Source organism: Cryptomeria japonica, chromosome 3 (assembly GCF_030272615.1).
Source record: "Cryptomeria japonica chromosome 3, Sugi_1.0, whole genome shotgun sequence".
Classification (NCBI taxonomy): Eukaryota; Viridiplantae; Streptophyta; class Pinopsida; order Cupressales; family Cupressaceae; genus Cryptomeria; species Cryptomeria japonica.
The window spans coordinates 385,420,592-385,492,680 of NC_081407.1; the positions used below are offsets into that span (position 1 = coordinate 385,420,592).

Here is a 72,089-nt window from a genome sequence, read left to right on the forward strand (position 1 = left end):
CTTGATATGGTGGTCACTTGGTTTTATTGTAGGTAGAGCACGAGAGCATGGTGGAGATTCATGTGGTTACATGTATGGCTATGATGATGCATTGCATTGATTGACCCTTATACAATGTATACAACAAGTGGGAGAATGTTGGGAAAATAGGTGTTGTACACCTTTCATAATAATATAATTGTAATATTTATTTATTATGTGATGTTGTGCATGGACACATAACGTGTAGAGATTCCTTTAGAATATTCTTGAGGCCACTTGATGAGTTGTATTGTAACATTGGGATTATTATATTATAATTATTTAATATTGGGGAAAGATACTTAAAAAGAGAAAACTTAGCACTCAATATTAGATGTGGGGTCAAGGGTAGTTGTAAGCACATGGTTTTACTTTACCACTAGTTGTTTTTGTGTGGGTTTTTGTTTATATAAGAAAGCACATGTTTAGTGGTTAAGGTTTGCTGGTGGTTTTGGACTATCATTGTATTGAGTCCTTTAGAGGATTGCATTTGTGAAGCATGACATGGGATGTGTGGATTTATGCTTGGACACATGGGAATGCATTGAAGGGTTTGATGGTTCGAAGGTATTCATTGTAACTCTATGTTGCTTTATGTTTGAATAATATGACGGAGTATAGATTTTTTTGGAAGTTGGGTTTTTTTCCTCATGAGGGTTTTCCCGAGATATATCTTGTGTTATCTTGTGGCTTGTCTATTTCATCTTTGCATTATGGTGATTTCATATTATTGTATGCATGCTTTTCTCTCATGGGTTATTTAGGAAATGGATTAAATGTATGTGGCTTTGAAGTATTATTTCATAACACATTATAGTATAACTCGACCATAGAATAAACAATCCCTAGGAGAAGTGCATGTGACCTCATTCATTTTTCATACTAGATATATCTTTGTCTTAGCCATAAACATTACTCAAGTCATACCTAAGGTAGCTAAGGAAGACTTCATTTATGGATTCAATAAGAATCTCCCAATTAACCTAGGCCACTCGCAACAAAATATATTTGTAACAATGACCTCTCGATTACTATATCATTCTAAAACCACTTTTTTACATAGTCCTTAGTTCAAGAATACATCATTTATACATAAGGTGACTAACTCATACACATATCATAGGTACTATATACAATAAAAAATGATGATGATGACAAACTATTGCAAAACCACAAAGATCCAACTACAACAAACCTTAGTTCGTCAATAAAGCATTCACCATACACCAATGAAGATACCTAAGAACATGCAAATTAGCAAATTGAACAATAATACCATTCACATGTCAAGGAAGTTTTTAATCTCCATTGTTTCCTATCTCCATTGATCTTGTTTGAAATATTTGCTCTCAGATTTTGTATGTGCACAAGAGCTCAACAAAGAACAGATTGTGGTTGTGAAGTCACTTGATCGCAAGAAGGCTTGATTGCATAAAGTTTGATTAGGGTTGATAATGATGAAAGAATCCTCTTATATAGAAGACGCTTTAGAAAATGGAGGGATAAGATTAAGAGGTGAAAGAAATAAATGCTCAGCTAGGATTAAAGGGTAGGTAGAAGAAATAATAAAATATTGAAGAGGGTAGGTAGAGGAAAATTAAGAGATAAATGACATGGGTCATAGAGGAGAAAAGGCTAATTAATTAATTAAATAAATAAATATTTATTTAATTAATAGAGGAAGTGGGACCAATTAAATAAATTAAATATTTATTTAATTTAGAGAAAATAATTTAAATAAATAAAAATATTTATTTAAATGAGAAAAAGACTTAGAAGAAGCTAAATGAATTAATTAAATAAATATAAATCTATTTAATTAATAAAAGGCTTAGGATGAAATAATTAAATAAATAAATATTTGTTTAATTAAACTAGGACAATTTTAGGTGTCTATATTTTGCCCCTCTTTGAGACAATGCAGCTTGTCGTGTTGGCTCAAACAAGATAAGATAAACTAATACAAAGTTGCCCCAAGACGGGAATGATATGACCCCTTGAGAGATTGGATGAAATTTTTTAAAAAAAATATTGCAGACAATCTCTCGATAAGAAATAACTAATAGGATAGGGTGACAAGGTCATGCAGGAAACAGATTAACTCGAGAGGAAGACGCTAACATAACAGACAAGGTGAGGCAACCTAAATATGTAGGCTCAAAGGAAAACATCCTCATTGGCATCCATAGAACTCAAGAGATCGGAGTAAAGTAAAGAACCTAAAGAGCAGTTAACAGTACAGGACAAATGACAGAGAGGATCCACATATTTGATCGTGTCTGATGGTTCCAACGACCAGATGACATGGGTGAGCCGGTATGTACCCCAACCTTTCTTTGTACGTTTTTGCAAGTATTGCTCATTTAATACAATTTATAAGTAGTTATGCAAAAACGTTGAATCGGTTTTTAGGGTAAAAATGCATCTAGGTTAGGTTTGAGCACGTATGTGATGAACGGGCATTTTTGTGTAGGCTACGTGCATGTCTATGTTTATAATCGCATCCATGTGCACTTGTTGGCACGTTTGTGATGAACAAGCGCATATATGTCAGAAAAGCGCGTCTAGGTCTAGCAGTATCACGTTTGTTCTAATAAAGCATGTCTATGATACCAAACCACACATAGGTTAGGTAAAACCATGTCTTTGTTGCAAAAACGCGTCTGTCTAGAAAAAGGCCAAAATTGACCGTTTTCTGATTGGTCAACTGGATAAACTATTGAGAGGATTCACTCAAATAGGTGCCCTAAGGAAGACAAACTGGAAATAAGGATAGAATTGCCAATTATGTGATAAACATGCATTGTCAATTGGATAAGCTACTGAGAGGATTCACTCAATAGGTGCCCTAAAATAAATAGGTTTGCTAAGGTGGGTGTAGGATAAGTCGTTGAGTTGATAAAATCCGGTGAGTGCTCTAGCAAAATAAGATATAGTTCAATGTGATAAACATATACACCAGGATGCAGCACCATGTGATAAACATAAGCACTAGGATAGATAGGATAAGACATGTAGCACTATGTGATGAACATGAGTACCACTAGGATTGACACAATTGGTTTGACTGAATGCAGGAGGACTTGCCCCAGCTAGAGTTATGAGAGAGATTCCCATTCACTCAATGATTACAACCAGAGTTGACAAGCGTTGATCATGCTGCTATTGATGCTATGGGACTGAGGCATGATATGTTCATGCCAAAGATTCAGACAAACACAGGACTGTTGACTACTCTTGGAGAGAGGTGGCACTTTGAGACGTGCACATTTCATTTGCTGACTGGCGAGAAGTTAGTCACATTAGAGGATTTATACAAGATATTGCAGATACCAATCCATGGAGATCTAGTAGTATATGACCGGGAGGGGGATAGAGATGCGCTCTTATGAGTCTTTGGAGACCCAGAGCTAGAGCTGAGATTAGGACATTTGAGCTGGGATGTCATGTATTCCAGCGACCAAACATTGGCAGCAATATTAGGGGGTAGGATCGACAGATATATATGTCTTGATATGGCGACACACTTACTGGCTATGGGATGGGGGAGGACACTAGAGATCCTACTCATTAAGAGGAGGAAATTTTCTTGGGGACCCAATGTACTAGAGTACCTATACCATGAGCTACATCAGTTTATTTACCTCGGTGACTACGGGTTAGGGTGTGGGGTGACATTATTACAGACTTGGGCCTATGAGCATATCATTGTGACGAGGCCTATTCATTACAGATTAAGAGGGCATGGGCAGACATATGTCTATTCTTATAGCATGATTACTTCCCACCCATGGATTGGAAAGTTAGAGTATTGGCGATGTGTCATCAATGATATAGATAGTGTTACATGGCAGCCATACATTAATTATGAGGCCTAGGAGGAGGACGCTACGGAGCTACCATTTTATTTTCACAACAGATATCCCATCGAGAGGACTCCTTCTATTTTGGATAGACATCTGATAGACAGGGTCACTCAACAATTTGGCAAGAGACAACGAATGCCACAGGGATTGGGAGAGTTTTCTTGTACAGTTAGGGAGCAGGCTCACTAGGGGCCAATTTTGTCATATGATGCGGCAATTACCTAGTTTCAGGAGATGGTACCTATGTCATAGGATATGCTATCGGATGTAGTTGATGCAGGGATGGATAAGAAGTACACAACATATTTTGAGGCACATCCTTTTCCTAGGTTGATAGATCCAGGGGAGCCCATACCACCTGTAGAGTATGATAACAATGAGGATGGAGGTGGCCGATAGACGAGGCAGAGGAGAGGAGGAGCAAAGAGGATTTTTCAAGGTAGAGGAGGACAAAGAGATGGAGAGAGGGTGGAGGGAGCACAAGGTGTTGGAGAGGGAGGCAGACCACCAAAGCCACCTAGAGGGAGGGGAGGACAAATATTATAGCTTCCATCTCAGGCACTAAGATAGATACAGGTTAGACAAGGACAGGGACAGGGACATGGTGGACAGGCAAAGGGGGCCTAGGGATGAGATGAGGAGGAGGATGAGTTTCTCATGCTACAAGAGCTCACTCAGGGACAGGCCAATGAGATCAATTGAGGCGACAACTGGGAGAGATGCAAAGAGAGAGGGACTAGTCCATACAGCGATGCACAGCTGCAGAGGAGGCACTGAGAGCAGCCTGAGCTAGTCTGGGAGGAGAAACATCCTTAGGTTTTTCCTTTTGTGTCCGAACCGGAGAGGAGCTAGAGTACTAGATACCTCAAAGCAGACAGCTAAGGAGAGCCTCTCGCACAACCACTACAAGTAGGGATAGATAGACAGCATTTAGTGGGGGTGTGATGGGTCCACCCGCACTACCAGCAACAAGAAGGGACAAACGAGGTGATCTTAGGGTTGGACCTTCGGGAGCTCAGATTTCTTCGAGACTTTCCACCTCTGAGGGAGGTATTTCATCATAGCTCTCTTGGATCCATTTTGTACCAGCTTTATTGTATGATGATGTAGACACCTTCAAGTGATTTTGTAGCTATATGAGATTTTGACATCATTGTGTCATGACACTGATATTATATATATATATATATGAGATGTCCTATCCTTGAGGTGATTATATGCATGCATTCTTATGTGATGCTTCTATATGATGATGTAGTTTATGTATGATGTTTATATTCTATGATGCCTATGATGATGTAATGAGATATGTATATGATGTGATGCATTGGATTTTGTAATTTTATGTTTTTTATTATATGCATGATGCAAAGGAGTGTATGAAAATGATGTTCTATGATTACTTATATGGCGCACTATATACATGATGGGATGCATTATTTTTATGTTATTTTTATAGTTTATATGAGGATGTAAATGATTATATGAGATACTAATAAGTGTTGTGTGCAGGATGTGATGTTATTATGATTTGTATATGCATATGGTGAAATTTACTATCATGTGATGATGCAGATGAACACTTCATAAGATGCATATATTTTTTGTGTGTCATTATACTTAGTCATGTGATAGCGAGCTACATGGACTCATGAAGGGACAATGTATGACAAAAGGAAAGGGGATGGAAGGTAAAAGATATGGAGGTGAAAGAGCTTCTTGTGCTATTATCATCATTGAGCTTTATTATGGCAAATAGGTTATGACCATCCAGGTATAGGTTCGACCTAGAAAGTCATTGTACCCATTTGCATGGAGATCAGACATTAGCAAACAAGGAACACCCTAGTTCACACTAGACTCACAATGTCCTCATATCTTTGGATGAGCCATATTATTACTAAGAGACAATCCGAGGACAACAAAATAGGTGAACATACCCCATCCTTGCCTTTCTAGTCAAATACATCTTGGAGATATAATCACTAGTTAGAGACATCTCGGAAAAGCTAAAAGATATGTCACCAAAAAGATAAAATCAAAAGAAAACCAAGAATTGACACGGACATCCAATGAAATCCTCAAGTTATTTGTGTTTCGTGCCACATATGTTAACATGTTTGATCTGGTCACAATATTGTTTTCCTGATAAAGGACAGGTGATGCTGAAAAACCATGTTGGTGCCAAAGTCTGCTGAAAGATTTGATTTGTTGAAATCCCACTACTGATTGTGTCTCACTTGAAACTAATTGAATCCATGAAACTAATACTCTTATTGCAAAGAAAATGAAACTTTATTGTGGATTGGTGATGCAAGTGACCTTTTATTGCAGATTGTGCATGAAAAGGAGGAATGAAAAGACGATGCCCCTCAAAACATGTGATGCTCACGGTACCACTTTCATCACTAGATTTACGATTTTGCCCCAATTACGGATTGGACCTAATTTATTATGGAAGGAAAAGGTGAAAAGGGGTTTATTATGAATGGCGAACTAATATTAGGTAGATCAATAATAAGCCATGATGGGAATGGGTAAATTTATTATGGGATGGTAGGTTGTGAGTGTGTGCAAAGTGAAAGGGTGAGATTGAATCCTGAAGGAGGGAGAAGCAAAGTCTCTACACATGGCGTCGGTAACCTAGTTTTCACCATGGCCCAAGGAACCACCGAAGTGGTTTTCACCATTGGACGAATTTAATTCTTTTTACTTTTTCCAAAAAAAAAAATTGTGTCACAAGACGCCTGTTTGCCAAGTTTTCACCATAGTGACTATTTTCTATTTTTATTATTTTTTTGTATTTTTGATATATTTTTTATATTAGGATACTCTAAAAAATTGTTTAAGACCTGCAAAGGTGCATTTTTTTAATAGGATCCTCTAAAGTTTCTCCATTTAGTGTTAAGAGATGATATGCACCTGATCCATAGACTGTTGTGATGACGTAAGGGCCAAGCTAATTTGGTTCGAACTTACCCTTCTTTTCTCTGTCTTCCTGATTCTTAGGATTTTCTCTGAGCACTAAGTCATCCACCTCAAATTTGTGAGGTTTTACCTTATGATTGTAGCTTTGACTCATTGTTTGTTGATATGCTTTCAGATGATTGAAAGCAGTTTGTCTATGCCCATCCAATAATTCCAAATCTTGTAAGCGAGAGACCCTATAATTTTCATCTTTGATTAGATTGCACAAAGAAACCCTTAGGGATGGTAACTCGACCTCAATAGGAAATATAGCTTCAACACCATCGACAATTGAATAAGGTGTGGCTCCAGTAGGTGTGCGAACACTTGTGCGATAGGCCCAAAGTGCAAGGTTGAGTTGGATATGCCAATTATAGCCAGCGTCATCGACTATCTTTTTGAGAATTTTGAGGATAGTTTTGTTAGATGCCTCAGCTTGACCATTACCTTGGAGGTAATATGGGGTGGAAAAGCGATGATGGATATGGAAACGATCACAAAGCTCACGAACATCTTGATTCTTGAATGGACGCTTGTTGTCTATGATAATGAAAAGGGGAACATTGTATCGAAAAATGATATAATTAAGGACAAAGGTTGCAATCTTCTTTTCGATGACTTGGGTAAGAGGAACGAATTCAATCCATATTGTAAAATATTTTGTGGCTGAAATAATGAATTTGTGGCCATTGGAAGAAGGAGGATGAATCTTACCTACGAGGTCGAGTCCCCATTGACAAAAGGGCCCTGGGGTGGCAATCGATTGAAATTCTTGTGTTGGTGCATGAATAAAGTCTCCATGAATCTGACACTACTTACACTTTCTGACAAACTGATATGAGTGTTTTTCCATAGTAGACCAATAGTATCCAGTCCTCATCAATTTCTTGGCTAAGGTTGGACCACTAGAGTGAGCACCACATATACCTTCATGAACCTCACATAACGCAATTTGAGCTTTATCACTTTCTAAACATCTAGGGAGAGTACCATCTAGACCCTGACAATAAAGGGTATTGGCTAAAATGACATATTGAGAGGCTTGACGAATGAAGGAACGATGTTGATTTTTAGAAAGGTTAGGTGGAAGGATATTGTCACGGAGGTAGGTGAAAATGGTACCGTACCAAGGGGAATTGGGACCAACAACACATATCATTTATGCAAGAGTGATCTCATATGAGGGAACCAAAAGATTATCCACCAAGAACTCATAGCGGGTCTCATTCTGAGGCATATCAATTAAAGAAGCAAAGGTAGCCATGGCATTTGCAACTCAATTATTATCCCTTGGAATATGTTCAAAGATTATCTGTGTGAAATATTGTTTAAACTCGTCCACCATTTTTTTGTAAGGCATTAACTTTTCATCTCTAGTCTGATAATCATCATTTGCTTGACGAATCACAAGTTGAGAGTCCCCAAAAACATGAAGTTCTTGGATCTTCCACTGAACTGAATTTGTAGTCTTGTTGTTAATGCTTCATATTCTACTATGTTATTCGTGCAAGGGAATGGCAATCGATATGAATTACGAATGGAGTCCCCTTGAGGTGTGATGAAGAGGATACTAGCTCTTGTGCCATGCTGCATGTATGAACCATCAAAATATAATTGCCAAGGCTCTGAATTTGTCACTATAAGAATGGATTCATTCAGGAATTTTGAAACAATGAGAGTGTCATCGATCATAGGTGCATTGACTAGTTGATCTACAATGGCTTGTCCTTTAATTGCTTTTTTGTCCACATATTCAATGTCGAACTCACTCAAGATCATAACCCATTTATCTAATCTGCCAGTGAGTGTCACCTAATTGAGAAGGTATTTGAGTGGATCTATCCTTGGAACAAGCTTTGTTTTATGGGTTAGCATGTAATGACGTAATTTTTGCGAGGCAAAAACTATAGCAATACATGCATGCTCAATTGGAGTGTAGTTAAGATCATAACCAATCAATGTGCGACTGATATAGTATATCGCTCTTTCTTTGCCTTCATTGTCTTATTGTGCCAAGAGTGCCCCCAGTGCTCTTTGTGTAGTTGATATGTAAACTAATAGGGGTTTTCTTGGAATAGGTGGCATCAATACTAGTGGATTCAAAAGATAATCTTTGAGAATTTGAAAAGCATGTTGACACTTATCATTCCATTTGAACTTGATATTTTTGTGAAGTAGATGCTAAAACGGATGACATTTATCTGCAATTTGCGCATTGAATCTGTGTATTGATTGGAGTCTTCCTTGTAGAGATCGAAGTTGACTAATATTCTTTGATGGTGGCATCTCTAATATAGCCCTGACTTTTGTTGGATCTGCTTCAATTCCCCTTTGTGAGATAATGTATCCAAGGAGTTTCTCGGAGGTCACCCCAAAGACACACTTCTTGGGATTTAATCTTTGTATTTTTCCAAACGTTCAAAAACCACATATAGGATATCGAGGTGTGTTTCTCTTGTTACTGACTTTCTCAAGAGATCATCAACATAGTCTTCCACAATGACATACATGAGATCATGAAAGATGGTTGTCATTGCTCTTTGATATGTAGCACCCGCATTCTTTAATCTAAAGGGCATAACATTCCAACAAAAGGTACCCCAAGGACAAGTAAATATTGTTTTATGTTGGTCTTCAGGTTCTATTTTGATTTGGTTATACCCGAAGAATCCATCCATTAATGATAACATTGCATGATCAGCTATAAGATCCAGTATCAAATCAATGTTCGGTAGAAATCGTCTTTAGGACAAGCCTTATTGATGTCTCTGAAATCTGTACATATTCTGATACTGCGATTTGGTTTACTAACATGTGCCAAGTTAGAAATCCACTTGGGGTAATCAATCAGTCTAATGAATCCAACATCCAATAATTTTTCTAGCTCTACCTTGACTAATAGTGCCACCTGCGGATGCATCTTTCTCAATTTTTGTTTTACTGGTTTAACTCATGGAGTAACTGTCAAATGATGCATTACTAGATCAGGGTCCAATCCTAGCATATCAGCATATGACAATGTAAAGTTGATTTGTTGTGATGTGAAGAAACTTATGAACTTTGATCTTTCTTTTTTCTGTTAAAGATTGTGCTAAGAAGATATTATGTGGAACTTTCTCTGTCACAATATTTGTCTTGATAGTATCCGCCACCAACATTGACGATTTCTCTTGTGTCAAACCTTCCATCCTCAGGCGCCTCAGAGAGGTTTTCACCTTCGGATACATCCTTTATTTTTACCTTTTTAGGGTTAGACAGTGCCACAATGTGGCTTTCACCATAGGACCCATGGTTTGTTTTTATTTTTATACTTTTGCGACTAGAAGGTTTGGCATCTTCTCCAAGATAAGTCGCACTATCAAGTTCTATGATCTATCCTACTTTGTGGTCCCCAAGAGGAAGATCATTCCTTGTGCCAAGGTAGTCAATAAAGGCCTCATCATTTTGAAATGTGTCTAGTTGTGGAGGCCCTTGTTGGTCCCAATCAATGAGTTGTGGATGAACGAGGGGAAGGCCATCGATGTTTTCAAAGTCAACAGGCGTGAGTGTAAAGACACAAGAGTCTTTAGGTATTTCAATGCAATCATCAGGGTCATCACTAGAACTCTCCTCATCAGCCTCGATTGTAAACGAATCCAAATTGACATTTCTAGAGGGAGACTCAGCAACAGGAGTCTTCACTCTTCGCGGTTTTGACCTAGAACCTCAATATGTTGAGGGTTCGGGATCCCAAAATGTTTTTATCCCAATTTTTCACTATCTTTCTTTTGAGATGTAGGCTCTGATAGAGTTGTTTGACCAGCTCTGAATCGTTCTCTAAACTTCTCTTCCTTTGAGGGTTCGCCTAGTTCTCTGAATGCTTTGGTGAACTCATAGTCACTGGATGATTTATCTGAACCCCATTCTTATTCGTTAGAGTCTATGGAATAGTGTTTCTCTCATTGTTGGTCATTAGTGGAGATAGAATCTGTGATTTGCAATGCTTCTTTAAAATTGTGAGTACCTAAACTGAAGGGTATGAAGCCAAGTCCTTTGGAGATTCTTGAATGTCAACTTTGGTTGCAATGGTTCAACAATTCCTTTCTTTTGTAACCCAAGAGGGCCTTTACCATCATATCCAATTTTTTGTAGGAACTTAAAGCCTTTTCCATATTTCTCACATGGTATTTTGATGTGATCTCTCCTAGATTCCTCTTCAGATTCTTTATAAAGCATTTTGTAAAGATCTTCTTCTTCCATCTCACCCCATTTTTAGAATATGGTGGGATCCCATTTTATAGTGATAGTGGATACTCTTTTAGAAGGATGTGGTCATCCATAATCTTTAGGAGAATCCATTATTTGTCTTAAATACATGGTTTGATTCAAAGTATACTCTCCCAGGCCATTGTCCTTGTGTTTTCCTTTTAGCTCACCTTGTTTTGATGTAGAAGGTTTTAATGATTCTGGGTCCACAAATGTTGATGATGGAGTTGCTTTTCTATTAACTGGAATTATTATCTCTAATCTTGGTCACGGGTTATTGCAATATATGAATGGATTTGGATCACCTTTTACTGTTATTTTGACTCTATTGTAAGGGAATTTAATACATTAATGATATGTTGATGGTACTACTCTCACTTCATGTATCCATGGGCATCCCAAGAGTATATTATATGTAAGATCTAGATCAAGGACTTGACAAACCACATCCTTCGTAACTAGCCCAACTCTCAGAGGTAAGATGATTGTTCCATTGGATGAGTGTTCTTAGTCTTCATACGCTTTAATGGTGATCTTATTTTTTGAATTCACAGTTTGTTCAGAGTATGCCAATTGTATAATAGTATTTAATGTACAAATTTTCAAACCTACTCCTCCATCTATCAAGACTTGTTTGATACGGCTTTTATGGAGAAAGGCTTCAATGTGGAGAGGTGCATTGTGTGGTTGGCATACGGATACATCATCAACTTTTGTGAGTGTAAGGCAATGTGGAGAGGAAAGATATCCAACCATGGCTTGAAATTGGTCAGCATTTATATCAGTGGGTACGAAGATTTCTCTCAATGCTTTATCAAGAATGGCCTTATGTGAAGGGGATATACGCAAAATCTTAAGGATGGAAATGAGGGTTGATGTCTTCCCTAACTGGTCTACAAGGTCATACTCATTTTTGGTGGATGATGAAGTTGTGGTCTTAGGTGGAACGCCTTGCAAGGTGATTTTACCTTGATGAGTTGTGGCATTACATTTGGAGGTTTCATCATTAGATTGTTAAGAAGATGGTCTAGTGCCTTTCAAAATAACTTTACTCCTTTGGGTATAACCTTCGAGAGTTTTGTCCTTCATAATAATAGTAGAAACATGATTATACATTGAATTGTGGTTAACGGTAGAATCATAATCATAGGACATCTTAGCATAATTAGCTTTATTATCTGCTTTGGCTTTTCCTTTATCATGTTTAGGGAATGGCTCCTTAAACATCGCATGTTCCTCATGGAGGTATGACCATCAACTTCTATGTCACCCTTGTCAATAATATCTTGTATAATATTCTTTAATCTGTGACAATTACCAGTTGCATGCCCTTTGCTATTGTGATACTCACAATACTCATCATCATTCCACCATGCAGGTTTTAATTTTGGTTCATAAGGTGGATTGTTTGGTATTGTTATAAGCTTGTTTTCAACCAGTTTTTTAAATGTCTCAATTGGCTCTCTCAATGGAGTGTATTTTCTTCGAGGCTTTGATGGTCTTTGAGTGTTTACTTGATTGTTCGAGTTCGATGAACTTGCACGGGGAAAAGTTATCTTTGTTTTTACCATATTTGTTTCTACTACCCCATCATTGAATGTGTTCTTGTTCTTGTTCCAAAAGAGGGCTTTGTCTTTCCCATTTGATTCCTCTTTACTATCCTTGAGTAGCTTAATGGTGTCTTGTTCAATAAGGACTTTCTCAACTACCAATCTCTTTTCTATGACTTCCTTAAAGGTAGACAAACAAGCTTTTCTTAGTTCATATCCAATATCCTTGTTAACATTTTGAGTAAACATTTCCACCATTTGTTTATGTGGGATATCACAAGAGCATCAACTAGCAAGACCTCTCCATCGCTATAAGAATGAAGCAAAGGACTCTTCATTTTTCTATTTAGTATTGCACAAAGTAGTCGCTAACACATCTGTTTCAATATTGTATGAGAAGTGTTGTATGAAAGCTTCTACTAAATCACTTCATGACTTGATTCCAGGTGGAAGTTGGGAGAACCATTCCATAGCTTTTCCACCTAAACTTTGTGGGAACAATCTCATCAAGTATGTTTCCTCGTTGGCTACCTCATTACATGTGAAAAAATCTCTTATGTGTGCCTTAGGATCTCCCTTGCCTCTATACTTATCAAATTTTGGTGTCACAAAATGTGGAGGAAATGGAGGCATTGGAATACTTTTGTCAAATGGATAAGGACATATGTATTTCATTGTGTACTCGTGCTTTGGTGCATTTATGTCTACCATTTGTTTTTGCAAATCCTTGATTTGTTGTTGCAAGTCATTCTTAGGTGGTGTCTTTTCTCTTTGAGTTAGTACCATGCTTGAGCCACCAGGCGGAGGAGGGATATAATGCATAAATGGGTGATATTGGTCATAGATCTGTTAATATGGAGGAGGAACATAGTTGTAGCTAGCATATGGACCACTTGGTATGGTATTATAATGAGGAGCACTAGGTCTAGGTCAATTATACATGTCATGACTATGAGGATAGGAGGTATCATAAGAATGATCTTGGATATTGCCCCCAAATTTGACACGGGGTCTCCTTGTGTCAAGATTTTGAATGTTCCCTTGAGTATAACTATGTGTATTGGTATGATCTTGGGTGTTATCAAGAGCATCTATATTAGCATTTCTTCTCCATGTAAAAGGACAATTATGGGGTTGTTCATGATAGTTCCTAGCAAATTTGGTGTGAGTGTGGGTGTTGGTAACTTCGGGTTTTTGAAATAAGGACGAGGGTGGCTCAGGCATGAAACGTTCTCTTCTATTACCACCAGTATGTCCTCTAGGATTTTCATTTGCTTGATTCATTTGATTAGGATCCTCCTCTAAAATTTGTGACATATGAAAATCATGAGGTAGCCTTATTCCACTTTGTGTCGTAACTTGAAAGAAGTATTGTCTATCTCTTCTCATGATTTCTTCAACCAATCTATTGAACCTTGGATCTAGGATATTCTCTTCAATGTTCTCGGAAGTGATAGATGCATTGTCATTATCATTGTTGTTCTCAATGTCAATGTCTGGTATATTACTACGACTCTCAAATGGGTTGAAAAATTCATCTCTATCAAACTCATAGGTACTCATGTTGAGAGATCTTAGAGCGTCCTCATCTTCTCTTCTAGACTTTGTGAACGGGTTCCAACCATGAACAAAATCTTGGCTAAAATGAAAGATGAAAGAAAATGTGAAGATTATGGAATACCAAAAGGGATATGAGATGAAATGAATCTAGGGTTGTCTTGAAAAGCCCAAAAATGTAAGTCCAAGATATGTGTGATCTAAAGTAAGGTGTGGCTTCCAAAGAGATGATAGATCTCTTGATGATGTAAGTTGACCTTGACTAAAGAGGACCAAGTGGGACCCTAAGATGATAGATCTGATGCGGGAACCACCTAGTGATATGTTATAGTATGTTTACAAGATATGATGAGGACCATAAGGCAACCTTTTGACTCTAGCTTGAAAGATGTGTTTTTGCAAATGAGGGAAAATGGTTGAAAATGCATGACAAGGTTAAGGACTAATTGACTAAAGATGAAGCCCTAAAAAGGAAGTTGCCTTGGAAGCTCTTTTGATCTCCAAACCTAAGTACGTTTTCCTTGACAACTTTTGCAAAATTTTCTTCTCTGAAACACAGATGCGGTTTCTTTATGACTGATAGTTGTTTTATGAACACACGTGACTTAAAGCAACCCAGATGCAATTTTACATCATAGGCACAGTTTAATGTCACAGACGTGGTTATGAGAATTTTATGAATTTGTCCAAATGTGTAATTGTTGAATGTGACCAAATCTTGATGTTGAATGTCTTGTGGCAAGAAAACATAGCAAACAATGAAGACATAATCTCTGAAGGTTTTTTTGTCCAAAATGTTTTGTGTATGTTCAAAAGATTTCCACTGGTATAGCACAAATTGAAGACACTTGAAAACATGCACAACCTAGGCTGGAAAGAGAAATCATTCAATGAGGCCCCCGCGATAAAGAAATACCTCAAACAAGCGAACAACTAGAGATTCTAGTAGCACTGGCTCCACCACCACAGCACTCACTGCTCAAGAATACCAGATTCTCTTACCTCAAAAGACCAAAGATCAAATGAGGAATTCATGTCTCAACATGAAAGGGTACATGAGGGGTATTTACGGGGTATGATCCACTCTCCTTAAACCATCAAATGTAAGGATTTTTGGCCTCTAAAACAAAAGGTATTTAGTGGGGGAACTTCTACGGTTCTTGGTGTCTACCCATGCGGCGGTGACTCATTTAAGAACCCACTCCTAAACCCCAAAGAGGATTTTTAACACATCGTCACCAACTCATTGCGGATTTTGCTTAACATATTAATTTATATAGCGGGCAGAAAAAATATCGCTTGAGTCATGCTCTCTCACTTGGCCTTATGGGCTACCAGAGAGATAGGCCCTCCTACTTAAAAAGAAAATGATAACAATTTCTCTTACACCCAAAGTCCAATGGAAGGCAAGGGGAGAGGATATTTTTCTTATCACCTCTAGGGATATAAACATAAAGTGTACAAAACACACCAAGCACTTCAAACAAGTTCTTTAACCCCAAAATGAAAAAGATGTGACCCTAATTAAACTAGAAATGCAAACACACCTAGATTACCCCTGTAACAAAATAATTAGTAGTTTTGATAAACTACACCCACTTGCAAACACACTTGTAAGGTTAATTTTAGAAAATCCAAATCCAAATGTGAAAAGGGGCAATACATTTTTTTCCTTTTAAACAACTACACCACTTTGTTAGTCCAAGCAAGAGGTTAGGCCTAAAACCCTAAAATCAAAAGCAAAATGAAAACTAAAAAATCAAAAACGCAGTTATACCAATCACAGACGCAAAAACAGAATGTGGACGCAAAAAGGTCGAACGCAGACATGATATCAGTGATCCTGAACTTGCAAAGCACAGATCAAAAACAAAAACACACAAAGAAGCGACATAGACGCAATTTCTTGCCATAAACGTGGAAATACTGAACTCAGACGTGGAGACGGGAACTAGGACCTACAAAACACAGCAAAGACAAAAACGTGAAAACCAAAAGCGAAAACGCGCAGACACAGAAACCTGTAACCCAGACGTGAAAATAGAAGCCTAAACCTGCAAACACAAAGCAAAACACAGATGTGAAGATGGCAAAGATGCAATTTCCAGACGCAGACGCAGAAATAAGTATCACAAAAGTGGAAACAAGAGATCTGGACCTATGAACACAAAGCAAAATATAGACACAAAAAGATCTAATGCAAATGCAATTTCCGATCATAGACGCAAAAAAAAAAGTCGCAGACGCGCAATAATTCGAAATCGTCATTGATATGTCCTGCAACTTAATAAAAAAAACCAAATCTGCCAACAAAATGTTAGAAAGAGAAGGGACAAGAGTCCCACCAGACATACCAAAATGTATACAATGAAAAATGATGATGACAAACTATTGCAAAACCACAAAGATCCAACCACAACAAACCTTAGTTCTACAATAAAGCATTCACCATACACCAATGAAGATACCTAAGAACATGCAAATTAACAAATTGAACAATAATACCATTCGCATGTCAAGTAGGGTTTTAATCTTCATTGTCTCCTATCTCCATTGATCTTGTTTGGTATATTTGCTCTTAGATTTTGTTTGTGCACAAGAGCTCAACAAAGAACGGATTGTGGTTGTGAAGCCACTTGATCACAAGAAGGCTTGATTGCATAAAGTCTAATTAAGGTTGATAATGATGAAAAAATCCTCTTATATAGAAGATGCTTTAGAAAAAGGAGGGATAAGATTAAGAGGTGAAAGAAATAAATGGTCGGCTAGGATTAAAGGGTAATGAAGGGGGTAGGTAGAGGAAAATTAAGAGATAAATGATATAGATCATAGAGAAGAAAAAGCTAATGAATTTAACTAAATAAAGATTTACTTAATTAATAGAAGAAGTGGGACTAATTAAATAAATAAAATATTTATTTAATTTAAGGAAAGATAATTTAAATAAATAAAAATATTTATTTAAATGAGAAAAAGACTTATAAGAGGCTAAATGAATTAATTAAAAAAATAAAAATCTATTTAATTAATAGAAAGCTTAGAATAAAATAATTAAATAAATAAAAATATTTATTTAATTAAACTAGGACAATTTTAGGTGTCTACAGGTATAAACAATGGCAAGCTTAAGCATACATCAAATATATATAATGTTAATGATTCACACATTTTTCCTTCATGCATAATATAATAATTTGTGAATGCATCAGATATACGCAATGTGACCATCTCATGCACCCATCACATACACAATATGAATAACTTAAACATCGCAAGTTCACATGAAGATCAACTTGCAAAACAAAAGTGGGTGCAACCTACTAACATGCATCATCACACTAAGTAATTCGCTAACACAATCACATATGTAAATGCATCTAAAAAATGAAAGTCAATGCATACCATACTACATAACGGATCCCATTGTTTTCCTAATCCATTACAATCTATGATGACAAGTAAGCATCCCATACTAATTTTTTGCCTTAATTGACAAGGGCATAAGGTGATTGACTAACACATGAAGTAACCAAATAGCTCTAGGATGTGACATTATTGCATTCATCTTAGTAGGAGAATAACATCACAAATCTTCAGTGGTTAGAATATGCAAAGAAACTACATGAGAGAGTGCAAGATAAAGACTCTCCATCGGTAATCAAGTCAAGAACTAAGCTCTTCACTTCAAACAATATTAAAGAAGGAATTAAAAAACTTGCAACAGGTAAAGCCCGAGATATAGATGGCTTACAAGCAGAATATTTAAGATGGGGCATGGAAATTCTCACACTGCACATTAAAAGAATATTCAATGGGGTCATTCAAAATGGATTTTCAACAAATTGGACAACTAGTATTGTCAACCCCTTGCATAAGAGTGGTGACATCAACAATCCCTCAAACTATCTCACTATAATGATCAATCCTCTTTTTGGTAAACTTTAGAGGAGCATGATAGAAAGATGAATCAATATTTGGGCTTTAGACTGAAAAAAAGGGAAGGAGGGCGAAAGGGTAGGCAAGATTTAGACCAAAACATTCCACCATTGACCATTGCATTACCCTCAAACACTTGATTGAAAAGGTTTGGGACAAAAAAAGAGACGAGGTCTTTTGCTGCTTTGTTGATTTCAAGAGAGCTTTCGACACAGTACCTAGAAATGCAATAAACTATGGTGCACATGGAAGAATTGGAAATTCTAGAACATTATAGAGTTGTTGTCCATAGGTTGTATGACCAAGTCTGGGCCAAACTCCGCACCAAACAGGGATTATCGGAATGCTTTGGAAGTGACATTGGGGTCAAGCAGGGCTACCCACTTTCTCCCACCTTATTTGGGTTATACATTGACAAACTAGAGGATTGGATAGATAAGTTTGGTGAAAGGGGAGTTCATTTGACCAATTATGTAATAAAATTGCTCCTATATGTTGATGATCTTATCTTAATGGCAAAATCAGCACCAGATTTGGAGAAACAATTGAAGGCCTTAGAATTTTTTTCCATGAAGCAGCGATGCAAGTAAACACTACTAGCAAAACAAAGATCATGATCTTTACCTTGAAGAGAAAGAAGGTTCATAGGGAATTTGTTTTTTAGGGCAGCCCATTACAAATGGTCAATGAATTTAAATACCTTGGCCTTAATTTCCACAATAAACTCAACTGGGAAACATGCAGAGTGAAAAGGATCCGAGGATGGAAAGCCTTATAGTCATTGCAAAATAGATGTAGAAGAGTTGAGTTATGGGACTAGAAAACTAAAAAGACTCTCTTTGGCCTTCTTGTTGTTTCGGTGGTCTTATATGGTTGTGAGGTATGGGGCAACAACACTTCAGAAAGTAAATGGAGACAAATAGAGAGATTACAAAAACACTTAATCACAAATAGCCTCAAAATTAAATCATTCGTTCCATACGAGATTGTTCTAGCACAAGCGGGGGCTTTCCCTATTGAGGCAGCAACTATGGCCCAGTTACTAAGTTATTTAAAGAGTAGAAAACATAGAGACACATCGTTGGCCAAAAATACCAGCAGAAGAGAAGGTAGAAAGAAGAAAGAAAACTTGGATGAAGCAAAACATTAAGTGGTTGAATAAATGGAGTATTTGCATAAGTGATTGCCCAAATAACAAAAAAGAACTAAAAAAGTACATGCAAGGAAAAGTTTAAAGAAAACATGTGGACTGGACAACTTGGGAGAAAAAATATATATTATATTAGACATTTCAATCCTACACGTGACCATACACAAAAGAATTACATTGGAATGGATATAAAATGGAAAGCAAAAATGTTAATTGCTCAAATCAAGACTAGTTCACATCAACTTAGGTATGAAACTGGGAGATGGATGATACCTAAAGAGGAGTGGGCAGATAGGAAATGTAGATATTGCACCCAAGGGGTTGTGGAGACAGAATGGCACTATATCATGGAATGTCCAGCTTACAATGGTATCTGAATTCACTACATTGACATGCTAAATGTAAACACCTTGAGTAGTTTATTTGAAGAAGATAAGATAACAAGATTCACAGATTTATTGATCAAATTACATAGTTTAAGATCCAAGATGTAGAAGGAAATGGAAAAAGAGGTTTAGCAGATTGTTCTTGGTCTTTGCATACTCTTCTTTTGCTAGCTACCCGTGGGTTCCATAGGTTGTTTGGCCTCGTAGATGTTATTAAAAGCATTCATTCATCCTATTACCTGGTTCATTGACACCTACCCTTCATATGTCTGTCAGAGGGTTGAAGTATTAGAGTTGCCACTTGAAGCATACCAAAGAGCCATCGGAGGTTAGGCTTCGGAGATGCTTTCCAACATGTGCCAAGAATTGTAATTGTCGGATGTCAAGGATTGGGTGTGCCACTTACCTCACGTCAACTCTCGACATATGCCAAGGGGCAATTAGATGTCAAGGCTTGGGGTTGCAGTCCGATAAATGCCAAGTCAAAAGGGAAGAAATAGAAAAAAATTGTAAGGCCAACCTGTAATGTGACATGTAGTATTCAAATTCAAGCCTTAATGCCATTTTGGGTCTAGAGCGACTAGTCTTGTCCTTTGTGTGAAGAGCGTATAAAACTAAGAAAGTATTTCAGTGGTGAGCATCCAAGTTACTCTATTTGTTGGACACACTGTATTCTCAGTCTTTCTATAAAAAAAACCCCATAGTTGGCTGCTGTCAGTAAACAAAAACCTATTGGTTGTTGAAATCAAAGTACACAAACCCTTGGGTTCTTGAAGGTGTTCTCACTCAAGAAGTGTGTAGGAGCTTTAAGGAGTGATAGGAAAGTTTAATAGTTTCATTTAAGCTTGTTGGTTGTGTAATGATTTTTATCATAATTCTATTGGTTGTAGAAATCAGAACTATGTCGATATAAGAAGTTGTCAATGTTTGATTCATTTTATACAAATATCTGTCATTGTCCCGTTAATAACATCTAATTGTTCTTCTTTTGGATATGATTGGTGAAGATTATGTTTATATTTCAAATTTACTGTTTTCCATTATTTCGACTTGAAGATCCATGTTCTACTTCACCATATCTCAGGCCCTGATTCTTTATGTTCTTTGTTGGTAATATCGGCTTTATGACACTTGATGTTGTGCCCCCAAGCCTGCAGTACCATTGTAACAATTTAGTTCATATACCCAAGGTTCCATCACCACTCGATGACTTTCTCATGGGAGTGAAATAGAAAGAATATATAATTTAGAAAACCAAGCTATATAGTTGGATGTCACAAACAACGTAGTGTTCTCCCTCCCATGGCCTTAATTACAATATGCTATTGTGAGTTGCTTTGCTTCCGGCAAATGTATGCTGTTCCTTTTACAATGTTCGTTGTGGTTTGAGATTTTGGAAATCCTTGGATTCATGCGCAGCTCTACATGCTGAAGATAGTTTTGGTTCCTAATTTATCCTTTAAGCTCTGACTGTTACTTTTGTTTTCATAGAAATTATGTATTACGTGCACAAGCAGAAGGCGATCCTAGAAGCTTTTTTCCATCCAGGATCTTTTTTTTCAGAGTTTGGAAACTTCCAAGTTAACCGTGTTGCAAATTTTGAACCACCATTTAGCCCAGAGAAGATCTGCATAAACATTAAAAAAACGCAATTTGAAGTGTGCTGCATCGCTAGTACCTCAACACATGGGACACTTAATTGTCTCTGAACACAAAATGACTCTAATTTGTTTCACGTAAAATGTTATTTTCATGTTTTTTAAACTCAACCTTCTGCATAAGTATTAGAGATTATTTATTCAGAATACGAACCATGCAGACATTTTCCAATTTCATATGCAAATTTATTATATTCAGGAATGAGATAATTCAATGATAATGTTTTAATTGATTTGCAGAATGAGAAGATGAGATAAATTTTTGAGTACGTAAATGCATATTTAAACTTTAAAATCTAACCAAGAATTAACATTTTAGTAGTGGTTAATGGCATTTAGTATGTTGGTACTGGGTCATGCTCCTACTAGGTGGCTGTGATGAAGGGCTTGGACCCATGTTTAATGGTAATTCAAACCTCCATTATGCTCCAAAGAGGCCAGAGTTAACATTTTAGTAGAGGTTAATGGCATTTAGTATGTTGGTACTGGGTCATGCTCCTACTACTAGGTGGCTGTGATGAAGCGCTTGGACCCATGTTTAATGGTAATTCAAACCTCCATTATGCTCCAAAGAGGCCAGGGAATCACTTGTTCGTTCATATTTACCAATTAAAAAAAAATACTTTTCGTTCATATTTACCAATTAAAAAAAAATACTTTTTTAAGCTAAGAAAGATTACATTACAGACATTAAGTTTCCACAATCTATATGATTGTAATCAGCTGTTTGTGAAATTTTTTGCATCAACATTTCTCATCGCCATCACCATCGCACTCCATGACCATCATCATGATGTTAGTGAGCAAGCAGAGATGAAAAATGATGGATCACAGAATGTGATCCGAAACATTGATGAAAAAATAAAAAATCACACAATCTAATCCAGAAACAGCTGATTCCAAGATTGCATTCCCAACCCAAAGAGTATCCAAAACCTTGGGTCTCACATGGAAGCCCTCATTTTTTCGGTCTATAAGTTAGCCCACTGTTATGCTTTTTGTCCTTCACCTTTCCCAGAAAAAAACTATACCCGCTTATGAAGATTCAAATACAGCTAGCAAATTCAATAAATAAAAGGGTTATGCACCTCAACAACACATTTTGAAAAGCAGAAGATTAAAATGCTGTACATTGTTATGATAGATTCAAACCTTATTCTTGGAGGGTGCTTTCAATTGCTTTGAACTAATTATGTATGTCGCAGAAGTTTTATAACCATGTTGATGGTGTTTTTAATTAAATAACCTACTTTTAATGACAAAAAAATATTAATTAGGTAACATAAAAATTTAAAATCTAACTGTAAAATATATAAATAACATAGAAGCTTGAAAACACTTGTTACAAGAATCAAATCCCAACCCTATACGGTTTTATAGTTTGAAGTAAAGAGTGATAACCATGGATAAACACGTAATCTTTGGTAAGACTATCTATCATCTTCATCGCTAAACATGAATTGCACAATGGATTCCACAAGTTAAACCTACCAAACCTTATCTCTGTTAATTTAAATTAGCTAGTGATTTAATCAGGGATGGTCAGATAAAGGACCATTTATGCCAATAGTCCTGAGTAATTATATGGAGATTTTAATCAGGACGGCTCAAATAAAGCATGGATTATGCCAAATGTCTTTAATCTCCTGTAGCACATACATCTCAATGGTATTGTTTTCAAGAATTACGAAGACTTGGTTATGTTTTATATAACATCTAAGCACTAGATGCAGAACTTAAAACTAATAGTTTTTTTAAAACCATGTTCTTCATCTACACCATAACTGCATCCTATATACAATAATCGACAGTGTAAAGTTAAAATAATCTCAACTACTTGGAAGTGATAATACAAATTCCAGTGCTAAGGCAGAGAAAGGAGCATTCCAATCTAGGTAATTTATCTTTAAATGTGTCAGTCAGCCCATTCCCGCAAGCTTTGTTTTCAACTTTTAGATTATGCTAAAGTCTTTCGCTTGTCATTTACATGCTAACAAGCAAGTGATAAAATAACGTCTAACAAATGTTCAAAAATGATTAAAATTATTTAAATTCCTGAAAGTTTTCAACGTATTTCAATCTTTTACAAATTGACCTAAAAGAGAATATATCTCTCCACAGAGAAATAAAACCCAATCACCCTGAAAACTATAACTGATAGCATTTCATTAAGTTTTTTAAAGTAGCATCTTACAAAAAAGATGTAAAACTAATGTTTGTTGGCACACATTATTTAGAATTATCTTACATCAATCTATGTAGCTCGTTTGACAGAGTGAAGGACACAAGTAATTATTTAGAATTCTTTCATGTTGATCTACTTAGCTCATTTGACAACGGCTATTCAGTTAATGGAAGACATACTTGCTTTTGATGCATGACTACTATGAGAGAGTCTTTTTGCTGATAAGTTCAAACAATATGCCCCTTTTTTCTAGGCGCTCTTGCAAATCTGTAGGACCAAACACAATCCCTGGAGGGAAAACACCTCCCTTTGGTAAACTTTGGCGTTGATCAATCACAAGGAGAGCACACTGAACAAGAGTGATAGGAGTTGTTGCATAACCAATCTCAGGCCCTGAAATTCTAGTCACCACTTCCATATTTGGCTTTGATCCTTGTTGCAGAAGACGACTCCCATCACTATAGCCGTGACCCAGAAACCACATCTTGAACGACGCATTTCTAACCTCTTCTTCTGTGGGACCCATCTTATTGAACTGTCCAAGAGTGAAAATCTCTGGGTATTTGAGAAGAAGTGAGCGGCCCCAGCTAAATCTGCCTAATAGGACCACCATCAAGCCTATACAAATTGTCCGAGGTATACTCCAGAGACTTTTAGAACCTAAGTAAACACCAAAATAAAGAGGCTTCACTTCGGACCAGAATTTCCTCCTCTTTTCCACCAAGTCAGAGTTCTCATTGACAGCAGGCAAACCATGTGGATTCTCCGACAACAAGACTTGTGTTCTTCGAACAACAGCTGCATCTGATGAGGGTAACTTCAGTGCCCATAATCCAATCGATTTTTGGTGTTCTATTGACTTAGCTTTCGAGGCAGGAGGGCCAGGTACCTGCATGCAAAAAGCAACTCCCAGGCAGACATTAGATTATCACAGAAAGTGAATTCTATGCAATGAAATAATAGTTAATACACGTGTATTTCTAAGACTTTCTTACGTGAAATGGTTACAGTAGATTTTATAATAAATATAGAACACATAGTATGAATTAGAATACTTTTACATCCATGGTATAATGAGACAAAGAATGTATCTTACAACAAACAAACAAAGGTGTCTTTTTAAAAGTTCGTCCGTACTTCAGGTACATCAAATTAAAATGTGAGTAATTAATGAAATCATTTTTTTGTCATGTTATCAAATAAAAAGGAGAAAAAAAACAATTCATATACTAGGTATAAAAGTATTGTCATGTGAAAAAATTGTGATGGAAACACAAACAACTCACAGCTAATTTATCTTCATGTTTGAAGGTAAATACTAAATACTTTTAACTTTCTCCCTACACGCTAATCTCATTTACATTCAAGATTGCCTGCAAACAACGTGTAATGGAAGATAAAGCAGATGAAATACGCCTGCTAATAGGAGATACAACTAATGTCACAGCCTAGCAAATATATCTTGTCCACTTCCTCATAGTCATAACGCTCTAACACATCTATGATCTACCACATTAGGGCGACAAATTTTTAATATGGTTTTCAATTAAATTTAGAAGAGTTCACATCATACAAATTTTATAGTTGATTTTAACAAATGCTTTGTTCTGTAGTTCAATTCAGCAAAAACCATAGCCTGTATTCAATAAGAATTTCTGCATCAAAATCTGTGTTGATGAATAGCTTATTGGAGCATCTAACACAGTTGCAGATCCTAATCATGTCCACTTTATAGATAGAAAACATATAGAAATTTAAACAGATAAATATTACTTATATGATTAATCACAGATTAACGTGATACGTCAAAACTCACTAATTCAAAGTAGGTCATTCATAACATTTCTCTTTATTAAACAAAAAATTGAGATACTATAATAGAACAGAATTGATCATTCAGATTCGGTACAAGAAACATACTTGATACATTCGGATACAGTAAGATAATGCTTTTCCCAAGCTGCTCCAAAGTGAATAGTTCTACATTTTAAGGTGACGGCTTTCTTTAAAATGTGGAATACATCAGAGGGACCACTAGAAGTCTTAAGAAATTAAAAAATAGATGCTTTTTGAAACCTAAAGAGGAGAGTGGGGTTACATATCGTCGAGATATTTCTGGGCATTCATGAGCTGTCATGTGTGCCCCAAGGAGGTAGGAGACATGTCAATCAGTAATATTAAAGCATATTTATGCTGAATTGTTGCCACAAAGTAAGATGGGTTTGCCACAGATGCGATATACACCAACCTATATACCCCAGGGACGTCCCCTGCATTTTCAGACCCCAACCTGCACCAGAAACGTTTCAAGGAAGTGGGGATAGGTGGGAAACATCCCCCAACTGTCTCTGATCTGCAGCCAAAAAGGTGAACGTCCCCAAGACTTCAATTTGTTTCCTAAAATGGCAAGGAATGGCTAACTGTCTAGGATGATGCAAGCAAAAAAGAGGGAGGGTGGGCTGGCCCACAAAGAACTTCACACCCTTTACAACTAAAGACAATAAAGCAAACTCATTTTGCCATTTTACGTTTTATGAATATGAACACAAACAAAGAGAACAGCAGCGAGAGGAACACAAGAGAACATCAAAACCACATCATTTCAGATAAGTTTACTGTTCATTGTTCATTTGCACAAATTCTTTTGCTTTTTTTCCTAAAATTTTTGAACATTAAGGGAGGATTTTTGTTAGTTTTTTGTTTAAGTTTGCACTTGCAACTGTGCTTGAATTTTCAACAATGAAAACAATAAGCAGCAATGAAGAGAGGTTCAAATTCAAATTTGAGATTGTAAAAGTACAATTGGGTTCTTATCAAAGTGGGAGTGTTGCAAACACTGTGAATTCAAATTAACCATTTGAATGCCTTTATGAACTCAAAACTTATGAAAAGGCCCATTTAATCCTTAAATACCCTTTTTACAATTTGCAACAGCCGTAGACAAAGAAAAAAAATGGGTGGAAGTAGAGTATAACTATGTCATTTGTGCAAGAAGGATCATTTGTGTGAGAAGGTCCGGGCCTCAAATGTTGCATAAATGGTGACCAATTAAGCCCATGCATTTAAGTTAGTTGGCTTGATGGTGCAAAGGTACTTACAAACATATTTTATGAACCCTTAGTGTTCATGCAATGAACAACATATTGAAAAACATAGCAAATATAAGTTGGTTGAAGGCACTGGTGGCAGAAGTTAGAGACATACAAATGTTCATTTGCAACCATCACACCTCACTCACTCAGTTCATTCAAGGAAAGAATTCCTTAAACCCATGGAAACTGGACATTCCAACTATTTTATTTTGTTAGAGAGGGTGCTTAAGGTGCAAGAGACTATAGAGCTAGAGGTGGGGGTATATGGCCAAAGGAAAACACAACTAAAGGAAGAAGTGTGAAACAAAAGATATTAATAATTTGTGGCACATGATCAGGTAAGAAATTGCTGATTTACTATTCAATTACTAATTTATTGATGTTTCTAACTTGTGAATTATTTTAATTGTTTGTAACAGCATTCAATCTTTGTCATTTGAATCTTAATTTGGATTTTTTTGTTTTGTTTTATTTTTTGTAATTCCGTTAATAGATGAGTTTGCTCCATTTCAAGCTGCGTAGGTCATAAGGTATGCTAATACAAACTTTCCTAGTCTTGGAATTAATTACATGACATTGTGATTGGATGCCATGCTCAGGCAAATAAAGCAAGCCATTCATGGCAAAGATCCCAATTTGAAATTTTATGAAGGGCATATGAAGCCCATTGTGATGAAATAGTACAACTCAATAACACTCTGCTTCATATGGCAACTGATGTTCTAAATCCCAAATGGTATGCTACAAGACCTATGAGAGTGCCTTTGTCTAATGATGAAGAGGTGACAGAAAGACAATTTGATATCCCTTTCAAATGAAGCAAGCCATTCATAGCAAAGATCCTAATTTGAGATTTTATGAAAAGCATTTGAAGCCCATTGTGATGCAATAGTACAACTCAATAACACTCTGCTTCATATGGCAATTTATGTTCTAAATCCCAAATGGTATGCTACAAGACCTATGAGAGTGCCTTTGTCTAATGGTAAAGAGGTGACAGAAAGACAATATGATATCCCTTTAAAAGATGTACACTAATGATTTGAATGTAAAGGATGGCCTTTGTAAATCTCCGCAGTATAAAGGGAGATCAATTCTCCTCTCATGAACATCGAATAATATCTACAGAAGATCGTATAACACCTTCAGCAGACCGCATAACATCTACAGAAGATCGTATAACACACAGCAGTTCATATATTGTCAAGGGAAGATCGTGGATCCTCAAGTGCAGATCAATTCACTTATCTAGCTTCAAGGAGTGAAGCGATTCATATTGATTGTTGTAAAGGCATCTCGCCATTTCTATTTGATAAATAATAAGAGATACTTGTTGCTGGGTTTTTCTCCCTCAAGTTGGAGGGTTTTGCCAGTGTATATGCTGTGCAAATTTGATAGAATTGTCTTATATCTGCTTCCCTAAAATCTGATCATTAAATTAACATTTTAAGGTTCTAAAATTTATATGATGAATGCCTTATCAATGTTATTATATGGATTATTTAGAATTTTGGAGGGTTTTCCCAGTGTATATGCTGTGAAAATTTGATAGAATTGACTTATATCTGCTTCCCCTAAAATTTGATCATTAAATTAACATTTTAAGGTTCTAAAATTTATATGATGAATGCCTTATCAATGTTATTATATGGATTATTTAGAATTTTCTACGTTTTTAAATTTTCCATTTTTTTTAATAGTCATCCCTCATCATCCCCTAAAAAATGGCCTCCCAAAAAACCCATCACAAAAACACTTCCCCATTCATCCCCATCCCAGAATCTTGGAGTAACACAAAGACCAACTAAAGGATATAGTGAACTTGTGTTTAATTCAAATAGTGGATATTAGTGTTTGCTTGGAATATATGTTACATGTCAAGGGAATAAAAGTGGCAAACCTAATCTCTGAGGTTGAGTTTAATTATTAATATAGCTTGTGCATTTGACATAAAAGCACCAATCAGAGAAATTGTCTACTCTTCATCCAAACTCTTTTCTTTCATACATTAGAGTTGTCTTATATATCATGGTATTCATTGCCTTATGAAAAATATGTTTATCAAATAAAAGAGAAAGTGAATACTTGGTTTTCTTTTTTAATGCTTGTGAATTTGGAAAGTAGATAGGTGAAGCTCACTTAATATTTTATTTTTATTTTCCTGCCCTGTGAGTACAATTTTTGTTGAACGTGTGAAATTTGACATGTAAAACTTATGGGACAAAAGAGAAGGTTCTACCCAATTACCCAAGAAATAAGTTAGGTGAACACTATGGACACCCCTCTTCTTATGGTTTCTTATGCTCATAATCCCGAGTGTAACACACCTAAACTTGGATGAATTCTTCCTTCTAAAGATGATGGGGTAATGAAGGGATTTATAAAGGCCCTTCATATAATGTATAGCAATGAGGACATAACCATAAGGCCCTTCATACGATGTATAGTAATGAGGCAACAATGGCTTTAGTTTTCTAATCTTCAAAGCCCTACATTCAGCAAACCAAAGGCTGGCATGGATAGCACCACCATTGCATTTAAAAAAACCATTGAATGATGAAAATTTCATAAGTTTGAAACAACTTGCAATTTGTCTACTCTTGCAAAAACAATTGCTATTTCCTCTACTACAAAGAGGAATTGGCCCGCTATGGCTTCATCCACCCAATCAAAAGGAACATGCTTACCTCTCAACAAGCAAGAAAGCTAGCGGCAGTTCATAGTGCCTTGAGACTTCACGATGAGCAAACCATTGAGTATTGACAAACTCTAGCTACACGTTGGGATGTTGATCCTAAAGGTGTTAGGTAGATACATGAGGAGGAGGTGCAACTGGGATTGGTCGAGATTCCATTTTTCAAAACACAACTTCAACAAGAGAGTGACACAAATTATTAATAGCCCAAATGAGGCATAGTTGTATTTTGAAGTTTGAGACATTGAGTTTTAAGTTTAATTTTAATTTAAAACTTTACACTTTAAAATTTGACTACTATTATACAACTGAAATCCTATGGTTATGTTGCTACCATGATTAAATTTACAATTATACTTCTCTCTCTCTCTCTATCTATCTATATATATAGATGAATATATAGTCATCTCCAAATACATCCCCTACAATCCTCCCTCCCCATCCCCATAACGTCATGGAACACAAGAAAATACATAACTTGCTTGAAAAAAATTATATCCTCATTTTTTTTTATCTTCCAAAAGTAGGTGTCCAAGGTCAATAAAAAGACCTTCAAACTTGGACACACCATGTAATGGTTACTGCCCTCCCTCCCCTTCTTTTTAGAAATTATTTGCAAATGAAACTCAACAAAATGTGCAAAGAGAACACTTGACTGCAATAGTCTGATATTGATTTCATTTCAATTCACATACATTATTACATGCTCCTTGGTGGATAAACAACCCCTAAGGTTACATCCAACACATGGGTTGAGAAATACATGAAACCAACATATAAAGTACATTAATATTGAAGACAAAAATCGAAGGTTGCAGATCTGATATAAATCTTCTGAGGACTGCTACAAGCAATGGAACCAATCAACACCACCCAACACTCTTCTAGTTCACCAACCACACCCACCAATAGACTGTTCTGAGGTTGTATAGCTGAAATATCACCTTCAAACCACTAAGAAATGGACTGATAATATGTAGTCAGGTCTGCAACATCAAACTAAGTTGAATTCCAGGTCTACAGCAGCTACCCAAATGCCTTATTCCAACCCCCAAACACTCTGCTATCACCTATCAAAGATAATCAACAGGTAAAAGAACCTTCAGCTGAGTGGAACATCATGAAAATCCTAGTTGAAAAACTCGGACTCAGCAGTGACTCGGCAAGCCCAATTTTTTTTAAAAACTTGGGGAAAAACTCAGCAATGACTCGGCAACTTTATCGAACATTTGAAAGTACTTTTATTTTTTTAATATTATTCAAAAACACACATTTACATCAAACTTGTAGAACATATACTGATTTCCATGATATATAAATCAAAGTTCAAGTTAAATACATAGCATAAACAAAAAAACAAGTGGATCATGCATAAAAAATGCAAAATGACTGTTATATTTTGTTTAAAATTTTAATCATAAAAGAAATGATTAATGCTGCATACATTATTCTTATGAAATAAATTGATGCTATTAAGGAGAAGTATATAGTTATCAAGCATTGTTTTTAATATTTATTTGTCTTTCCCGTAGCAACTTTGATTTTGGCTTGAAGTGTGATTTTATTTTTGGATGCAAACCCTACTGACTTCCTAGTAATTAACCATGACTTGTGTTTCAATATCAGGAGAGTTTAAACTTAATCGAAAATGCTTAAAATCTAGTGATGAGGTTCAGAAAAACCCTCACGAGCCTGCTTGTCGTCGTGTCGCTTCTTTTTTTGCCTGCCTATTGTCGCGGTGTCGTGGTTTTCGCACATTTGTTTTTTTCCGTTTTTTATTGATGAGTTTTATGCCGATTTCATGCAAGTTTTGGCGATTTATAGCACAAAAAATCGCAACAAGTTTCAAACTAACTCGTCTGCGAGTTATTGGGCGAGTGACTTGCGGTGATGAATGACGCGCAAGTACTCGCGAGTCTTTTAAAAAAGCGCAGAGTTTTTCATCTTTTATGAAAATGACAAATAGAGTATGCAACAATACTGAAAAACATCTCCAACAAGACACCCACAAAATCTAAACCCTTTCTAGCTTTAATTTTAATGCCAAAGAAGGTTCTACAACTAGGGCATCATCTAAAACCCTCAATTGCACAGCCGGCAATAAGAGCACCTGAAAACACCATCATAAAACACCCAAAATCCTTTTCTAATCACCAAAAAGCAAACCCACAACTTTGAAATCAAAATATCTTGTATATTTTCATTTCTTCAAACCCTGAATTCAAAAAATCTGTGAAAACCAAGGAGTGAAAACACCAAATCAGCTAGGAAGGATCTTTCACCATTGAAACTAGTGTATTTGATGAGGGTTTTCGTACTCAACCAATCTTATAAGAGCTTCTTTGTTCATTCCAAGCGAGCAAACTCTAAGTAATACAAATGAGAGCCCAAATCCTCCTTAACACTAAAGTAAATATTAAACATTATAACTTTAGTGTGAATATTAAAATAATTCCAAGCACATTGTAGAAAGGCTACCAAAGCATCGAAAACTGAAACCGAACATTCTGAAACAAAAATGATGCTAAAAAATGATGTTTTATGCCATAACGAGCACATACTATAAATAGCAGTGTTCTCAAGCACTAAAGACCAAAAAACCAAAAAAAGACTCGAAAAAATTAGTGCCGTGCAACCATTTACTATAAATAGTAATGTTCTCTGAAGACTCAAGAGAACAAACCCAGAAAAATCCAAATGATTGGTGCCATGCAACCACTTACTATAAATAGCAGTGTTCTATGAGGATCAAACAAAACAAACCCAAAAAGATTGATGCCATACAAGCACTTACTAAAAATAGCAACTACCATCAAAACTCACTGAAACTTAGAACTGAGCTCACCAAGAACATTGGAACCCTCCCAACGCCTCAAGGAAAACTGGCTAAAACCCATAGAACAACATGGCATAGAAATGGGGACATTACAATCCTCCCTCCCCAAAGAATATTTGTCCTTGAGCAATGCCTGCACAACACCAAAAACACCAAAGTGAGCTGGACTGCAAACCAATGTGATCCCAAGGTCCCACAACAATCTCAAAAAGAACTGACCATGTTGTCATTGCACCACTTTGATTATAATTGTAAACCCATCAAGCCAAGTCTACACTCTCCTCTCCTGCATCCCCAAAATGTAGCCATCATCAAAACCCAAACTAAAATACCTGTAAGGGCTTGGAACCTATACCATGAAACATCTGTTGAAGCATCACAATAGGGTCCATACACGCAATCCCACAGGCTGCCATGATCCTGGGCAACAAAAAAAATTGTCCACTCAAACAACAACCATAATCCTCAGCATATCTCCACAAGTTGTCATGCAGAATCACAACTACAAATGCTACCTCCTCCAATCTTTTTGCTAAAAGGAAAGCAATCCTTTGTAAGAGTTCAACAACCTCATCATCATAACACCACATGGATCTAACATGCCACCTCTGAATATTCTAATACAACCATGAAGACTTGTGAAAACTTTTACTGTTCCAACAACATCGGTCTCAGAATGATGAACCAGTGCGGAAATTTGTTGTCTTCAACCAAAACCAAGAGTAAACCTTCATAAGATGAACTCTTAGAGTTTGGAAGGTCTGAAGAAACAAATAATCATTGCTGTTCAAAGCAATTTGATTTTAGTATTTAACAAGGGATATCAGCAATACTTATGGAATTCCCATGTATAAGCATCTAAGATGAGCATTGTGTTGCACAAAGGCAACTCAGAAGTGGTTGCAAAACACTTCCAAACAATCTCCGATTGAAAATCTTTACTTCCTTGACAAAGGAAAAAGTGCCTATGAAGGCAAACCTTTATGAGAGGTGATTGACCTGCAACCAAACAGCAAGCTTAAGATTAAAAATCTGATCCATTCTTTGCCAAAGAACAATCCCAAGAATGAATATTCATTCATTGCTCCAATCCGTACTTAAAATCTCTTTCCAATCCATTTGAAGATCCCAAGCATAGATACTCAACCAAGAATGATCTCCAACATACCTAGAAAGGTACACATCATAACTGAAAGTGTCATCCATAAAATCATGCTCGTCATGGAAGTTCATGACCTTTTTGGTAATCTCTTGTAACCCATCCATGAAAACATCAACAACTAAGGTGCAAGGAGCAATTGTTGACTTCAAACCAACCGCAAAGAAGGATTAGTATAAGACAAAACATCATTCAATCCAAAGGATGGATTGTCAATCATGTATATGTCATGTTTAGGTCTTACTTTCTCCGAAGCTTCATAAGCAACTAGCTTGAAACCTCCTTTACTTGCTGCTGTACTGAAATTTCCAGCAACTACAAAACCACATTTTGATAACTTCTTATTGTCAAAGATGTTGAAGTCACCTCCCATGCAGAAACTTTATCTCCAACATGTGACGGGCATGCATTACAACTTATCAACTCAGAATTTTTTGAAATGTCCCACTTGTTGGTCAATTCCAACACTCCAAACAAAACTTCATGCAAGGATGATGCAACTCAAGGTGAGAACCAAGAAGGAAATAACTCTCACTAAAATCATCAAATTGCACACCCAAGTTACCTTCCAATTCCACATGTAATTAGGAATGATGATCTCTCCTAGTGTCATCTTACTCCAATAGCAATCTTCATCTGTCTCCTCATAAACACATTTCATATTCAGTGGTCTCCCGTGAGGATAATCAATCACCTCATATTGTGAACCTAGATCAATACCAAGCTGAAAATCACACTCCCAACTCAAGTCCCGAATCTTCTCCCAATTCCCATACCTTGCTATTTTCACCAAGTGCGATGCTATAACCAACAGTTGTTCCATCATCCAACTCAAAAAGTGTATTGTCATATGTCATATAAAGCAAGCTTGAAAAACTCAGCAATTCAATCAGAAAATCGTGAGTACTCGCACGTCATATCCCAGCACGAGTGACTCGCTGATAAAATCGGACGAATTTCGCAAAAAATCGCACCGAGTTTTCCCTTAAAAAATCACTAAAACCCATCGAAAATTTCCCAGAAAATCGGAGGGAAAAACAAAAAAAAAATTGTAAGGGCTAGAAAACCCTAAAAAGTTTGCGATTTCCCTTTTTTTTCCGACGGGAGCCATATTCACGCAACGCACGACGACAGCCATATTCGTGCAACGCAATTAGGACACATTTGCAAATAAATCGGGTGACACAACAAATTTCAGGTTCCAAATCCATGTTAGACTAAAATTTTTTACATTATTAAATTTTTTTACATCATCTGTTCTCCAATTCTTCTGCAATCTGCGATTCTGCACCATTTATATTTAGCTTTGGATTATTTTTTGTCTGGAATTTGTTTGATCAAACTTCAAAGAATGACCATCATTGTGATTAATTTGACTACATAGAACTCTTATTTGGTGTAAATGTGTAAAGATATGTATTGAACTCTTATTCATATGTTGCACTTGTTTTTTAGTTTATGCTATGAATTTAACTCAAACTTTGATTTATATATCATGGAAATCAGTATATGTTATACATACTCGATAAAGTTGTCGAGTATTGCCGAGTTTTTCCCCGAGTTTTGGCAAGTCCTGAGTTTTTAAAAAAAATTGGGCTTGCGGAGTCATTGCCAAATCTGACTTTTTCAAGCTTGGTATAAAGACCCATCTCAAATAATGGGTTGTCAACAAACACCACACATTGATTCTTCCAATCAAATTTATGCAAGGATAATGAACTATTGCTATGATGAATATCAAAATCCCTTTGTCATACCTTTCAGAAACAACTCCAAGGTTGTTTGTAGTCTTATGTACCTCTCTATTTCCATTTTCATACCTTTCAGAAACAACTCCAAGGCTGTCCGTAGTCTTATGTACCTCTCTACTACCATTTTCAACAGTAAACTCGGGATCCAAATCAATGAAATCACTAGGCCCCTACTCAAGATTAGCTCCATGCAATAACAAATCTAACATCTTCGATGCCATCCTCTATGCATGAACCCTGAGATGAAGTTAGAACAGCACTATGGAAATTCATCCCAATATGGGATCCTCATCATACTTAGGTGCCAACACACCCGAATACCAAGTGCATAACGGCTAATTGCTTCATTCAGAAAAAATACGTTCACTGTACTCCTCCTGCAAGGTTGTCTCTCTAAATAAATCTCTCTCCAAGTCAAATACACTGAAACTATCATAATCTCTCCTCTCTAACAGCTCTATTTGGACATCCAACCAGTATCCATCTAGACCATCATCATTGGAAATATCTAAACTCAAACCCAAGGCTATTGTTGTGTTTTCTTTCATGCACAAATTCATCAATGGTAAGTGCATGCATGTCTAATGAATCATCCTGAGTCTTATCAAAAGTTGCTGAATTAGCAAACTCCAAATCAACAATTGATTAAACTCTACGATATCAAAAAGACTTATGCACTCTTCTTCACTTGTGGATGCATCACTTGAATCTTTTTGTTCCATCTTCTTTTCAGACTCTTCTTTTGTGCTAATTTCTTCATTTATTGTGATTTCAAATTCCTCCTATGTTCTTTTTTGCACAGTACTTTGCCCATCTTCTTGCGTACTTCACATGTTTGAGTCTTGTCACTGTTTAAAGATACCTTTTATATCTGGATCCTTCATTAGATTAGATAGTTCTTGCATCAACTCAAATATAGACTTATCAGTTGTAGACACATTTCCAACTTTATTATGCAACTGCTGAACTGTAACAAGTGACCACTACCCAACATGCGGGCAAAAAAACTTGCTTTAATACCACTGTAATGGTTACCCTTGATTTTTTTTTATTTGAAAATTTATTTGTAAATGAAACTCATACAAAATATGCAAAGAGAACACTTGGCTGCAATAGTCTGAAATTGATTTTATTTCAGTTCACATACACACTATTACATACTCAGACAAATCTGAAGGTTGCCACAAGCAATGGAGCCAATAAACACCACCCAACACTCTTTGAGCTCACCAACCACACCCACCAATAGATTGTTCTGAAGTTGTACCACTGAAATATAACCGGCAAACCCCTAGGAAATGGACTGATAATATGCAGTCAGGTCTGCAACATCAAACTAGGTTGATTTTAGGTCTACAACAGCTACTCAAACACCTTATTCCAACCCCCAAAAACTCTACTATCACCTAGCAAAGATAACCAACAAGTAAGAATACCTCAAGCTCAATGGAACATCACAAAAATGACAAATGGAGTATGCAACAAGTCTGTAAAACACCTCCAACAGGATGCCTACAAAATCTAAACCCTTTCTAGCTTCTTTTTTTAAACACCAAAGAAGGTTCTACAACTAGGGCATCATCTAAAACCCTCAATTGCATGGCCAGCAATAAGAGCACTTGAAAACACGACCATAAAACACCCAAAAATCTTTGCTAATCACCAAAAAGAAAACCCACAATTCTACAATCAAAATACCTTTGTATATTTTAATTTTGTTCAAACCATGATTTCAGTAAATTTGTGAAAACCAATGTGTTTCCTGTGTGAAAACACCAAACCAGCTAGGGAGGATCTTTCACGACAGAAACTACTGTACTCCATGAAAGTTTTCATCCTCAATTAATCTTAAAATAACTTCTCTGTCATTCCAACAGCATCTACTTAAGTGTGCAAACTCTCTGAATAATGCAAATGAGAGCCCCAAACCTCCTTTTATAACTTTTGAGAGCAATTTTATAAAAAAAAAACATTTTGCTTTTTGCTGTTTATCTTTCTTTTTTACTTCTTTTGAAAGAAAAACACTTTTCTTTTTCAATATTTTTTTAATGAAAAATGTTTTTTTGCTTTTTTGTTGCTGTTTTGGGAAAACATTTCTTGCTTTTTCACTATTTTTTTGAAAATACTTTTTTTCTTTTTATTGCTTTTTTGGAAGAACACCTTTTTGCTTTATTTGAAAAAACAATTTTCCACTCAAAAATACCTCTTTGAAATATTAATAACAATTCATGTGTAAAGGGCCCACTAATGGGCTTAATTGGGCTAATCCAATTCCACTGGCGAGTAAAGAGGTGAAATGGAAAAGTCCAGAGGAAGGATGGACCAAGGTCAACTTTGAGGGGGCCTCAAAGGGGAATCCGTGTCCCTTTGGTGTGGGCTTCGTAGCTAGAGATTTTAGAGGTAATATCCTGGCGATGGGAGCCAAAAAATTAACGGAAGGCACAAACAATATTGCTGGATCTCAACCAGCTCTGGAAGCAGTGTTAATGACGAAAAAAATGGGGTCCGAAAAATTCATTTAGAAGGTGACTCGTTGATTATAGTTAATGCCTTAATTCAAGGCAAGGTAGAGGCTTGGAACATTAATAAATTAATTAAATCAAATTGTAATTTATTAAATTCTTTTGAGGCCTTAAAAATTTCGCATGTGTATCGTGCAGGTAATGATGTGGCAGACATCCTGTCGAAGTGAGCGATGCCATTGAATGTGAATATCTCTGAGATTTTTGGGAGCAATTTGATGATTTGGAATGGGGTGAAAGACAGGAAAGTACACCGCCAGAGTGTTAGCTGCCATCATTTTGTGGTAATTTTGTGAGTGGATGGGACAGATGTGACAGGGATCATAAATGGCGTGTGAAGTCCCGAAAATTTCTGCATTTAAATGGCATTGCTTCATGCTTCTTTCCAAAACATTTTGGAAATTGATGGCTCAAGGTAGTAAGGGTGTATGCAACATGGAGGCGAATTTCACTGTGAGAACAGTGAAGCAGCAGTTGGAGTTCTTGGGGCACGTCTTTGAGAAGCGGTTGAAGGGAGTCTTCAAAATCCACAGCCCTATATTCATGCAAATTCTAGATATTCTTCTTGGGGATGAAATCATGAAGACTAAACACCGCTACCAAGTGAATGCAAATATTGTACCAATGTTTGTTGCTTGGGGTTTCGAACTTGGAACGTAGGAGGAAGTGGAGTGGGTTGTGAAAGAATGTGTTGCAGAGGAGTGGGTGCCTGGCTTTAAAGCAATAATGGCTTCAGTGGTGCCGGGGACAGGTTTCAAGGAGGCCGAGGGTAAATTGTGAGAGGTGGGCGAGGTGTGGAGGGACTCAGACCCTTCATTGTGTGGAAAGCTAAAGAGCCACGGGAGGAATGCATAAGAAAGGGAGGTGTTGACGCAGATTGAAGCAGAGGCGGAAAAGAAGGGATGGAGCTAGTATTTGAGCCAAGCAATTTTTGGATTAATGGCCCCCTGCGAGTGCAAGTGTTGGAGGGGAAGGGCAAGAAAATTGTTCGGCTGGGCTGAAAGCCCTCTTTTGGTGACACCACATCTCTTTGTATTTTTGTAGTTTTTAGAATTATGGTATTCGGCTTATGTGTAACAAATGCTCTGCCATTAGGATGGCATTTTGTAAAGATTTTTTGGGCCTTCAATCGAGTTGTTTAATACCCGTATAGATGTAGGAGAATTTTACAATGGGATCTAAAGTTAGAGAATTTTTTTGAAGGTGGTGTGGATAGGGTTTTATTGTAAGGGTGGCAAGAAGGCCATTTTGATATCTGCATATGTATGTAATATTTTCCTTTATATTAATAAAATATATACTATTTTCACCGAAGAAAAAAAAAAAAAATCATGTTTAAAGGCCCCCCCTCATCTCTCCTAGGTGTCCACTTTTGAGGAACATAAGTTAAATTTATAATATTTAACGCTAAAGTAAATATTAAAACATAACTTTATAACTTTAGTGCAAGTATTAAAATAATTCCGAGCACATTACGGAAAAGCCCACCAAAGCATTGAAAACTGAAACCATTCTAAGACATTACTCATGCTAAAGAATGATGTCCGATGCCAAAATGAGAACATACTATAAATAGCAATGTTCTTCAAGCACAAAAGACAAAAAACGCAAAAAAAACAGAAAGATTGGTGCCATGCAACCATTTACTATAAATAGTAGCGTTCTTGAAGGACCCAAGAGAACAAACCCAAAAATATCGATGTCATGCAAGCACTTACTACAAATAATAGTGTTCTCTAAGGACCAAACATAACAAACCTAGAAACATAAATAAAGCACTAGGAGATAGTGTCAACTAATACTAAATATTTGCACCTAGTTTCAAGAATCTATAACAAATCACTAAACAAAGGATTGAAATCAGCGCCCAGCTGAAGGAGATCCAACTCCAATAATAAGTTAGATATTTTTGAATGGCTGGGGGACCAACAAAAGAGCTATAGTTAGTATGAGTTTTCCACAGTCTATTAGAGAGAATTTTGTTTAATAGCTTCTGGTTTAAACGAGAGCTAATAATTTGGCATGAAAAAACATATAAGACAGACGAGGAGCTTCTGTCAAATACCCAAGAAATCTAGTAGTTGGATGAAGTCCTTTAATGATTAATTTATTTCCGAGTTCTTAGTTTCCTTTACGCTTTTCTTGTTTGACTACATATGTCATTCTCGCTCTCCTTAGAACTCACATGCAATCACAATTCTTGGTTAACAAGTTCGTGGCTTATTGTTGTGAAAACCTGGGCAATTTGTGATGATACTTTGCTAGGATCTCAAAGAACTTTGTATGACTCTAACAGTGGAAAACTCCTAACTACTTTGTTACATAGATTGTAAATGAGAAGGGCAACCATGGTTTCTTGTTTTAAAGTGTCATTAATTTCATGTCACTACTTACATGCCATGTCAATGGCATCAAAAATATTCAATTATGTTCTTTGATTGATACTTGAATACAAAATACGTACAAGAAATTGCAGTTAATTATAACTAAATGAATAGGTAGAGCAGGTGCTGGAGAATTGGAAGGGAACTCAGGAAAAGGTAAACGGGAGTCCAAGAAACAAATTTTTAAAAGATAATGTTAGTTCGGAATTAAAAACTGTTGTTGTGAAGACGGGATATGAAAAAAGATATCTAAAGAAAGATGATGCATCATATCTGTGGAGCAACAAAATCCAAATAGTAAAAGGAGAAAAAACAAGAATTGATCAATTGCCCTTGTCCCCCGCCACCTGAAACATTTTACTTGTTGCCATCTGAAACATTTTCCAAAAATAACCTAACAAGAAATCAATTGCAAAACCCTAAAATTACTGCTTGTAAAATGATTCGGACTCTCCGACCTGAAGTTTGGGGCGCCGGGGCCTGGACCTCCTAAGCTTCTGAAGCTCATCCGCATTAGCGACGCCAAGGACGGCAGACTCAAAAGTGGTGATATTCCCCACAATTCGCTTGTCAGACTCTAACACCAGATACGAATCCACGCTATGCGGCACAGACGGCGGCTCCCACTGCCTGGCATGAAAAATGACGCCCAGTTCAGCAGGCACAGAATCATAACCGCAGGCAGAAACGACGAGAGAACCAGAAAGAAGGGCCGAATCATGATAGAGAGCCTCCATTCGTTCCATGAACTCCGGCTCGCCTGTAATGTCTAGGTAATCCACGCCCGCTTCCACGCAGGCGGCCACAACGGGCTCGCCGTAGAGGCGGTAGGGCCCCACACAGCTCAAAATGAGCCGCGTTCTTCTGCACAGAGCCACCATAGACGCCGCATCCGTGACATCTGCTTCAATTATGGGGATTGAGGGTGGCACCGCCCCTTGTGCCGCCCATCGCAGCGTCTCCGCCAATTTCCCTCGGTTGCGCCCTGCTATGCCGATTCTTCTTTGGCCTTGCCCATCCGGCCGCTCCAGATGGCTCAGAAATTCTCTCACAACATACTTTCCTGTAAATCCTGAGGCGCCCAGAATCACTGCATCCAATTTTTCTTCGTCTTCCATCTCCGTATTCATTGTCCAACTCTCCCACTGCATTCCATGGCACTGCTTTTATTGTTCCATGTGGGCTCCAAATAAACAAATTCCCAGATGAAATACCCAAAAACAAGGAGCAAATGACGGGTGTACTGCCGGCTGTTTGATTCTCGTCTGCTTAAATAAAAGGAAATCCAAAGTTTTGGACTCCTGAACCGAGCTGGCATGACGTTATAGTGTTAGGCAGGCTCGTCTTTAAATAATACCAAATCTCCCAACGGCTTTTCATGCACGTATTATTAAAGGTCGCCATTGTTTTTATCAGTGGGGGTTATAGCTGTCTGAAACTTAAATTCTCTGTTTGATTTAGGTGATTTAAATTTATTGGGCTGAATGAAATTTTTGGATGCATCATCAACTTGTAAAATAATTGAAGTAGAAAGATAGATGTTTGAAAGGACAGAGAAAGATAGATTGCAATCATATGCTCTGGAAAGTTCATAGTGTTAATGTACATAGATCAACTATGTGAGAAAGTTTGACATATATGAAATTAAAACTGAGAATATATGTTAAAGGTCTATGGTTTGATGGTGAAGTTGAAAGGTATTAAATGTGTTCATTAAGGATCAAGTCTTGTTGACTTCAAGGTAGAAGAGCTCATCTAACAAAAAAACTAACAATACAAAATTTGAAATTTAAATGCAAGGTTAAAAAGTGGACAAACAATATTTAAATAGATAATGACGTTATACTAAACAAGTGTCATGTAGTGGTCAATACTTGGTTTTTTAATATTGTAATATTTGACTTTTTATTTATTATTAATATTGTCAATTATTTCACAGTGCTAGCTTACGCAACGATAGCCAACCTATGGTGGATTTGGATGATAAGGATAATGAGGAAAAAGATTTGAATTCTGAGAGGGAGAAGAACAAGGAAACCGAGAAAGATATGGCTAAGGATAGTTTGAGCGAGGATAAGGAAAGCATTGGAGAAGGGTTATTCTTGGATAACCTTAAAAAACTCACTGAGGCTAGATTGGGTTATGACAGATGGACATATGAACTATTGAAGAACTTGGAAAAAAATGGGAAACAGATGGATGAGAAAAGGAAGGAAGATGACAGGAATCAGAAGCAATGGAAGCAGGAAATGGAGGAAAAAGTTTAAAAAATGGCAGCTCAGATTGACCAACTGAAAGAAGGGAAAGTGGCAATGAAAAACTTGTTGGGTATTATCCCAAATATCCTATCTGCAGTTACAAAGAACCTAGAGAATATTTCGAAGGTCCTCAATAACTCCAGCTCTCCCAAACCAGTGGTGGACCTCGACATGGATGAAGATGCAATCGAGATTGGAAGTGGGGAAGCTACACCTGGTGGAGCAGCAAAGAGAACTAGAGCAAGTGTAAAGAAAGTTGTTGCTGCTTTTGCTAAAGACATCCATAATCTTAGGGATAATATCAAAGACCTGTATGGCATTAGCAGTAACTTGGCTAATGCCCTGAAAAATATAAATTAGTTCCTTTTGTCGGGCCTGGCTGGTTTTTTGCTGGTTTTTGGAGGCTTTTAGCTGGTTTTTTCTACTTATTTTGTTGGTTTTCCTATGTTTGTTCCTCCTGGTTTCTTAATGCTTTTATCTTGTAAGGTCCTTTTGTAAAGGGTTTCGGGGCCCCTTCAAAACTTGCTTTTACTTTAATCAAAAAATATTGTCAATTATTATTTTTATATGATAATAATTGATTATTTTATTTTTTATTTTATTTTTTTCGATAAAAGTGGGCAAGCCACTAAACTTATATTTTATTAACTTTGAATTTTGATAAAATCGGGTTCAGAGGGCATACCGACAGGAAAGAACCCACGAGAAAACCTTTGGTTATGGCCCAAAACAAAAAATTAAAAAGCCCCATATTCCCAATTACATATTTCATTTTGATCACCCTCCCATTACATGGCTTTCAAAGATATACATAGCATTAAATGACCAGAAAATCATGAGATGTGATCCGTAGCCTCAAGGCTTCCCAAAGCTTTGCCAAAAAACATATCAATCGATCAGAACCCTGCATCAAAAAAGACAACAACATATCTGAACACATAGTTAATTCTGAAACCAAGAACTTGAGCTCTCATCAGGGGGTTCTCTATCCATGATCAAAGGAGGAATGGTCTGCAAGGGAGATTCCGGTCATGGAGGAGCTAAGGCCAAAAAACCAAAAGATAGCATAGAATGTAAACCCATAGACACCATCAATGCTTTATCCATTACCTGTGAGGGAACTGATTCTAGCAAGGTTTCAAAAGCATACAAGGTGTCCCCCAATCTATCACATAATAACCCCATTCTCATCTCAAACAACAGAACTCCACATTTCCCATTATCCAACAAATCAGAACGAGGAAGAAAGCCCCCGTAATAAAAAGAGCCCAACTCAAAATGATAATTATCCAATGCAGACGTAACAAGGTCCCAGGAGCAAATCGAGGGAGGGATAAATGTATGAACCAAGAGTTGGAGTAAATCCATGTCAAGCAAAATGTCATGGCAAACAGTAAGAAATCGAGACAAAATCTCAGAACCAGAAAAGGAAGAACCAGACTGCAACCAGATAATTCCCAACAACCTGTGAACCTCAAAATCCACCTGAGGAGTAGGCAAACAAAAAAATTCCCTAAGCAATTCAGAATTATTTCTCGAAACATTCAACAATGACCCTAATATCATAATAGGTACCCATCCTTGCTGTTTATGACAGATCCTAAGCATACTGAATAGCCAACTAAGAATTGCCTACTAAGCATACTTACCATTTGCACATGAACACCAAACATGCTTACCTCTCAAGGCATAAGGGCGCTGATAATTTTTCTTGATTTTTATGAAATCATACTATGGAAAAAACCAAGAAGACTTAATGCAAATGTTTCAAAAGGGAAGGCGGAATCTCTTCCATATTTATATCCCGCAAATTTGCATTATTGTCAATGGCTAAATTTGCCAAAAAATCGGCTATAATGTTAATTTCTCTGAAGCAATGAGTGATCAAGAAGGAATCAAAGAAAACCAATTGTTGTAAAATTAACTCCAAAACATATTGTAATTTCTAACAGTTAGATTTCTTCTTCATAACACATTGGATAGTTACCATCGAATCCCCTTCAACTACAAGATCCTTGATGCCCAAGGATATAGCCATGTCGAAGCCCAGAGACAGGCAATTAAATTTTGCAAAGTTATTGGATTGATGCCCAATCGCATGACATCTAGCTTGTACAATATTAGCATGATGGTCACAAATCACCATACCTACTCCTGCCAAACCAGGGTTTCCACGAGAAGCACCATCAAAATTCAATTTATAATGCGCATTAGGAGGAGGCTTCCAAATAGCTACAGCTCTTTTTGATAAAACATCACTGTTTTTCAAAATGGAACCACGAGAAGGCAAAATAGATAATAGCTTCCAGACCCTCATCACCCTACTATCCCAATGCGAGAAAGAGGAAAGATTGTCGAGGTTCTTCAAAATATAAGTCAAGACAACTTCTGAAATGGAGGATTCAATTTTCAATAAAATCTCCTCAAGAGAAGAACTAGTCTTTTTGAAGATCCTATTGTTTCTTTCTAACCAAATATTCCAGATTAAGATAGAAGGGGAAACAATCCAAAGACAAGCATAGAAGGATGAGGCAAACAGAAGAGGCTAGGCTCTAAAATGTGAAATAAGATCTTTTCCTATAACAAAAGACAGATTCAGTTTGTCAAAAAGCCATTGCCAGCATTGAAAAGTAAAATCACAATGAAGAAAAAGATGAGAGGAGGATTCCAAAAAAATTTTGCATAACACACAAGTAAAAACATTAGTGATACCAAGTCTATCCAAGCACATGCCTATAAGTACCCTTTGCTGGACTGCTAACCAGGCAAAAGCCCTAGCCTTCGGTAGACAAGCCGAATGCCAAAAAAGCTTATGTGGCCAAGAGGATGAGTTATTGGCCGGCACAAGAGAATTGTATCCATCCTTAACCGTATATTTACCCAAGATGTTCCTAGTCCATACAAGTTCATCTTCAAAGTCAGATAGGATAATCATTCTTTCATCCAAGGCCTTAGCATAATGCCACTTGAGATCATTCTCAACATCCAAGAACTCAATGGACTTCCATTTAGCCAACTTCAAATCACCATTATGAATTACCTCGAAGTAATCTGCCACATAAACCCCCCAAAGGGAAGAAAGGGTAGCTATCAAAGGGGACCAATCCCTTATATTTCCTAAGGGAGTATGACCATTCCACACTTCCTCCCAAAATCTAACCTTTTTCCCATTATGAACAATCCAAGAAAGGTGTGGCAAAATAACATTTCGACATTTGCAAATAAAATTCCACATAATCGAACCTAGAGGTAAATTTGAAATTTGAAAAACATACTCCCTAGGTCCATTATTGAAATATTTCGCAAACATTATTTGTGCCCAAAAAGAATCAGAATTCTCATATAACTTCCAGAACAATTTAGCTCCCAGAGCCAGATTCTGAATATCCAAATTTCTAATTCCTATACCCCCCTATCTTTGGGCAAACAAACTTTATCCCAAGCTACTAAAGGAAGTTTAATCTTCCCATCTTTATTACTATTCCATAGAAAGGACATAAGAGTGTCCTGAAGGCTTACTAACACCGATTTGGGGGTTTTTATTATTGACATAAGATAAATAGAGACCGAGTTCAACACAGATTGAATCAGGACAAGTTTCCCTGCAAGGCTTAACCATTTATGGCTCCAAGATAAAATCCTCTTTGAGATGACAGAAATGAGCTTATCCCAAAAGGATAAAGTGTCTTTTTTAATTAAAAAAAGGAATGCTGAGATACTTACAAGGAAGAGTACTAGGTTCAAAACCCCACAAGATCTGCAATCGCTGCTAAACTAACTGTGATGTGTTAAGGAAGAATATTTTAGACTTCTCAATATTGACTTTTTGGCCAGAAAAAGTCGCATACTTTTGAATAATCCCATTTATAGTATTATCCTCCCTTAAGGAAGCTTGGCCAAAAAGCAAAGTGTCATCAGCAAATAAGCAATTAGAGATAGGAACCGGAACTCCATGGATCACAACCCCCTTCCAAAATCCTTTAGACTTTGTAGCCTTAATTGCCCAGCTAAAGGATTCAGCTAAGAGTATAAATAGAAAAGGGGATAGGGGGTCCCCCTACCTCAATCCTCTTGAAGAGGAGAAAAAACCACAAGGAGAACCATTAATTAACACCGAAAATCTGGTAGTGGAAATAAAGGCCTTTATCCACTTGACCCAAGCCTTGGAGAAACCTAATTTGAGAAGAACACATCCTAACGCCTCCCACTCAACCCTATCATATGCCTTCATCATATCCAATTTGAGAATCATAGACGGGACCCTCTAAGTAGAGATTGAATGCAGCACTTCATGAGCCACAATGGCTCCCTCCGGTGTTTCCCTTCTAGGGACAAAACCACCTTGCTCTAAGGAGATGATTTTAGGAAGAAGTTTTGTCAATCAGAGAGAAATTGCCTTAGTAAATATTTTATACAGGGTGTTGCATAAAGCAATAGGACGAAAGTCAGCAAAGGTCTTAATGACCTCTTTTTTTAGGATAATGGCAATCAATGTGGTATTAAGTTCTTTTAGGATCGACCTAGTTCTCCTAGCCTCTTCCAGAGCCAAAAAGACATCTTTGCCCACAAAGTCCCAACACTTTTGGAAGAATAAAGTAGTAAACCCATCTGGCCCCAAAGCCTTGTCAGGATTCATATAAAAAAACTGCACATTTAACTTCTTCCAAAGAGAAAGGAGACAACAACATCCTATTATCTTCCATGGACACTAAGGAGAGAATATCTGAGAAAAAATCATTCAAACTACATCCACCCTCCGAGGTCAATAATGATTTAAAAAAATTCACTGCTTCTGATGCAATGTCTTCTGATTCAGTAAGCAACTTCCCATTGGGATCCTCTATGCAAGATATCCTATTTCTACTCCTTTTTAGTTTGGTGGAAGAGTGAAAAAACTTTGTATTTTTGTCCCCATCTGAAAGCCACATTTCCCTAGATTTTTGTCTCCAATATGATTCTTCCCGAGCTAAGACTTCCTCTAATTCTGATTTTAAAGATTTTAATTCATCAAATACATGTGAAACCATACCATGAGTAAGTACATGCGTATTTAAACATTCAATCATATCCTGAATTCTATGCTTTTCATGAAAAATATTCTTAAAATGTGAAGAATTCCACTCTCGAATATTATTCTTAAGAAAGCTAAGTTTCTTGACAATCTGAAACATTTGAGACCCTGGGCAAAAAGGAGTTGATTCCCACCATGCCTTAAGAAGGGGTAAAAAGGAAGAATCCCTAAACCACATAGGTTCAAATTTAAACGAAGACTTAGGATTAGGACTACCCTCCAAGATAGTTATTGAGATCAGAAAGTGATCCAAACCTAACAAAGGCAAAATAGAGAAAAAAAACTCAAAATCTGATTATAACCAAGATTCTGAAAGCAAGAAACGGTCTAGCCTCTCTGCTATTTAAGAGAAATCTCTTCTCATATTTGTCCAAGTAAAAACCCCATTTTGAAATTTACAATCAAAGAGGTTCATGTCAAGAATAAAATTCCCAAAGTCAACCCTAGTTTTCTTAGTCGGTAAAATGCCTCCTCTCTTTTCACTTGAGTCTATGATTGCATTAAAATCTCCCCCAAAAATGACTAAAGACCCCTGCTTTAAGGGAGAAGCAATCCTTTTCAAATCACTCCATAACTTAGATTTAGCATGAATCGTAGAAGGAGCATAAACATTAAATAACCAAATCTTAGCCTTAGAAACCTTACTAAGAATCAAAAACAACATCCAGTTTGCAACCGAAGTTACTAGCTTTACATCTATATTGAAATTATTCCAAAGTAATGCTAGGCCTTCAGAAGCTCCAGTAGCTAGATGAGAAATAAAATTCCACCTTCTCCAAGATGAAAAAAGAACATCTGCAGACCCCTAAGATAATTTAGTCTCTTGCAACATAATGATATCACACTTAATCAAATCCATCTGGGATTTAATCAAGCAGTGCTTGTTAGGGGCATTTAAGCCCCTAACATTCCAAGAGATAATCTTCATTGCCCTCGAGGGGAGGCCGAGGCTTCCCTCTTCTCAATGTCCAGAGCTTTAGTATTATTACCAAAACAACTCTGTAGGTTTCTTTTAACAGCCCCTGACCTAGTCACCGAAGGACTAGTCAGCAGAGGCTTCCCCTTTTTCTTTTTCCCCTTAAAAGGAGTTGAGCTAGATTTTTTAGGTCTTCCTAGGGAAAGAGTCTTTCTCCCCTAACCCATACTAGGAGAGAGGGACAAAGTTTTTTGTACCCCTGCATCAATTTCTACTTGAGTCTGAGCTTTCTTAGGGGGTCTACCTCGTCTAGGCGAGCCAATAGGTGGTGTTAAGAATAAGGAAGTTTGAACAATTGGCAGAGTCTTATCAGATTTTGGGGAGACTAAGCCATCTGCCATAACAGACCCCAAATCCTTAGAAGTCGGGATCTCAAAAGGATTAGTTGTTAAAGTAATAGGAAGGGAAGAATGAATCCCACCTAAGTCAGTATCAATTGCATCAATAACTCTATCTACAACTTCCCCTGCTGAATGAGGGGCATGCATAATAAACAAATCATTCACTTGATCAACCAATTCTGTATCAGGCACAACCACTTCCAACATCATATTACAACCCCGATTTACTTCCCTATCACAAACATTTTGCCCCTGATGGGCAGGAGAAGAGGCAAGATTCTGAATTTCAGAAATTAGAATCGAATCCTATGGAGTTACAACAGAAGGAACCTTAGAATTCAGTTGAGAACCTATATTATTCCTAGTAGGTTCCAAGGGCTTAGGTTTTGAAGGCAATCCATCAACCTAGCTCAGAATTTGGTGCAACCCAAAATTGTTAGATTTCCAAGGGTGAAACATAAACTCAGGATCCCCTATTAAGGAACTAAGTGGAATGTTTGACTGATCAAGGAGCAAAGGGAAAGTTCTTACGTCAGAGATATTTTGAGGTTTACTCAAAGAAGTCGCACCCAAGTGGTCCACATGTAAAGAAAGAGAAGTCTTAAGAGAAGTCTCAACCGGAGGACGGTTATTCTGAGGTTTACTCAAAGAAGTCGCACCCAAGTGGTCCACATGTAAAGAAGGAGAAGTCTTAGGAGCAATCTCAACCGGAGGACGATGTTTCTTAAAATCCATGAATAATGGTGCATCTAGGATAAGAGGGGGTTGAAGAAGATCAGAATCTAACCGTTCAATATTCTGACACCAAATACCCTCCTGAGACTTGATATTACAAGAACGGGGATGCATAGAATCAAGTTTAACCAAAACACAATTTTTTACCAGAACCTCCCCCTCTGAAAAATCCATTTGAGAAGTTATAAAAGAGCCAAACGAATTCCCAATTTGTTGCAGTACAACAAGATCCATAAACTCAAAGGGAATCTTTGGTAAACCGAACCAGTAAGGAGTTAACTTCTTTTTGGACCAAGCAGGCACAAAAAAGGGCTTCCACATCGACACAAACAAGAGATGATTACCAAACCAGTGATGTTCAGTACCCAAAACATCCGCGCAAAACAAAGAAGAATCAAAGACAATAACAAAAGAAATAGCTGAAATTAACTGGAAATAATGTAAATTTTTCCAATGTTTTTTCAATTTCAAATAAAGTTTAGACAATCCCAATTGATCCCCCCAAATTTCCCCCAACACAGCATTCAAATGCAAGCAATGCGCTTTCGTGTCAACTAATGTTCCTACCAAATCAATGCAAGGTATCGGCACCCAGACAGAAGGAGAAATAATGGGTTCCAGAGGGGTGCTTACTGTATCCTTCCCTGGAGAAGCAATTTTAGGGTTTGAGATTACCATATTCTTCAACTTCGCAGTATGTAAAGGATTCGTCAGAGAAACCCTAGTTCTCGAAATCACAACCTGTTCCTTCCCTGGAGAAGCAACTTTAGGGTTCGAAGTTACCGTGTTCTTCAAATTTGCAGAAAGAAAAGCATCCATCAGGGAAACCCTAGTTCCTGAAGTCACATTCTGGGTAGAAGAGCGATTGTCACCACGGAGACGATTCCATTTTGATTTCGAGATGAACTGCTGACGAGGCCGCATGCCCTGAGAGTGCAGATGACGGGAAGATGATGAAGGAAACTGGCGTCGAAAGGAAAAGCCCTGTCTGTGAAAGAAGCCCTGAAAGTAATGTGAAACCAGATAGTACAAACCATTCCACCCAGCCTTGGTAGTGTGCCAGGCTTTGTCCTCCCATCGACCATTGGTGAAAACCCACTACGGGGTATGTGGTGGATAAAGATTAGATTAAATATAAGATATAAGTATATTTGTGTTTGTTGGTGGGAAGTGCTTGTTTTTTAAATCTTATAATAATAATAATATTTATTTTATGATGGAAAAGATTAAAATAAATGTGATGTTAATCTTTACTCAAAGTTTTAATACATATAATATGCATTCCAAGCTAGCAAATTCATATATAATCCAATGTGTCCTTGGTAGAATTTACTATTTTTTTAAAGAAAGGAATTTGCATAACACTATTAAATTTATAATTTAAATTGTTTAAAAATTGTAGTCTAATGTGTATTTCAATTTTATTTATTTTTTACTTTATAAATTTAATTCAAATGATATTATGAATTTCGTAACATTATTATTTAATATAAGTTTTTAATTAAAAAAAATAAAATATTTTATTATTTTTTAAATAATATTACTTAAAAATTATAATAATAAAAATAATTTTAATTTATTTAATTAGCTTAGATATCTTAAATACATCTATCTTAAATATATCTATGAGATATCAGTCTCAAGAAACCTATATTTAAATTGTTATTAGGAATATATAGGTGTCTCAAGAGTGATATCTCTAAGCATCTTTAATAGGTGTATTTAAGATATCTAAGCTAGTATCATCTACAGTGCGACATGTAAAGTATTAAATTATCATCATTTTTTAATTTTGAGTAAAGTATTATTATGCTTTGCAAATAATGATATGTGTGGCATTCATTCAAATGTGCATCCATAAGATGTTATTATGCTTTGTAAAGTATTATTTTGATCCATCTAGATGTAATGGTCATGGCGTGTTGCACCTACAAACAAAAAGTAAATTGTTAGTCTTTGTAAACAATTTAATTATTTCTTAGTATAAAATATTTGAATCTATAAATATCTTACTTAAAATCATTTTTCTTCTTTTTTTATGAAAGCGAGCACCCTCATTACACGTTGTATAGTGTTCAAGACAATTGAGCAACTCTTCATAGTCATGTTCCAAGTCTATTTAGCTAGTTGTTCTGTATTTCAAAGGCGTGGATGTTGTATAAAGTTTTGTAAGACCTATTTTGATGATATAACATGTTTTATTAATTAAAATATAAACTTTTAAGTATAATATATTTTGAAAGGAATATACAATTGAGAATTAATAGCATGTCTTTATGTTTCATTGATGTGGACCTCCCTATGGATTCCATGCATGAACAATAGAATCAAAATAAAATGAGCATTATTTATTTCATGATCATTTCCCCAATAGAGGTTGTTTATGTTTAGTGCCCCCTCTAACCATATGGATCCATGTACATGTGGTGATCCTCTATCATGGGATTCATATCTTGACCAATAATCTTTTACTTTCATTCTCTTTTGCAGTATTTCCTTTCAAAAAATTGTATATCATAGGTGGATGTAATATATCACAATATATTGGTAGTCAATAATATTTTGTTGTCACCACTCATGTGCTTCTTAATGATTAGTTGGTTATGTCCCTAGCATTAGTGCACACAAATCTAGCCAATACATATCCGATGCACTCTAAGTTAAGAAAATTGTTGATGTTCCAATTTGATGCAAATGGTCAATCAGCTCGACATTTTACACAATAAGACTTTGTACCCCTTAATGTTCTACCAAAACACATCAAATAATCCACTAGATGTGAGTGGGGGACATTGTCCATATGTTCTCATAGCTTATTGATTGTGATTAGCATATCTTGCAAGCTCTTTTTTGACAAACACTACAAATGAATTTTGACCTTGATGTTGCATAATCATATTCATCATATAATTTATAAATGGTGGGTGTCATCCAAAATGATGATCTCTATATTAAAATAAATGCCTAACAAACTCATTTAGATGGACTCTCATCATTCGTGGTTCTATCCAATCACATTGTCCATCTAGAAATAGTGTTGAAAAAGCCATATCAAGCAATCCTTCAGTAACATACTCATTCACCAAAGATGCTCCAATTCTTGGCCAATCAATTAGTGTTATAAGATCTACCTTAGGGTCATTTACTCATGCATGAATTATTTCCATCTCTCTTCGAGCATTTGGTGGTTTAGAGGTCATTGATGTAGTGTGATTAAAAATGTTTCCTTCATCCATCTCCATTATTGGACTTGCAAATATATATTCATTTGCATATGAATCAAACTCCATATGAACAGAGTTCAATTGGTCAAAAACGTTTTCATTTGAATAACATATAAGTTCACTTAGTGCATTTTCATCAATTTTAACATCTCTATAGAACTTGTCATGGTTTATTTTATATTTAAGGGCGTTGTATACCCTCTCTCTATTGACTATAAAATTATAATTTGTTCCACGTTGATCCTTCTTTCAAACAATAATAATTGGTAAATCATTTATTTGATGTGGTAAAATTTAAGTTATTTCTTTTACTTCTTGTGAAAAAATTACTCATGGTTTATTTTATATTTAAGGGCTTTGTATACCCTCTCTCTATTGACTATAAAATTATAATTTGTTCCACGTTGATCCTTCTTTCAAACAATAGTAATTGGTAAATCATTTATTTGATGTGGTAAAAGTTTAGTTATTTCTTTTACTTCTTGTGAAAAAATTACGGTATGTCCTTTATATTTATATTGACCTCAAGTTGCATGTGTAACTTGAAGAATTGGGTTGACACAAGCTATTATCATTTCCTCTATCGGTGTTAAATTTGCAAGTTTTAATGGTTGTGTATTAGGATCCATGTTGTTTAATACTGAAAATCAATGTTCATTCTTCTCTTGTTGATATCAATTGTATTGTACAACCTTCATTGCGGGATAACTTTCTTGACAAATGTAGCACATACTTGGTGTAGCGAGTTTACCTAGTCATGTTGAAATGTCATTTGTAAAGTCTTCAAATCAATCTCAATATTTCTATTGCTATTATTTGTTCCTTGATCCCTTCTATTTTGTGTTCTTTGTAATTGTATTTGTCCTTTTAGTTGAGATGTTAACCCCTCTTGTGAACTATTATTTTCTATATGATTTTGAGAATCAACATTCACTACATATTGAACTTTATTATTTGGCGTTTGTAGCACACAATCTATTGTAATAGAATTCATCCCTATAGAACTAACCTCAACATTCCTATGAGTTTGTCAATGTCCTTGAACAGATTCACGATTGCACATTTGTATTTGTTGTCTTTCTATCTCATTCAGTTGATCTAAATGCATAGCTCTTTGCATTCTTCTTCTCAATATATGTTGTTCATCCCGAGATTTTTGTGTACAATGTGTTATCATCTCATCTGCATGTTGTCTCATTTCTACTTCAATATCTTCCACTGTCATATTTGCCCTACATTTAACACATCTTTTTATGTCATTTTGGTTTTGACAGTTTTTTTCTTCCTGTCTATTTGCATCAATCATTTGTTCATGATGTTGCCTCATATAATTTCAAGCATATTGTCTTTGTTATTTTCTTCATTGCTCTTCATTTTCAAGACATATTATTTCATATTTATGTGCATTAGTCATTTGTTCACATTGTTTTCTCATATAATTCCAAGCATATTCTCTTCAATGCTCTCTTCATTGCTCTTCATTTTCGAAATGTATCCTTGCAAAGGACATCCTACAAATTAAATATATAAATAATTGAAATTAAATGTATAAAAATCTTAAATAGTATTTATATATGCTTATAAAATTTAAATATATTAAACATTCAGTTTTAAGATATCTTAAAAAGATTACTAACATTAATAAATAAATAATTTCTCTAATCTAAATTAAAAAATAGAATAATGAAACATATATTTATATATAATTATTCAAAATTATTTTAAACATTATATTAATTTAATCATAATCAAACATTTATTTTATTTATTTATTTATTACTTGTCTAAATAAGAGTCTTGAATAAAAAGTAAAATACCATATTAATTATTTTATACAAATTAAAGTTTTTAAGAAACAAGAATTGAATAAAATCTAAAAATAAAAAATGAATTACAATATTAAATGTTTCAAATAATATAAAGTTTTGAAATGACTTCCTTGTCCTTTTGATACTTTATTTTTTCTTCTTAATTTATGCTCCATAATTTATTTCTCCAACCTAATTTATTCTCCATAAATTATTCTACTCGATTCTACTCTTAATAATAATTATTTTCAAAATTACATATTTGTTATGTCTCTTGATGAAAAATAAAATAAAAATAAAAATAAAAAACATTCAATATTTTTAAAATAATATATGTAAAAATAATTCTAACTCATTTCAAAGTTATAATATACATTCTAATTAAATTTTAACATAAAATAAAAAATAAAAATTCAACTAACATGAAACATAAAACTACAGTCAATGGGCCCTTGGTCTACTGGTGAAGTTGAATGGCTCCAAATGAGCCCACCAGGGATCAAGTCTTGTTGAGTACAAGGCTCCGACATCATAAGGGATGAGGTCGGGATTGTGCCCAGGTGAATTTGGCGAAATGGATACCCCTCAATCCTTGGCTCTTAGCCGAAGAGGTTCAACCTATTAGCTCGTGCCCCCATATCGAGTGGCAAAAAATACTTTGTGAAGGCCCTCGTTGGTCTGGCAGCTCGCGGGTTTCATGCCCTTGCTGGGTTGTCGTGCTCATAGATCTGGACTTCCATCAAAAATATATATATAAAAAACTACAAAAATATACCTTTTATGATTATAAATATTACAAGTAATAATTCCTCATGAATCTATCTTTTTTACTTAGGGCACGCCTACTAAAATGTAAAAAATATATTAAAATATTTTAATAAAATAAAATTAAAAATTATCATATTTTTATGTTGTATTTTTATATTTTTAAATATATTTTTAAAAACAAATATAATGCCCCGCCAGGAACCACAAAGGAAAACCACACAACTAAGCAACTAAGGGGTGAAATAAAAAAAAATTAAAGTTTAATTCACATTAAGTGCTTTAATTACTACATTGCACATTAATAACACAAGCGCAAGACTAACACAAGAATTCCTAAAGGGTTACCAACGAAGAATTATACGAAAGGTTAAATTCCAAAATAAAGATTAATCCAATTATCCATCTATTACTTATTGAACACAATAAACCATATTCACATAACAAATTTCATCATTGAAAGATTGAAAGTATTACAATATAAATTTCTCTTCAAGAAAGCATTTGCACAAAGCATAAGGATGACTGATATAATAACATCCAATAACTTAAGATTACATTATTCATCAAATACATGGCTCCCAATAATACATATAAAATTTACATCATTACCAAATAAAAGGTTACATAAATCCATTGATACAAATGATCACGTAGGTCTCAAAAGTACAATAATCTCCAACATGAGATGATACATGAATCATGAACCATGGGAATACCTGCGAAGCCGATCCTTGCATGAAGGCACGAACAAATACATCCGATGGGAAGTGGCACTACCACCCGACCATGTGATCCCAAAACGGAATCACCCCACCGTGCTAGGAGATAGCAGAAGACTCTCAAGCAAGCACAAGAAAAACATGGTCGACAATACAAGTGTGACTCCACAATACTCCAGGTGAACTCAACATCACAAGACACTAGTGACCCTAAAGAGAGAGTGTCATCACATAGCTTATGATGGTTACCCTAGGTAGGCTTCCATAGGTCCCGCCCCCCAACTTGGGTTATCCTGGTAACCTTTCCCGAACCCTCAGTTCCATCTAAGTCTCATGCGGACCCTACCAACCCTTCGTGAAGACAAGATGGTCGATTTGTCATTCCAGGCCTTCCCACTACATCTTGAGCCTATACGAGCACTCAACCATGCGCGGGGTACAATATTTTATTTAATGTTAAGAGCTACCCACCCCCTAATCAATTATTAGGTTATAACTTATTATCTCACTTTCGAAGGATTATCCAGCCAACCACTTCGGGCCCAACCCCCACTCGAAAACCACTCTCCCATAGGACACTATACGAACATGGTCACTCTACGAGGACCCTATGGTGAAACAGACAGCCATAACACCACTACAAAAATACAGGTGACCAAAAACATAGTCTTACTAACCCTTGGTTAACCATAAGGAATAAGCACAATATGGTTAAAACAACAAGGTCATAAATACAACACCTGATCAAGAGGTACAATGAACACCACAACAGGACAACTAAACATTGACAAGAATTTGTAACAAAATAAACCCCTTGCAAGAAATGTCAAATTCACTAAGACCGTACTCAAACAACCTTTTGAAATTAATAACATCATATACACATGCAATTCAACATTTAAAATTTAATAAAACACAACCATATTGATTAAGATAAATTCAAGTCATCATTAATCTAATAAGACTAGAAATCTAACTAATCACAAATAATTAATTTACCTCTTTTCAATTTGAACAAGCAAAAGTCATAATAACTTTAATGAATAAAAACACCCCACAATAAATACTACATCTTTCCAAAGACGTCATTTAATTTTTATATTCCAATAAAATAATCCTAATAAAATAATTAAAATTCATATTAAATATATATAAAAATATAATATATGAATCATATTTAAAAATTTAACCCACTTCCAGAATAAAACTAATTTACCAGAATTGACTGCATAAAATAGTGCCTTGATAAAATATATATATGATGCCCTCCTAAATGGACAAGATTAGCAAATGACAAATAACACAAAAGACACGAAACTGTTAGTGTGAGTCAATCAAAAACTAATCTAAAAAGGCATACCAAGAGAGATACTAAAAACATGAAAGCATATTTAACTATCAAAGCAAACATGATGAGGCATCTCCGAATACCTCCTAACATGCTCTTAGTTTCTTTCTCCCTTGTTCCTCTCCTCTCCAAGTTCCAAAATAGTGTAGCTCTCAGCAGCTTTTTGCACTATGGATGCTTATGGAGGATTGAGATTGTAGTATAGCTCTAAATGTGAAATGAAAAGTTAATACTATGCTATTGATGCTAAAATGATATATTTTCACCAAAATAACAAGATATTAGATTACTTATGCTAAAATACTCTCTTAAAATATCTATAGCTTAAATGCATACAAGTTTTCAGGATCTGGATTATGAAGAAATGGGCTCTATTTATAAGGAAAATGGAGCAATGGATGGTTGAGATTGAGCAATTTCAACAAGGGTCAGGATTGAATGATTTCAAATCCATGTGAGGGCTTTCAACCCAATCCCAGGATGATAAGTGTCAATGTGAGATAGGTTGAGAGGGGAGGGAATAAGCATTAAATGCTTGATATGACTTTGAGATTTAGAGTCAAGGTTGGTTGAATGAATAAACTCTTTATTCAAAGAATAAAACTTTTATCCAATGGATAAACTCTTGTGCAAATGTGAAATGGATGAATATAGTCAAAACAATAAATGTTTAGGGGGACAAGTTTGAAATAACCATAAATGGTTATGTAAGAGCCATAAATGGTCATGTAAGAGCCATTAGTGGTCTTGGAAGACTTTGGGGGTTAATTTGTTGAACACACAAAGCATTAAATGCTTAATGCTTTTCAAAGACTTTGGAGTCTTTGAGAAGTGACTCCATTTTGCTTAGGAATGTGACAATAATTAGGGGATGGATTAGGCTAATTAGGAAGGGGTTAGAAGAATCTAGAAGAGGATTAAATTTTGCAAGTGGATTTGGTGGGTGAGGGAAAATAGGATTTTATTAAAACAAAATTAGTTTATTTCAATAAATGTGTGCAAGTTGCATTTGTAGGAAAATGCGAGTGGGGGGGGATAATGATTTAAATAAATGTTTTTATTTAATTTATTTAAAAGAGGAATAGGGGGATTTTAATTAAATAAATAGATTTTATTTATTTAATTGATTGGAATTTGATTTAATGAATTAATTAAAATAAATTGAATAATTTATTTAATTAATAGAAGAATGTTTGGAGATGAATTAATTAAATATTAATTTAATTAACTGATGGCTAGTGGATTTTTAATCAAATAAATAGCGAATATTTATTTAATTAAGCTGGACAGATTTGTGTGACTATATATATATATAACGCATAAAAAGTAACACGAAAACATAAACAATTTTTTATTTATTTTATATATATATATATATATATATATATATAAACGCATAAAAAGTAACACGAAAACATAAACAATTATTTATTTATTATATATATATATAAACGCATAAAAAGTAACACGAAAACATAAACAATTATTTATTTATTATATATATATATAAACGCATAAAAAGTAACACGAAAACATAAACAATTTTTTATTTATTTTTTAATAGCGTTGTTTGAAAACATCTACACATCTCTTTTTTTTAACAACAACACATTTTTAACAACACTAGGGGTTTTGGTTAAAATTTGGTGGTGAATGCTACCATTGGTAGCACTACTACCAAATGGTAGTAGTCACTACCTTTTGGTAGCGTTGGTAGCAGCCACTACCAAGCGGTAGCAGATGCTACCATCCCACGTGGTGGGGTATACCCTGCCACGTGGGGTTTAAATAATTTTTTAGTTTATTTTATTTAAATTACTTAACAATAAGTTCCAATTTCTGCACAATATCACTACTAAAAAAAAACAAAGAATTTTTTTTTTTCCTTTGAATGGAAATTTTTATAAAGATTTATGTATACCAAATAATGCATAAAAGACCCAAATCTAAAGATCTTGGGCAAAAATTCAAGAGAATTTTAAGCAAATAGAGGGGATTTAATTAATCTCTTTATTTCTTCACAGACAGGAAATATCATTGATTCACACAAAGAGGGCAAATTGGCACAATTTTGCCAGCATAACCCCTTGAATTTTTACAAATAAAAACTTACAACCATACAGAAAACAAATCCTTAAACTTTCCAATCAAATAGAGAGAATTAAAAAAAATGAATTTGCACAAACTTGAAAGCACACAGGCAACTAATTTTTTTTGGACAATCTCTTCAACAAATACATATTAATTTGGGAATTGATTAAATTCAAGAGCAAATTACTCCATTTCCAAACCAAACTTTCAATCTAGAGTTTCCAATAAGATTTAACAATTTCCAAGCACACACAGGAAGAATCTCAAAACTGTTAGTTAAATGAGAGGGGGGGGGTGAATTAGATAAACTCACAATTCAATGTTCTAATCAGATTCAACCTCGGTAGAACTTACTTAATATGCAACTATGACTGTAAATCATTCAAATTCATAAATTGATAAACTTGAAACATCAAAACACATTTAACACCATATTTAACATGGAAACCCAAATAGGGAAAAACTACTGTGGGATTCCGGACCCACAAAGAAAATATACTCTTCTAGAGTATGCTCGGTTAAAAGTCAATCTTGTTAAAGATTACATAAACACATTTGCTAGATGTGACCCAGTTAAGGGATTTCCCTCAGATATATCAGAATCTTGCACTTTGTTAGAAGTGACCTTGTCAAAGGATTTCAAACACTCAATTAGAATGTTACCTTGCTAGAGGATTTACAAATAAGACTGTTAGGTCCACTCAGTTAAGAGATTTCCTATCACTTACAAAAATAAATAACAGTAATAAAATATATCTGCAACTTCACATCTGAAATGTTATGGCAGACTCTATGTGCTCAAAATCATCTTGTCATAAGACTTATCTTCCTCCTTGCTGGGCTTCTCACTCTGTTCTTCAATTAGATCTTCAATCTTCTGTACTCGGTAATCACCTCGACAACATCACTGCTCTTCTATTTGCCCGCATACATTGTTCATCAACTATTCCTTATTTATAAGCAATTCCTAACCGCTTAATCTCCTTAATCACATTTCCCATGATTAATATTAACCATCAGATCTTCAAACTTGACTAGGTTCATTGAATCCTTCAAACTAAAAAATGTTTTATCTTGCCTTGAAACTTGTATTCCTTCCTTGGTACTTGTGCTCGATTATGACCGTTCAATCTGTGTTGTAGATCTAACTCTTGAATTTTCATTGCCATTGATCCTAACAAACTTCTTGCATGACATTCCAATCTTCTATAAATCTCCAGCTCATTGGCATCCTTCATTTAATAATGTATTTATTCATCCAATGCATTTTGTTACTACTTGGTTGACACTTGGTTAATTCTGAACTTTACTCGGTAGACATTTTGTATTCGTCTCGGTTACTATCTCGATAGCTTTGCTTGCTGACGACACTCGATGACTTATTTCTTCTTTAACCGACATCGATAACCTTGGAATTTACCGACTGGCTCCTTGCTCGATAAAATAGAATAGTATCAAACCTTTACTCATTCTATTACATGAAATCTTTTCTCCTTCTTATTCAGTCTTTGAATACACATATATAGGTATCAAAACAATCAAAATAACATAATCTCATCACTATCTAGCTCGGTAATAGTTTCCCATTGAATAATTTATTACTCCCCTTCATTTTCACATTCTTTTAGTGTCACTTACCGACATCTTTATACTCATCAAAACATACTTTTTAAGATATGGCAACATCATACTGAATCAGAAAATCAATTGTTTGACATCAATGACAAAATAATATTATTAAGACAGTAATCATCCTTCAATTATATCATCAATCTCCAACAACCTTCTCAATATCATCATACCAACAAACTTAATGTAATGCCAACAATCTCCCCCTTTGGCATTGATGGCAATACCAACTTGATTTATTCCATTTGATTCGAACTATTGCTATTCTTCTCCTGTTATCCTTGAGCTGTAAACTTCTCCTGTAATCTTCTCCCCCTATCATTAGTCTTCTCCCCCTTTGACAACAATGCCAAAAGTAAAACTAATCCATGATTACTTCCCCTGTGAAGTAATTTCCTTCTTGTTAAAACATATACAAATCTATCATCTCAGTCTCAGTCAGGGCATCTTGTCTTCATTCACTATTTCATGTACAACTTTAGGCAACCTCCTAAAGTGTGTAAATCAGCATCAACTCACAAATAGTATTTTGTAGAGTCATGGAATTGATGCTTTCACCGAACTCTGTCAGTGAGTACTAGATAGGGATAGGACCCCTAACTTACTTCTGAGATACTCAAAAGTGTTCCTTGGTAGTGGTTTTGTGAAGATGTCTGCTATTTGTTCCTTTGTGCTAACATATTCCAGCACAACTTTCTTTTCTTGAACTTCTTCTCTTAGATAATGATACTTTATAGAAATATGCTTTGTCTTAGAGTGCATTACCAAATTCTTTGAAATGTTAATAGCACTTGTATTATCACAAAATATAGTTACTAGTTCGGTAACTGTCTCATTCATACCTTCCAATAGTTGTTTGATCCATGCTATATTGGTACAATTCAATGTTGCAGCGACATATTCAGCTTCAGCAGTTGATTGTGAAATGCATCCTTGTTTATTGTTAAGCCAACTCACTAGTCTTTCTCCCAAAAAGAAAGCTCCACCACTTGTGTTTTTCCTGTCATCAATATTTCTTGGCCAATCAGCATCAGTATAGACTTTTAAGTCAAAATCATTCTTCTTTTTATATAGTAAACCATAATCTTCAGTGCCTCTCAAGTATCTGAAAATTCTCTTGATTGTTGTCATATGGGTTTCTTTGGGATCTATAGAAAATCTTGCAGCTATACCTACTGCATGTGCTATATCAGGCCTGTTGTGAACTACATATTGCAACTTTCCAATCATAGATCGGTAAAGTGTCTCATCAACAGATGCAGATTCATCATTCTTTGATAGTTTACAATTAGTAGTCATAGGAGTACTTACAGGTTTAGAATCCTCCATTCCAAATTTCTTCAAGATTTCCTTTATATACTTGGATTGAGTAATGAAAATCCCATTTTTTATTTGCAGTATTCGTAAACCTATAAAATACTTTATTTCACCAATTAATGACATCTCAAATTCTCTGCACATTTCATTTCCAAAGTTCTTGCATAAAGAATCATTTCTACAAAAATAAATATCATCAACAAATATGGTTGAAATCAATATTCTATTATCCTCATCATTCTTCATATACATGTTGTTGTTTTCACTAGTCCTTATAAATCCAATCTTTATTAAGTAAGAGTGCAACCTTTCATACCATGCTCTAGGTGCTTGCTTTAGGCCATATAAAGCTTTGTTCAACTTACATACCTAATCTTTATTCTTCTCTTCAATAAATCCTTCAAGCTATTCAATATAGACTTCTTCTTCTAGTATACCATTCAAAAATGCAGATTTAACATCCATTTGATATACCTTGAAATTTTTGTAAGCAGCATATGTCAACAATGTTCTCACTCCCTCAAGTCTCACCATAGTCTATTCCTTCTTCTTGAGCATAACTTTTGCAAATTAGCCTTGCTTTATTCTGCATGACCTTGCCTTTTTCATTTAGCTTATTTCTGAAAAATCCACTTTGTATCGATTACATTTTTCTCTTTTGGTCTTGGGACCAGTGTCCATGTTTCATTTTTCTTGATTTGTTCAATCTCTTCTGTCATAGCATTCACCCAATCTTCATTGATTAATGCCTCTTTTACTATCCTTGGTTCAAACTTGGATATCAGACATGTGTTCTGTCTCAGTTTGTTCCTTGTCATCACTGGAGCATCCTTATCTCCTATAATCTGACTTGATGCATGATTTCTTCTGACACATTTTGCTAATATAGGCTCGGTAGGCTCTGTACGATCTTCTTCATCACTCGGTAACTGAGTATTTTCTTCATCGACTTTCTTGGTAGGACTTCTCGGTTGTACATATACAAACTCTTCATAATCCTCTAGTTCTTTGGAATTTCCTTCATCATTCCTTTCTGCAAATTCATCAATTTTCACATTTGCACTTTCCACTATTTTGTTAGATGATTTGATCAGACATTTAAATGCTTTACTCCTAGAGGAATAACCAAGAAATGTTCCTTCCTCGCTTTTCTGATCAAATTTTCCATTTTTGTCATCTTTGTGAACATAACATCTACTTCCAAATATTTTAAAATAACTTACATTTGGTTTCTTGTCATACCAGATTTCATACGGTGTCTTCATAGTTCCTTTCTTCAGTTGTACTCGATTGAGGGTGTAAACTGCAGTGCTTATTGCTTCTCTCCAAAATATTTGAGGTACTCTCTTTTCTATCATCAAGGTTCTGACACAATCTACAATTGATCTGTTTCTTCTTTCAGCTATCCCATTTTGCTGTGGTGTTCTCGGTGCAGACACTTGTCTCTTTATACCATGATCATTGCAAAATAAGTTAAATTCATTTGAAATGAAATCTCCTCCTCTATCAGATCTTAGACATTTCAATTGTCTTCCTGTTTCATTTTCAACTCTTGCCTTATACCATTTGAACATTTGAAAGGCTTCTGATTTCTCTTTTAAAAACATAATTGACATCATCCTTGAGTAATCATCCACAAATAATATGAAGAATTTATCACCATAATAACTTTGAACTTTTATAGGACCACAAAGATCAGTGTGCACAAGATCTAAAATTCCTTTAGAAGTGTAAGACTTACTTGTAAAGCTTGATTTTGTCATCTTACCCATATGACATCCTTGGCATATTGCATTCTCAGGTTTTTCCAAGCTCGGTAGACCTCTTACTCGGTGCTTCTTACTTATTTTGATCAGGTTATCAAAATTTACATGACAAAACCTTTTATGCCATAACCAGGTATCTTCTATTTTTTCATACAGACAATCGTTCCGAGTTGAGTCAAGGTGAAATGTATTAGCTCTTGTTTGAGTCTCAGTAGCAGCTAACTTTCCATGTTTGTCATGAACTTTGACAATTCCTTTTTGAAATTTTATTCGGTATCCTATATTGTTTAGCTGTGATACACTCAACAAATTGTATTTTAGACCTTCAACCCAATATACATCATCACATTTAGAATTGTCAAGAAGTGTGATAGAACCTTTACCTTTTACAAGAGATGGTGCATCATTACCAAATCTTACATAACCTCCATCATAATCTTCTAATTTAACAAACCTGTGTTTATCACCTGTCATGTGATGTGAGCATCCACTATCTATGATCCAAGGATCATTATTATTTATGTGTGATATTAAAGATTTTTCTTCATACCTTTCTTCATCTGATCCATCTTTGATAGCTACATATACAACTTCCTATGTCTCAGACCCATCAGATTTATCATCATTGGATTCCTCATCAGCTACTAGGCATGTCTTTCTATCTCTCCTTCTGAAGTCTCGGTGCCCTCTATATTGGTTGTCTTTCTGTCTGTCATCTTAGTATTCTCTCTTTTCACTAGATTCTTTGTCAGGACAGTTAGAAGCCATATGTCCAATTTTATCACAATTAAAACATTTTAAAGGTAACTTTCCTTTATACTTACCTTTTCCTCTCGGTAACCTTCTCGCCAATAATGATTCAAACTCTTCTTGCTTTCTGATTTCCTCATATAGTTTGTGTACTTCTTCCATGTTTTTGCGAAATCTCTCACTTGCTCCATTGCGATTTCCTTCAACATACTTATACAATCTATCATTGTAATCATTAGATTCACCAAGATGAAAAGAACTGAATGCAGATTCAACTTTGTTTATTGAAGACCCACTGTTATCAAAATTACTTAACTCAAAAGCATGTAGCTTACCGATAGTAGCATCCAAAGAGACTGGCATGTTTGGTACAGACCTTAATTCATTAATTGTAGAGACTCGAATGGCATAAGCAGGTAGAAGTGTTCTTAGCAACTTACTTGTTACATCCTTTTCTTCAATAGTTCCTCCTACTCCTTTGATTTGATTGACAGTTTCCTTTAACCTTGTACTGTATTGGATTATGTTCTCACCTTCATTCATTCTCATGGATTCAAGTTGACCACTTAGACTGTCTACTTTTTCTCTTTGAACATGTTTATCACCACCATACACAGATGTAAGCTTATTCCACATAGCTTTGGCATCATTACAACCTTCTAGATCATTAAACTTTGAGTCGGTCAATGTTGATGTTATTTCAATCATTGCTTGAATATGTTCTTGCTTTACCTTTATTTCTTCCATTGTCATAGGGTAGGTGCTAGGTGCAGTGTAATCATTCTCCAGATAATATGTTGCATATTCTCCAATTCCTGATAAGTGCAGCTTCATCCTTTTTTGTCATGTGGTGAAACTTGACTTGTTCAACTTTGGTGCATCCCTTTTATACATCCTCGGATCTTGCTTCAAGTTCCTTTAAACTTTTCTTTTGGAGTTCTAGCTCTGATACCAATTGTTAGTTAAATGAGAGAGGGGGGGGGGGGGGGGGTGAATCAGATAAACTCACAATTCAATGTTCTAATCAGATTCAACCTCGGTAGAACTTACTTGATATGCAACTATGACTATAAATCATTCAAACTCATAAACTGATAAACTTGAAACATCAAAACACATTTAACAGCAGATTTAACGTGGAAACCCAAATAGGGAAAAATCACTGTAGGATTTCGGACCCACAAAGAAAATATACTCTTCTAGAGTATGCTCGGTTAAAAGCCAATCTTGGTAAAGATTACATAAACACATTTGCTAGATGTGACCCGGTCAAGGGATTTCCCTCAGATCTATCAGAATCTTGCACTTTGTTAGAAGTGACCTTGTCAAAGGATTTAAAAAACTCAATTAGAATGCTACCTTGCTAGAGGATTTATAAATAAGACTGTTAGGTCCACTCGGTTAAGAGATTTCCTGTCACTTACAAAAATAAATAACAGTAATAAAATATATCTACAACTTCACATCTAAAATGTTATGGTAGACTCTATGTGCTCAAAATCATCTTGTCATAAGACTTATCTTCCTCCTTGTTGGTCTTCTCACTCCATTCTTCAATCAGATCTTCAATCTTCTGTACTCGGTAATCACCTCTGCAGCATCACTGCTCTTCTATTTGCCCGCATACATTCTTCATCAACTATTCCTTAGTTATAAGCAATTCCTAACTGCTTAATATCCTTAATCACATTTCCCATGATTAATATTAGCCATCAGATCTTCAAACTTGACTAGATTCATTGAATCCTTCGAACTGAAAAATATTTTATCTTGCCTTGAAACTTGTATTCCTTCCTTGGTACTTGTGCTTGGTTATGACCGTTCAATCTGTGCTGTAGATCTAACTCTTGAATTTTCATTGTCGTTGATCCTTAACAAATTTCTTGCACGACATTCCAATCTTCTATAAATCTCTAGCTCATTGGCATCCTTCATTAATAATGTATTTCTTCATCCAATGCATTTTGTTACTGCTCAGTTGACGCCCGATTAATTCTAAACTTTACTCGGTAGATATTCTCTATTCGTCTCGATTACTATCTCGGTAGCTTTGCTTACTGACGACACTCGGTGACTTCTTTCTTCTTTAACCGACATCGATAACCTTGGAATTTACCGACTGGCTCCTTGCTTGGTAAAATAGAATAGTATCAAACCTTTACTCATTCTATTACATGAAATATTTTCTCTTTCTTATTCAGTCTTTGAATACACATATATAGTTATCAAAATAATCAAAATAACATAATCTCATCACTGTCTAACTTGGTAATAGTTGCCCATTGAATAACTTATTACTCCCCTTCATTTTCACATTCTTTTAGTGTCACTTACCGACATCTTTATACTCATCAAAACATACTTTTTAAGATATGGCAACATCATACTGAATCAGAAAATCAATTGCTTGACATCAATGACAAAATAATATTATTAAGACAGTAATTATCCTTTATCAATTATATCATCAATCTCCAACAACCTTCTCAATATCATCATACCAGCAAACTTAATGTAATGCCAACAAAAACATTTAATTTTTTTTGCAACAAAAAAAAGAGTAAAATCTACCCAACCTGAAAAAGCAATCCAGGAAGAAAATTGTAGAAGAGCTTCAATCCCGCACACCAAATCCACAATCCAAATTTCTACTCCCAAATGGTTTCCAAATTTTGGCTTTCAAAAATTCCTCCTCACTTCCCGTGAACTCATAGGTAATATAAGAAAAATATTTTTAACCTAAACTTTTAGGTTAAAATTTTTCCTCAACCAATAGGAATATAATATTTAAAAAGTAAAAAATCTAATTTTCTGCTTTTTCATGACACAATTCTTTTAATCAAAAATAAAAATCTAAAAGCTAACAACAAGGTCAATGGGGACTGCTTTTTATTTATTTTCTTTTTCCCATATGAATTTAACTCAACATTTACACTAAAATTCTAATAGCATAACATTTAACTTATTTCTTTTTCAAATAACTTAATACAACTATTTTTACAATATAACATGCAATTTAACCATTTAAATTTAACAACTCCATTTATTTAATTAAATCAATAAACTCAAATAACTGGAAGCACACAAAATGAGAAATGACCACACAACGACTCACCAAACGAAAATGTCAAAGGACCAGGACTCGCATACCGGTCAAATGGGAAAAAAAGACTACCGACTGACAACACTCACATGAGTGTAACTGCGGGTCAATTTAGGGTCTAACAACTATCTCCTCCACTTCCATCGGACAAATAAGGTACACTCAGATCTATGAAACCAGGTGGAGACGATACCATGTACCTACCCGGGGGTAAGTGCACAAAGTTGTGTCCACTTAGTGTGGAAGTTTTACACTTAGAAAAAAATGGCAAATCTCACGAAGCGCATGAGAAACGAAATGAGATCTCGTTTCACGTCAGGATCTCGAGCCAAAATTTGAAACGGGATCCCGAGTCTAGATCTAAGAAACGGGATCCCATTTCAAAAACAAAACGGGATCCCGTTTCCTTTTTTTTTTTTTTATTCTTATTTTTATTTTTATTTTAAATTTCTTTTATTAAAAATACAAGCTATATATACATGAAATATAAAATTTATATATAAGTCACATTTCTCTTTGTCTTTTTTTTCCTTTCTATCTCACTTTGTCCCCTCTCTCCCAAAATCTAAAACTATGTCTCTACCTCTCTCACACGTCCTTAACTCTTTACTCTTTATCTTCGCTATCTCTATACACCTCCCCTTACCCTCTACCTACCTATATTTCTCTAAATATACATCTCTACCTCTCTCTTAACGTACCATCTCTTTCTCCCAACCAACTTATCTTTCTCTACATATGTCATAATAGGTCCTACTAAGGGGTCTTATGTCATAATTGGTCCTAGTAAGAGGTATAATGTCTTAATAGATCCTCTTAAGGGTCCTTATGACATAATACAACCTATTTTGTCATAATAGGTCGTATTATGTCATAATAGGACCTATTATGTCACAATGGGACCTATTATGACATAATAGGTCACAATATGACATTATAGATCCTATTATGTCACAATAGGTCCTATTATGACATAATACCCCTTAACAAGTCCTACTAAGGGGTATAAAGTCATAATAGGTCTTCTTAAGGGGTTTTATGACATAATATGACCTATGATGTCATAATAGGACCTATCACATCATCATAGATCTTATTATGTCATTATTAGTCCTATTATGACATAATACCCTTTAACAGGTCCTACTAAGGGGTACAATGTCATAATAGGTCCTCTTAAGAGGTCTTATGACATTATAGGACCTATTATGTCATAATAGGTCCTATTATGTGATAATCGATCTTATTATGTCATAATAGATCCTACTAAGGTGTCTTATGTCATAATAGGTACTCTTAAGGGGTCTTATGACATAATAGGTCGTATTATGTCACAATAGGACCTGTTATGACATAATAAGACCTATTATGTCACAATAGGTCCTATTATGTCAAAATGTGATTTATTATGACGTAATAGGTCGTATTGTGACATTATAGGTCCTATTATGTCACAATGTGACCTATTATGACATAATAGGTCCTACTAAGGGGTCTTATGTCATAATAGGTCATAGTAAGAGGTATAATGTCATAATAGGTCCTCTTAAGGGGTCTTATGACATAATAGGTCGTATTATGTCATAATAGGACCTATTGTGTCACAATGGGACCTATTATGACATTATAGGTCATATTATGTCACAATAGGTCCTATTATGACATAATACCCTTAACAAGTCCTAGTAAGGGGTATAAAGTCATAATAGGTCCTCTTAAGGGGTTTTATGACATAATAAGACCTATGATGACATAATAGGACCTATTACATCATCATAGATCCTATTATGTCATTATTAGTTCTATTATGATATAATACCCTTTAATAGGTCCTAGTAAGGGGTATAATGTCATAATAGGTCCTCTTAAGGGGTCTTATGACATAATAGGACCTATTATGACATGACAGGTCCTCTTAAGGGGTCTTATGACATTATAGGACATAATAGGTCCTATTATGTGATAATCAACCCTATTATGTCATAATAGATCCTACTAAGGTCTGTCTTATTTCATAATAGGTCCTAGTAAGAGGTATAATGTCATAATAGGTCCTCTTAAAGGGTCTTATGACATAATACGATCTATTATGATATAAGAGGTCTTATTATGTGATAATCGATCATATTATGTCATAATAGGTCCTACTAAGGGGTCTTATGTCATAATAGGTTCTAGTAAGAGGTATAATGCCATAATAGGTCCTCTTAAGGGGTCTTGTGACATAATAGGACCTATTATGACATAATAGGTCGTATTATGTCACAATAGGTCGTATTATGTCATAATAGGACCTATTATGACATAACAAGACCTATTATGTAATAGGTCATATTATGACATTATAGGTCTTATTATGTCACAATAGGTCATGTTATGACATGATACCCCTCAACTCTCTCTAAACATGTCATCTCTCTCTTCCAACCAACTTATCTTTCTCTACATATGTCATAATAGGTCCTACTAAGGGGTCTTATGCAATAATAGGTCCTTTTAAGGGGTCTTATGACATAATAGGTCGTATTATGACATAATAAGTCATATTATGTCATAATAGGACCTATTATGTCACAATGGGACCTATTATGACATAATAGGTCGTATTATGACATTATAGGTTTTATTATGTCGCAATAGGTCCTATTATGACATAATACCCCTTAACATGTCCTAGTAAGGGGTATAAAGTCATAATAGGTCCTCTTAAGGGGTTTTATGACATAATATGACCTATGATGTCATAATAGGACCTACGATGACATAATAGGGCCTATTACATCATCATAGATCCTATTATGTCATAATTGGTCCTTTTATGACATAATACCCTTTAACAAGTCCTACTAAGGGGCATAATGTTATAATAGGTCTTCTTAAGGGGTCTTATAACATAATAGGACCAATTATGACATGACAAGTTATCTTAAGGGGTCTTATGACATTATAGAACCTATATGACATAATAGATCCTATTATATGATAATCGATCCTATTATGTCATAATAGGTCCTACCAAGGGGTTTTATGTCATAATAGGTCCTAGTAAGAGGTATAGTGTCATAATAGGTCCTCTTAAGGGGTATAATGACATAATAGCACCTATTATGACACAAAAGGACCTATTATGTCACAATGAGACCTATTATGACATAATAGGTCGTATTATGACATTATAGGTCTTATTATGTCACAATAGGTCTTGTTATGATATAATACCCCTTAACAAGTCCTACTAAGGGGTATAAAGTCATAATAGGTCCTCTTAAGGGATTTTATGACATAATAGGACCTATGATGACATAATATGACCTATTATGTCATCATAGGTCCTATTATGTCATAATAAGTCCTATTATGACATGATACCCTTCAATAAGTCCTACTAAGGGGTATAATGTCATAATATGTCCTCTTAAGGGGTCTTATGACATAATAGGACCTATTATGACAAGACATGTCCTCTTAAGGGGTCTTATGACATTATATGACCTATATAATAGGTCCTACTAAGGGGTCTTAAGTCATAATAGTTCATATTAAGAGGTATAATGTCACAATAAATCCTTTCGAGGGGTCTTATGACATAATAGGACCTATTATGACTTAATAGGACCTATTATGACTTAATAGGACCTATTATGACTTAATAGGTCATATTATGTCATAATAGGACTTATTATGACACAATAGGACCTATTATGTCACAATGGGACTTATTATGACATAATAGGTTGTATTATGACATTATAAGTCCTATTATGTCACAATTTATAAGATCTTCTAAAATCTAGAATCTATATTATAACTCCTAGAGATCTGAAACCACTCTCAAACATCCTCCAATATATACATGAAATATAACAAAATATAAGAAAGGAAAAAGACAAAGGGAAATGTGACTTAAACTTGATTGTTATATTTCATGTATATATAGTTTGTTTGTTTTTTTAAAATTAAATTTTTTTAAAAAAAATGTATATATAGTTTATTTTAAAAAAAAAAAAAAAAAAAAAAAAGAGAAACAGGATCCCGTTTGCTAAATGTTTTTTTAATTATTTAAAAAATGAAACGGGGTCCCATTTTTAAAAATTTCAAACTTTGGTTCGGTTGTAGCTTCGGTTTTGGCTTGGGAAATTGCTTGGAGAGCCGACCCTTTGGCTTGGACCTAGTTTGACCTGCAACTTGAAGGCCAAATCAATCTTCATATAAAATAATGACTTCA

The 72,089-nt window shown here is 35.4% G+C and overlaps 1 protein-coding gene across 1 annotated transcript; it reads right to left on the minus strand.

Moving 5' to 3' along the window:
* Positions 1-23,478: 23,478 nt before the first annotated feature.
* On the minus strand, positions 23,479-41,490 carry LOC131044731 (probable mitochondrial saccharopine dehydrogenase-like oxidoreductase At5g39410). Its single transcript, XM_057978124.2, has 2 exons — positions 40,419-41,490; positions 23,479-24,410 (listed from the first exon to the last, which is right to left on the minus strand). The coding sequence occupies exons 1-2, from the start codon at positions 41,109-41,111 to the stop codon at positions 23,721-23,723; spliced, it is 1,383 nt and encodes a 460-aa protein (XP_057834107.2). The 5' UTR covers positions 41,112-41,490; the 3' UTR covers positions 23,479-23,720.
* Between the last annotated feature and the right edge of the window lie 30,599 nt (positions 41,491-72,089).

Excerpts from the sequence above, each read along its gene's own strand:
- LOC131044731 (XM_057978124.2), bottom strand. The coding sequence starts at position 41,111 with ATGCAGTGGGAGAGTTGGACAATGAATACGGAGATGGAAGACGAAGAA. Across the intron at positions 24,411-40,418 it reads CCCGGCGCCCCAAACTTCAG|GTACCTGGCCCTCCTGCCTC; the intron begins GTCGGAGAGTCC and ends TTTTGCATGCAG.